At 38.3% G+C, this 72,089-nt stretch overlaps 3 protein-coding genes across 4 annotated transcripts; 2 read left to right on the plus strand and 1 right to left on the minus strand.

Annotated features, from left to right (window-relative positions):
- Window positions 1–27,518: 27,518 nt before the first annotated feature.
- LOC136204210 (lipid phosphate phosphatase epsilon 2, chloroplastic) lies at window positions 27,519–32,729 on the plus strand. 2 transcript variants are annotated; one of them, XM_065995430.1, is made up of 5 exons: window positions 27,519–27,929; window positions 28,371–28,596; window positions 31,738–31,811; window positions 32,123–32,208; window positions 32,286–32,729. In XM_065995430.1, the coding sequence occupies exons 1-5, from the start codon at window positions 27,618–27,620 to the stop codon at window positions 32,368–32,370; spliced, it is 783 nt and encodes a 260-aa protein (XP_065851502.1). In that variant the 5' UTR covers window positions 27,519–27,617; the 3' UTR covers window positions 32,371–32,729. The 2 variants fall into 2 exon arrangements, with proteins under 2 accessions (XP_065851502.1, XP_065851495.1); XM_065995423.1 differs by having other exon boundaries at window positions 27,523–27,929; window positions 32,123–32,729.
- An 8,282-nt stretch (window positions 32,730–41,011) lies between these two features.
- Window positions 41,012–45,057, plus strand: LOC136204226 (uncharacterized). Its single transcript, XM_065995438.1, has 8 exons — window positions 41,012–41,215; window positions 41,644–41,730; window positions 41,932–41,999; window positions 42,401–42,473; window positions 42,572–42,684; window positions 42,786–42,890; window positions 43,323–43,422; window positions 44,531–45,057. Exons 2-8 carry the CDS (start codon window positions 41,647–41,649, stop codon window positions 44,705–44,707), a joined length of 720 nt encoding a protein of 239 aa, XP_065851510.1. The 5' UTR covers window positions 41,012–41,215; window positions 41,644–41,646; the 3' UTR covers window positions 44,708–45,057.
- A 3,126-nt stretch (window positions 45,058–48,183) lies between these two features.
- On the minus strand, window positions 48,184–60,292 carry LOC136204234 (mannan endo-1,4-beta-mannosidase 7). The gene is made up of 3 exons (XM_065995449.1): window positions 59,699–60,292; window positions 59,504–59,626; window positions 48,184–49,013 (listed from the first exon to the last, which is right to left on the minus strand). Exons 1-3 carry the CDS (start codon window positions 60,197–60,199, stop codon window positions 48,369–48,371), a joined length of 1,269 nt encoding a protein of 422 aa, XP_065851521.1. The 5' UTR covers window positions 60,200–60,292; the 3' UTR covers window positions 48,184–48,368.
- Window positions 60,293–72,089: the final 11,797 nt, after the last annotated feature.

Genomic DNA, 72,089 nt, shown 5'->3' on the forward strand with positions numbered 1-72,089 from the left:
AGGTGTGCCCTCCACGCTCCACCAAATGATCAAATTCCCCTTCAGGGAGGAGATAGTGACGATTAGAGCTGAGAAGTTGAGTTCAGTGGCTGCATTGGGAATTGAGCCTCAGCTTTTCTCCGGATTCCAGGTTTCTGGGATCTACGAGTCTAGCATGACCATCGATGTGGTGAAGATTATGAAAGGGGGTTTCATCCCCGATATGGGCTTGGGAGCACACCATCAAGGGTTGCTAGAATCTCCGGACTTCAAGAGTCAGAAAACCCGTAGGGGTTTGGGATATGAGCTAGGAGGTCCGTCCAACACAGGTGGTGAAGGAAAGGTGGGCCTAAAGAAGTATTTTGTTAACGAGGGGCACGGGAAGGTTTATTCTGGGACTCCCGAATCATGGACTAGTGCCGAAGGAAAGATTCTGCCGGGCTTTGAGATCTTCAATGACGTCACCATCTGGGGCAAAGGAGAGGTAAGCTGCTTCGTCGAGGAGATCATGATGTTAGATCTGAATACCGAGGAGCAGGTCATCACTATTGAGGCAACTGTGGGAGTGGCAGACGAGCCCAACACCTCCAAAGGTTATGAGAAACCCGAGAACCCCGATGATGAAAATTGTATTACTGCTTTATTTGAATCCGATGATGTACTCGCCAACACTATCAATGAAATGAATTCTGATTTTGCTTACTTGCTTGATGTTGATTCTGATCATTCCATGCATTCTCATTCATATAACATGCCTACATTTGAAATCAATACAATAGAAATGTCAACTTTCAATCTTGGCATGGATGAAAATCCTAAACTTATACAAATTGCTCAAGAATTAACTACTGAAGAGAGGAAAGAATTTGAGAGAATAATTAAAAAATACGAAATAGTGTTTGCTTGGACATACGAAGACATGCCAGGAATCGATCAATCAATTGTAACTCACCGTATTCCAACATACCCCGATGCCAAGCCTGTGAAACAGAAACTCCGACGCATGAGGCCGGAATGGGCAGATAAGATCAGAGAGGAAGTGAAGAAACAGTTAGAAGCAGGGTTCATCGAAGTAATCGACTATCCCCCTTGGGTTGCAAATGTAGTACCAATCGCGAAGAAAGACGGTAAAGTGAGAATGTGCATCGATTATAGAGATCTCAACAAGGCTTGCCCCAAAGATGAATTCGCATTGCCTCACATCGACGTATTAATCGACAGTGCTGCATCGAGCATCTTGCACACAAATGTTGACGGCTTCATGGGCTACATGCAAGTTCAGATGGTAGAAAAGCATAAGGCAAAGACCTCATTCACAACTGAGTGGGGAGCGTACTGCTATAGGGTAATGCCGTTTGGTTTGAAAAATGCCTGGGCAACTTATCAACGAATGGCTACGGCACTGTTCCATGATATGATACACAAAGAGGTGGAAGTCTATGTGGACGATATGATGGTCAAGTCGGAGACGAGAGAGGGGCATTTCACTGCACTTGAGAAGTTTTTGGCCCGAATCGCAGAATTCAAGCTAAGGTTGAACCCGAAAAAGTGCTTCTTCGGCGTTTCATCGGGGAAGATCTTAGGCTATGTGATCAGTAACAAGGGGATTGAGGTGGATCCTGACAAAGTAAAGGCCGTACAAGAAATGTCAGCGCCAAAGAATGAGAAAGAAGTGAGAGGATTCCTGGGACAGGTTCAGTATATCAGTCGGTTCATAGCACGACTCACTGCAATCTGCGAGCCGATCTTTAAGCTGCTACGGAAAGATCAACCCACGGTTTGGAATGATAAGTGCCAGCAAGCATTGGAGATTGTCCGGAACTATTTGTCTAATCCACCGGTTTTAAGACCGCCTAAACTTGGAAAACCGCTTCTCCTCTATGTAGCGATCGAGGAGCGATCTGTTGGGGCAATGTTGGCCCAAGAAGGGGACACCGGTGTGGAGCACGCGGTGTATTATCTGAGTAAGAAGTTCCTAGAATACGAGCTTAAGTATAACATGATCGAAAAGACGTTCGTGGCAGTAGTATGGCTAACAAGGAAACTACGACACTATTTTCAATCTTACAAAGTGATCATTATTTTCCGGATGGATCCCGTAAAGTATCTGTATCGAACTCCGTCTCTAACAGGGAAGCTAGCCCGATGGTTGTTGCTCTTGTCCGAATTTGACATCGAATATGTAACGAAAAAGGTTATTAAGGGGAGAGCCGTAGCAGAATTTCTGGCCAATCAGCCTCTAAGCGCGGAAGAGGAAGAGATAAACTATGATTTCCCCGATGAGCACTTGAACGCAATAGAAGTCATACCGTGGAAAATGTTCTTCGATGGAGCGGTTAACTCAAATGGAGCCGGGGTAGGAGTGCTACTTATCTCACCAGAAGGAGAAAGGGTCCCAATGGCAAAGAAGTTATCCTTCCCTCTAACAAATAATATGGCCGAGTATGAAGCGTGCATCTACGGGTTAGAGTCGTTAGCAGCACTGGGAGCATCATATGTTGAAATCTGGGGCGACTCAAAACTGATTATCGAATAAGCACAGGGAAACTGGGAAGTCAGGGAAGAAAGGTTACGCCCATACCTAGACCAATTGGAGGGACTGGCACAGAGATTTAGCCAGTGTCGTTTTTATCACATTCCTCGAGCACAGAACCAGGCAACGAATGCTTTGGCCACTTTAGTGTCAGTATGGGATAACCCTCGGAATCTTGCCTCGAAGCCTTTGATGCTGAGGAGGTCCCACAAACCGTGCTATAAAGACGTAATGCTGTTGGGAGCAGATGAAAAGCCTTGGTATTTCGATATCGTAAACTTCATGAAAAGTGGAACATACCCGGCAGAATCAGAACTTAGGGATCAGGCTGTGATCAGAAGGTTAGCTCAGCAATTTGTCATCCACAATGACTTGCTTTACAAAAGACACGCCGATGGTTTACAATTGAGGTGCTTGGATGAGGGAGAAGCCCGTGAGGCAATGGAGTCAGTACACTCGGGAATTTGTGGAGCCCATATAGGAGGAGCAGTATTGGCAAAGAAAATCGTAAGGCAAGGCTTCTATTGGCTCACCATGGAAAGAGATTGTAACGAATATACGAAGAAATGCCATGATTGTCAAATCCACGGAGATTATAGTCACTTACCAGCTATGGAACTCCACGTGCTAGCACCCATTTGGCCGTTTGCGGCTTGGGGCATTGATATCATCGGGGAGGTGAGGCCTAATGCGTCGAATGGACACAAATTCATTGCAGTCGCCATCGATTACTTCACCAAGTGGGTAGAGGCAGAATCATTTAGCAAGTTGGGGTCTAAGCAGATGAGGAAGTTCATTGAAAAGCACTTGATCACCAGGTTCGGAGTGCCTCATCACATGATCACAGATAATGGGGTCCAGTTTCAGGGAGAGGTGAGAAGTCTCTTCCAAGAGTACGGTATTGAGCATCATAGGTCTTCTCCGTATCGCCCATAAGCTAATGGCGCAGTAGAGGCGGCTAATAAGAACCTCAAAAGGATTCTCGTAAAGACAGTAGAATCGCACCGAAATTGGCACGAGCAACTTTCGCTCGCTTTATGGGCTTATCGCACAACGGTTAGAACGTCAACTGGGGCCACGCCGTTCTCCTTGGTATATGGGGCCGAAGCCGTCCTCCCAATTGAGATTGAAAAGCGATCGTTAAGAATCGCAGTAGAAATAGAGATTCCCGAGACGGAGTGGGTGAAGAAGCGATATGAGCAGTTAGCATTAGTGGACGAGAAAAGGATGGAGGCCCTTTACCATGTGCAGTTATATCAGAGAAGGATGGCCCGAGCCTTCAACAAAAAGGTCAAGGCCAGCCCTATCAAAGAAGGGGACCTGGTTCTGAAACAGATCCGAATGACGCACACCGACCCTAGGGGCAAGTTCAGGCCAAACTGGGAAGGACCATTTCTCGTGAAGAAAATCCTAAGCAAAAGGGCGGTGAAGCTAACTACTATGGACGGCATGGAGTTCTCTGAACCTACCAATCTGGATAGGCTTAAGAAATACTTTTCGTAAAAAAAAAGAGAAAGAAATGAAAATTCCCGATAGGTTGAAAACCCGCAAAGGGCGACCTATGCAACAATAAGGGACATCCCAATGGGTGAAAACCCGAAAGGGCACTCGTTTGAAAATTCTGGGATAATAAAAGGAGAGATGAAAAAATCGCTGGGATCTGAAAACCGAAAAAGGCGGGTCCTGGTAACAGTGGTTATATCTTGAGCAATTATGAAAATAATGTATAAGCGGCTAAGTATTTCTATTGTTTGTAAATAAATAAAGGCATGAATATATTTGAAGAGGATGATTGGAATCATTATAATCTATTGAATGCATTGTATTATGAATCATGAGTTATACATTTCCTACCTCTTTCACATAAAAAGCCTACGCCCTATCCACCCCTCTCCCTATATACAAGCTATACATCGGGGTAATACTAATGAGAAAACTACAAATAATGAGCCTAATGAGGAGGAAAATCCCAGAAGTCCTCAAAGTCCCTCAGATAAGAAGCCCGCTCCGCAGATAAGGCCTCCTTGGCAACCCGACGACCCTCCTCGGCGGCAAGGCGCCCCGCGGTCTCCACTCGCGTCCTCTCCTCTGCAGCAAGACGCCCTTCGATCTCAACTCGCACCCTCTCCGACCAATGAGCATCTCTCTCACGATAGACATGCCCGACTCTAGCATCGGCATCCCGCTGGGACTCACTGAACCGCAGCTCGTTTGCATTAAGATCGCTCTGCAAATAAAAAAAAAGAGAAAGAAAAAATATATCATACATACATATGTACATCACACGCATACATTTCACTACACTAATACAGAATAAGAATACTCACCAGGTGGCCGGCACAGCGTAGAGTGAGCTGCTCTCTGAAATAACCGGACAATCCCATATAATCAGTACACGTCTCCCTCGAAGTATGGAGAGCATCAGGGGGATCGAATGGCATCCTCGAGGTAAAAACCGAAGGGGCTATCTCGATGCCGGAGTAGGCCACACCCGCCTCGCCGTAATGAATCACTGGAAAATCTCTCCCTGGGATCGGGAAGGGTGTGCCGAGGCGAAGCCGCTCGGGTTGAGCAACGTCGGAGGACTCGCCTGCATAATAGGAAGGCTCGCTCGCAGAAGTCCTGGCCTGAGTACCATCGAAGAAGTCTGACGTCCGAGCGCTCCTCAAGGAACCCTCCTGCAAGTAAAGCCACAATAAATACCCATAACCACCTCGTAAATAAAGAATAAATAGCTCAAAGAACTCACCGGAATCTCCTCCTGACCAAAGACCGCGGCAACAGCCTCCACCGAAAACACGTCATCTGCAGGGTCCACATCCATCGCGACCTTGGGAGGATCTAACGGGGTCAATAGAGTCGATAAATAGCGGGCACGACCCCCTGCGTGGTCCCACACATCCCGAGGGGCGAATCGACGGGTCAAATCGCGACGGATGTCCGACAAAGGCATGACCCTCACTTGCGAACATAGACACGGGAATCTCACCTGGCATCCAATGTGTGGCACTAACCCCAGTAAAACCTCTGTCCCCCAAATACCAGGCTCACACGCACGGGCCGGTGAGCACACACTGCTGCCCCTGAATGCGGGTAACGTAGGCATAATCAAGACCGAAGTCGAGGTCGTCCCATCTAAAGGAAATCTGAAAAAACAAAAAAAAAACGTCAGACAAGATCAAACAAAATCCATCATGGTTAAGAGATGCTCACCTTTCCCAAGCTCCGCGTGTCGATCCATGATAGGAGTCGGGCCACCGTCCGCCTCCTCTTAGTACGCAAATCAAAGCCCCTCCACCTTGCCATAAGTGGAAGCCTGACCGTGTGTGGCCTACTCCTGCGGGTGCATGGCAGAATCTGCCTCTCATAGGCCCAAACCTGCTCGTAGAAACGAATGTCAGAAACAGAAATCGCAGAAAGAATAAAGGGACAAGCCGATGATAGAAGGCGTACCAGGAGGGCAAAGGTGTAACCGCCGAAATCCTTGCGCTGCCGGCAAGTCAGGTCTAGGAATTTATATAGAAAGGCCAAGTCGGCTCCTGACCAATCATAGGACGACACCGCATCCAAATCACGGAAAGCCTGGATGAGACCCACATGTATGGTCCCGCTCTTAGTGCGGAAGATTGTCTCGCCCAAAGCATACAGAAGGAAACCGCGAGTGGCCTGATTCGTGTCATCTCGGTCACAGAAGTCCCTGCGACTCAATAATCCGTAGGTGGTGACAAACTTCGCCGGGGTAGACTTGACGCCGGTATAGACTCCAGGTCCAATCAAAGCAGATATCTCGGTGCGGTCAACCTGAGGATGCACCATATCGAAGAAAAGCGAGATCGGGATGCCGCTACCCCGCAATCCAGTCAGCAAGGAGAAGTCACGGGGCGAGATCGTCATCTCCCCGAAAGAAAAGTGAAAGGTGTGGGTCGAGTCTACCCATCTCTCGCATAAGGCACGCAGCCCGAACCGGTCACACACCCCGTTGGCGCGAGGCAGCGCCAGGATGAAAGGCTCGAAGCCCAACTCTCGTACCCGGGCTTTAGCCGCCGGGCTAAGCATGGCATGCCAGATGTGAATGCCCTCGATGGTCCCGGAAATACCAATGACCTGGAAAGAATGGAACGGGTAAGGCAAAGGGCCAAACCAAAGTCATTACTCCTCATGAACCTCGCTTCTATGCATACGTCTAATAAAAGTTTGTTAACCTAGCTATTCTTTCGGTTATGTTTAAATCTAACCTAGAAGTTCCTGTCAGTTAAGATCGTTACTCTGTGAGATTTCGTTCGTAGAATCATTTGTATAAGATTTGGTTAATCCTTTATTCTTTAGTGTTCCACTCTCCCGCGTGCTTGCGAAGAGCTTAACCTAATTCTAACTTGAGTCAAAATCGTTTAATTTAGTTGTTTACATTTTTACTAATCACGTGCACTATTCAAGTTTTTTTACTATTCACGTGCACTATTCACATTTACTATTCATGTGCACTAGTCACGTTTTTACTATTCACATGCACTATTCACGTTTTTTTGCGATTAGCATGCATTATTCATGTTTTTTACTATTCACGTGCAATATTCACGTTTTTTTGCAATTAGCATGCATTATTCATGTCTTTACTATTCACGTGCATTATTCATGTTTTTACTATTCACGTGCATTATTTGCATTTTTATGGTTGGCATGCATTGTCCGTATTTTTACTATTCTCATGTATATAGTTCATATTCTTTCAACAAACAAAAAGCATAAAGCATTGTTCACGTGCATAAAAATTCGCATTTTCTAATTAAAAGTCTTCTAAGCAGTCTAAATGATTGGCATGCAAACGACGTTTAAAATAGGGTTGCTAAGGCCTAGAAGTCTTGTCAAAAGATAAAGATCAAGGAGTGTTGGTGTTGGTCCGGCTCAGATGAGAAGCAGGGTGCTGAAAGGGAACCACTCTAGTCAAGTTCTCAAAACCCGCATCCATGCCCTTCGTGCCATCGTGCCTATCCGAATCCATCGAGAATGCTCTAAGTTTAGTGCTAGAGAGAGAGAGAAGAGAGAGAAGGTGTGGGGTTAAAATGAAACCCCACCACCTTATATAGGAGAAGGAAATGACATTCCCGTAAATAGTGAAAAAGGTACGACATGACATAAATGTGAAAAGTAAATAATTAATTACCAGGTGCACAGACCTCCGATTCGCAGTCCGTTTCAGCCTGCGTTTCTGCCAGGCGGCGACCAGTACCCTAAGGGCATGATTCCAGATGACAGTCAAAATTTTACAGAACAGTGGCGCCAGTCAAAATACAGACAACAGTCAGCAGAAAAATGATTTTTAGTCAAAAGCATTCCAAACAAAAGGATAAGCACGTTCCTATCAATAACTCAAATACCCGAGATGATAACCCTAATAAAACACAGACGACAGTGTTTTAAAATTCAGAATTGCTATTGAGCCATTTTGCCTGCGGTCGATTTAGAGACCATGGTTGCTTTTGAGCCATTTTGCCTGCGGTCGATTTAGAGACCAGGGTTGCTTTTGAGCCATTTTGCCTGCGGTCGATTTAGAGACCAGGGTTGCTTTTGAGCCATTTTGCATGCGGTCGATTTAGAGACCAGAGTTGCTTTTGAGCCATTTTGCCTGCGGTCGATTTAGAGACCAGGGTTGCTTTTGAGCCATTTTGCCAGCGGTCGATGTAGAGACCAGGATTGCTTTTGAGCCGTTTTGCCTGCGGTCGATGTAGAGACCAGGGTTGCTTTTGAGCCATTTTGCCTGCGGTCGATTTAGAGACCAGGGTTGCTTTTGAGCCATTTTGCCTGCGGTCGATTTAGAGACCAGGGTTGCTTTTGAGCCATTTTGCCAGCGGTCAATGTAGAGACTAGGATTGCTTTTGAGCCGTTTTGCCTGCGGTCGATGTAGAGACCAGGGTTGCTTTTGAGCCATTTTTCCTGCGGTCGATTTAGAGACCAGGGTTGCTTTTGAGCCATCTTGCCTGCGGTCGATTTAGAGACCAGGGTAGCTTTTGAGCCATTTTGCCTGCGGTCGATTTAGAGACCAGAGTTGCTTTTGAGCCATTTTGCCTACGGTCGATTTAGAGACCAGGGTTGCTTTTGAGCCATTTTTGCATGCGGTCGATTTAGAGACCAGGACTGCTTTTGAGCCATTTTGCATGCGGTCGATTTAGAGACCAGAGTTGCTTTTAAGCCATTTTTACCTACGGTCGATCTAGAGATCGGGGTTGCTATTGAGCCGGTATACCAGCAGTCGATTTAGAGACTAGGTTCCCTAGAAAGAACGTGCATCCGCGACCGATTTAAAAGCAAAAGCGGGACGGACAAGGCAAAGATCGAAGACGAAGCCAGAGCATGCGGCATGGAGATCAGGTATTGTTCCTCCTACTCTATACGTGTCTTTTACTTTAATATATTTACATTGCATGTGTTGCGTTACCAAAAAACGTTTCAAAACACACACATCACTGTCAACATAGGAAAGTAGGGGCAACTGTAGACACCGAGTCGGAGGACCTGTGACGAAAACCCGCGATAAACGGCCAAATCGGTTGATTCTATTAAATCAGAAAATTTAAAAATAAACGGGAAAGCTCGGAGAGCCGGCACTTGAAAGCCCCGCTAACTAGTTCAGCGTCTCCTGAGTAGGGTCGGGCATATTCGGTATCACGACGATGAGCGTTAAGGCCCCGGGGGCCGAGTATCGGTCTACGAGCGACGAATGACACTCCTAGCGGCGATCGTCGCTCCATAAGCCATGATGCGCGGCACATCGGACGCCCAACCGACGTGCCAGGCGCCAGACGCCGCTCGTCGGGGAGGGGACGTCACCCGTCGAGTGTCGGGCGCGGCGTGACGCACGGTCAGAGTCGCTCGATGGTCATTCGGTGACCGCCCGGTCATGTCAGGCCTCACCTGACCATCGTCGGGCGGGCGCCCAACGCTCGTTGGGCAGACGCCCAACGGTCGTTGGGCAGACGCACAACGGTCGTTGGGCGAACGCCCAACGTAAGTTGGGTGCGCGCCCAACAATTTTGGGCGTAGGCCCAAAAATTTTGGGCGTAGCCTGACGCCCGTCGGGCTACGCCCAAAATTTTTTGGGATCCGTGCCTATAAAAGGCACGGATCCCCATGCATTTGAGGAGGACTTTTTGGAGAGCTTTCTCACTCTAAGGAAATTTTTAGAGAGAGAAAGTGATTTTTTTTTGGAAAAACATTTTTTTTTCCTAAAAAATCCAAATTTTCCAAAGTTAAATATTTTACCGAAAACACAAAAAACACCGGAAAATCACGATTCGTGGAATCAACCGACTTCAGCTGTCAATACCGATCTTGAGGTATTATCCGAGGACTAGACTCGTTTTATTTTATTTTATTTATTTTCTTTATTTATTTATTTTTATGTTATAATTTTATTTATTTAGTTAATTATTTATTTATCACGTTTTATTTAATCTTCCGTATTTATTTAATTTTTGTCTCGTATTAAATAAACGTTCAGTTTTGTTTTGAAATAAAAAACCTCGTTTAACATCCCAATATGAACCGTGATCCGATTCAAAGGTAGTTCGGGGTCAAGAAACGTTGTAATTATAAGTTTTGGAAAATATTTCTAAAGAACGTTTTAAAAGAAAACATCATTTTAGGAGTCTCCGTTATAGACTATGATCCAATTCGGGTAGTTCGGAGGTCCAAAACGATAGAATAGATCTAATCTAAAGTGTTTGAACAAATCTGGAAAGTATAGGGACTGCTGTTGATATTCTGCCTTTTCTGTCACTAACAGCAGATTAGCGACGGATTTTTTGTCTTAATCTGCTGGAATCCGAAAATCCCTCTTTTAATCCTTTTTTCTCAACTTTTTGATATTTCTACTTGTATATATATGTATATAACTATGTAATATATTTATAAAAACTATTTTTTGGCCCTATAACTATTAATTATGTATTATATAGCTATTTATTTCATATTTGGGATTTAATTCGTTTTGACTTAGTTTTGTAAAGTATTATATTTGTATATATATATAGTTTTGGCATATTTAAGTTATATTAGCTCTTATTTAGGGTGAAAGTTATGTTCTATATATTTAATACTTAAAACTATTTAGAACTAAATGTTATTCTTTACATTTATGAATTTTCTTCATTGTTTTCACATGTTTTGAATTAGAATAAAAAGGCATTATACTTAGTATTCTTTTCATTTTCTTTATTATATCATATAATATTTCATACTTGTTTTTATCTATAGATATATCCTTATTTTTAGATAAAACTATGTATATATATGTATTTTTATTCTATTTTTGGCATATAGGTATATATTTCAAACACATTTGATTGGGTAAATTTGGTCTTAATTTGTTAATTATTGTAATTATGTTCAAGTAAGGGCTAATTGAGTGAAAAAGGAAAAACAAAAGATTAAAAAAAAAGATTTCAAGTTGTTTGTTTAAATTAAAAGTTTTTCTAGATATTCTTCAAGTACAAATAAAAGAGTTTTGTCATTTTAAATCGTTTCTAAAATATCACGTGTTGAAACCTTAATTCGTTCCAACGGCGGATTAAGCGAACCTTGTAATTAAAATCGTTTTCTATTTGTAAATAATAGAGTTTTGAATCGTTTCCTAATTAAATGATTTTGTACAAAATAAATTGACTTGTATGCTTAACCACGTTTTTAGATTAAAATGGTTTGCTCAATGTTTTCAAACGCTCGAGTCGTTCCAACGGCGATTCGAGGGAACATCATTAACGGGGTTTTGAAACGTACCTAAATCGTTTCAACGGCGATTAAGGTACGAACCATGTAAATAAACTCGTTTTTGGGGAATGAGATTAGCTTAGAATTAGTATATAAGACTAAGGCATAAAATCACACTGTGAATAAATCAATTCTCTCTTCTCCCCCTCTCTCTCCTATGTATTTTAAATTTATGCAAAATGGGTGATTCTTTACTAAAATGGCTTTTAATGACATGCTCAAAACGATTTTCAAAGCGAGAAAGAAAAGGTTTCAAATGAATTTTAAACTTAAAGAAATATGCGATTAGTCCGTTATCGCCTAACACGCTAAGTAGGGGGCCGGTGGTTCATAACCGGGCGATATCGGGGTGCCTAGTAGCCTTTCTCCGAAAAGGAGCTAGCCTTCTCGGCTCGTACCTAAGTTTCCCGAACCCTCACCGGTCTCCCGCAAGGGATCGGTGTTCATTTTCCCATTCGTGGGTGGCGACTCTTCCATACTCCGAGCTCCGGCCCTACCGAGCAGCTTGATTCCACGATTGGTTGCTTTCGGCGCCAATCACCGCTTACGTCGCCATGAGGTGTCCACCCCCCGGTCCGTCCGGGCGAGGCCATTCGGCACCTTGTCTAACACGTGCGTTACAACATTTGATCACGGTTATACAACCATATATTTTGGTTCTCTTGGAGACACGTCTGCCTGGTCATCGAGCAGAGGGTTTGTGTCAGCAACTCCAGTTCAACCATGTTAATGTTGTGGAGACTAAGGGTTTCAGTGGTGACATCTCGCTCTTCTGGCATAAGGAAATAATAGACATCTTTGTGTTGATAAAGGATAATCAATTCACCCATTGTAGGGTGAGACATTTGCACTCTTCTCATTCAATTGCATCCTTCTTGGCCTCATTTGTTTATGTCCGGCCACAAAACCGGTATAAGCTGGAATTTATGGCAGCTTGGAGGGGCTAAGTGGTACGGTTACTGAGCCATGGGTGGTGATTGGAGATTTTAATTATATCAGTGCTGCAAGTGAAAAGAAAGGGGGGTCGAGGCATGTCTCTGACATGTGTACTTTATTCTCGGACTGGATCGCTAAGATAAGCTTCATTGACTTGGGCTTTACTGGCCCTCCATTTACTTGGTTCAGGGGTTCTTCTGCATGCACCAGGGTGGTCTGTAGCCTGGATAGAGCTCTCTGTAACTCAGATTGGTGCCTTGTATTTCTGAAAGCAACTATCCGACACCTCCCTCGGAACAGGTTTCACCATTGCCCGTTAGGGTCGTGCTTAGAATTTGAGACTATTCATCCTACTGCTACCTCGTTTAAATTCCAAGTTGCTTGGCTCGAGCACCCTCGGTTCCTTGAATTTTTTGATCATGCTCGATCGGTGAATTCTGACTTGGCAACGAAGCTTTAGGATTTCACTCAGCCGGTGAAAGAATGGAGTGTTAAAATTTTCGGCCATGTTACATTCAAGAAAAATCGGCTTTACCATCAAATTCAAGGGGTGCAGGATGCACTTGCTCACACGGCAAATAAGGGGGCTGCTTTGGCTGGAAAATAGGCTATGTGGGGAGTTAAACGAAGTCCTGGTGATGGAGGAAATTATTTGGTGTCAGAAGGCTTGTATTAAATGGTTGAATTATGGAGACAGGAACACAAATTTTTTTCACTTATCTACTCTAGTTCAGTAGCGTCAGAACAAAATTAAGGGGCTTAAGGATGCGGATGGCATTTGGCGGTGGACCCAGGGAGAGCTACAAGTGATGGTCCGAGAGTTCTTCCTCAAGTTGTACAATGAGGAATCTGAAAATCGACCACCTCTAGCTACACATCATCATTTTCTGTCTTTTGACAGTAACACATTTACTGTTATTTTCCAACTTTTTGACATGACTGATGTTCAACGGGCCCCATTTAGTATGTCACTACTCAAAACCCCAGGACCGGATGGTTACCATTCGGTGTTCTATCAAAGGTTATGGAGTCGACTTGGCCCCGAGATGTGCACAAAGGTATGTACTTTCTTGAATTATGGTATTATATGTGACACTTGGAAAGACACCTTGATTACTGTAATCCTTAAAGTGGAGCATCCATAATATATCTCTCAATTCCGGCCGAGCAGTCTATACAATGTTTCGTATAAGGTGGTTACCAAATGCTTGATAAATCGACTGAAGCCCTATTTTAAGAGCTCTGTCAGCCCAAACCAGCCCTATAATTTTTACATAAATTATATCTTTTATATAAAAATGTCATTTTGTGATATTTTATATTAATTATTAACATTTAATTTGTTTTATATACTAATTGCAAATTAAAGGACATAATAGTATTGATTTGAGAAAGAGACATTTTCTACAAATTATGACTGACCCGAGACTTGCTATTCCGACCACACCCTCATGTGACCGATCAGAACATTTTTGTTACCACCCAGAGGCCTTCTACTAGTGCCCAGACTTACCTTGTGACGGCCTAAAGGCGTGTTGCTACCTCCATGGAACTTGCTACAATCCAGAGGCTCGCTACAATTTAAAGGCGGACTAGGAGTGCGTATACGCACTCAAACACCTAAATTTTTATAAATTTGTATTTCAATTGTTTTATTGTTCTAATTGATTTGTTTGTGTTTTGTGTTTTGTAAGATGTAATTGCCTAATGATAATTTGGTAGGAAGAAGCACAAATTGAAAACCTCAAAATACCTGAATACATATATTGTACTTTTTTTTTGCTCTCGTGTATTTGGGATTTTAATTTTCATTTCACATATCTTTTGAACTTAAAATGTGACATGCTAAAGGCTTGCATTAAAAATGGGTGAATTAAACCTAAAAATGTTAAGTGATACAATATGCTCACACTTTTACATAAATATAAAAGAATCCAATAATGCACGAGATAGTACATTAGGGTGTAAAGTATGAAGTTGGCAGATTCACAGGATGTTTTAGGGGTCCTTGATATTTTTTTCCATAGGATTTGACCTTCTCTAAATGTATTTAATTTTCCGAACTTGTGCATGTTTTCTGTAAGGAATCTCTGTAATTTTTTTGAACCTAAGAGACTCTATTCTTGATTATAGGCCCTATTGAGCTTATCGATCATTTCAGTTGCTCGCGAATTCAATCCGAGAACCTAATTACTGATATTAAAAAGTTAAATATCTATTTTACTTTTTAAATATAGTTTGGGAGCTAATGTAGACTTTAAGGGGGCATTTGGTTCAATCTTCGGAATCGAAATTGGAATCGGAATCGGAATGTTACGGAAGCAGAATCAGAATGACTATTTATTTGTTTTGTTTGGTTTAATCCAGAATCGGAATCTAATTACATTTAAGGTTGTTTGGTTCAAATTTCGGAATTGGAATCAAAATCAAGTGGAACAAAATTAAAATTTATTTATTTCAAACTAATAAATTTTTTATTAAATAATATAATTATATATTACATATTAATGAATTAATAAATTTAATATATGATATTTTATATATTGAAAAAGAATGATAATATAGGTTTAAAAAAAAAAGAATGATATATAGGATTAATATGATATATAGAATCAATATGTCTATGTGCATATATGTAGTTTTTTTATTATTACTTTATGATTCGGAATATCACAAAGGCCAAACAAGGTCCAAAGGCCCAAGGAGCAAGGCCCACTAAGCCATCTCAGCTCACTATAAATGCCCCCAACATAGGGAAGGTAAAGACACATTCTCACTCACTACTCCATCGGGTACCCTCTAAGCTCTTCGATTATTTCCTTTAGTAATCATCTCGAACATCTAACTGTCTTGATCGTCAGAGTGTTCACAGGGACCGCTCCCCGCACAAAGACGATAACCGAGAGCCACGAGAACCCCCAAAGGCTGCCCGGATCACTATAGTACATTCCCTAATTATTTGGTGCAGTGAACGTGGACTACAAGTGATTTTCAAAGTTTTCAGCAGGATGTAGACACCAACTGAGTCCACTCCGACCGAAGTGCCAAACATCGCGGCCACCAGCTCCATGACCAGCGAAGCGCATCCTACGCTGTCCACCCCAATCTCTCCCAGGAACCTGGCTCCGCTGATGGAGGAAGTAGACCCCGAGGAGGAGGAAGCGTACAATACCTCGCAACTCCTCAGCGCCATACGAGGATTTCAGACAACTCAGGCCGTTCACACGGCGGCTCAGATGAAGGTCATGGAGCAGCAAAAAAGCCTGCAGGAGGAGAACGCTAAAATCTGGCAATACCTCAAGGAGGCCGTGACACCACAGCAAACAGGCATGGTTGCGGACAGATCGGCGGCCCCGAAGGAGCTCATCGGCAGGCGACAAGAGCCCGCCACGGCTGCATCAGGAGTAAGAGGCGCGACGTCCGGGGGACTAGCAGCCACCGACGATGAGGACCTACTAGAGCAGAAGATCCAACGTTTTTTGGATAAAAGGGCGCTCGGGGGAGTAATGGGGCGGGGGGGGGGGGGGGGGAAGCAACACCTCCAGCAAAACTCCGCTGGTACAGAGAATCATCAAAACGAGGTTCCCTCGCGACTGGAAGGCCCCGTGCTTGTCCCAGTATTCGGGAACTGAAGACCCAAATGATCACGTGGCCTCTTTTATGAGCACCATCAACCTCTACTTTAAGGACGAGGATATCATGTGCAAGGTTTTCCCCACTACACTTTCGGCGAGTGCGCAGGAGTGGTATCGAGGTTTGGTCCCTGAGTCCATCGACTCCTTCGACCTCTTAAAGGACCTTTTTCTCTCTAGGTTCGCCGCGGCAGTGAAGGTAAGGAAGATCAGCTCGGACCTCAACGGACTCAAACAGCGGATGACCGAGCCGCTGCGAAATTTCCTCTTCAGGTTCCACCACATGGCCTCCCAGGTCAAAGGCCTCAATCTGTAAGTCTTCCACGATGCCCTCGCAAAGGGTACCTCGTGCGAGCCCCTTAAACAAAAGTGCTTTAGGAAGATGCCCCGATCCTTCGAAGAGAGCATGACCATGGCACAGACCTTCATCCGGTACGATGACTGTGATCGGCCTGCAGGGTACAAGGAATCGGAAAAGGACAAAGCCAGAGGAGACTCCTAGAAAGAAGAGAAGGGCAAGCTGACCGGAGATGCCCGTGATGGAGGACGGAGCCGCAGGGAGGCCCCTTTTCCTTTTCCTCCATGAGTAGAGTCGGCAAACTCAGATCGCAGGGGTGACCGGTCCCGCAGAAAGGAGGTGCACTATGTCACTCAGAGCCTAGCTCGAAGATACGCACACCTGACCCTGCCAGCGGACAAAGGGAAGACCCGCATTGAAAAGGAATACTGAAAATACCACAAGTCCTCCGGACACTCCACGGAGAACTGTTATCAACTGCAGAAGGAAGTCGAACACATCACACAGCAGGGTGCCCCGCCAAGACCCCTTAGGCAAAGGTAGCAAAGCCCGAAGCAGCGTGACGCTGGGCGAGCAGAGGACCCGAAGAGACCAAGGTTCCAAGGGGAGATTCACGTCATACGAGAATGGCATCGGCGCTCTGCCCCCATCCGGAGGCCTCTCGGAAGAGAAAGACAGCCGATCAGACCCTAACACTACAGCCACATCTCCGAACCAGCCACTCGGAGGCCCTTGTTGTCACTATTAACATCGCCAGCTTTAAGGTGCACCGGGTGCTAATTGACACGGGAAGCTCAGTCAATTTGCTGACCTGGGCAGCGCTGCGCGCCATGAAAAATACCCACACTGCCCTCCGCGCAGGAACTTTTCCCCTGGTGGGGCTGTCCGAGATAGAAGTCCCCGTCAAAGGGATCATCTCTCTCCCTACGATCCTCGGTGATGGCGGTAAAGAGATAGAAAGCACCGCCGAATGGGTAGTGGTGGACATCCCCTTAGCTTACAACGCTATCATTGGAAGACCCCTGCTGGCTAATCTGAAGGCTATGATTAACATCTCTGACTTGTGCCTGACCCTACCACACCAAAGCGGCGAGATCACCGTCCATGGAGACCGAATCTTGGCTAAGAAACTGCAATGGCAGGCAACTCAACCTCGGACGGCACTCTATCTTGAGGACGGTCTGATGGATATGAGGGGGTACAATCCCACACCGATTGAGCCGGTCGCAGACTGCCCGGTTGGGGAGAGCAAGAAACTGAGGATCGGGATTAAGCTGCAGCCCCAGCTGGCCGATGAGATAAAGGCCGTCCTCACCGAACACTCAGACGTGTTCGCTTGGTGCACCGAAGACATCACTGGCATTTCACCCGAGCAGGCAACTCACAAGTTGAATATCGATCCTTCTGTCGAGCCTCTAAAACAGAAGAAGCGGGTACAAGCAAGGGACAAACAGGCAGCTGTCAAGGCAGAGATCAGGAAGCTTTTGGCTGTAAAATTTATTCACGAAGTTCACTATCCGGATTGGCTTTCTAATGTTGTACTTGTAAAGAAAGCCAGTGGAAAGTACCGCATGTGTGTAGACTTTACCGATGTTAATAAAGCATGTCCCAAATATTCTTACCCGCTGCCTAACACAAATCAGCTTCTCGACCAAACATCAGGACGCAAAATCCTATCCCAGTTTGATGTCATAGCCGGTTTCCAGCAAATACCCCTGGACCCAGCCAACGCTGAAAAAACCTCCTTCATAACGCATGAGGGCACATATTGCTATAATATAATGCCCTTCGGCCTAAAGAACGCAGGAGCCACCTATCAGCGACTGATAGACGATATGTTTTCTCACCTCATTGGCAAGACGGTACAAGTATACATTGATGACATGGTCGTCTTAAGCATGGAGGAAAGTGATCACCCGAGAGCCTTGGCGGAGGTGTTCAAAAAATTTCGAAATTACAACCTCAAACTTAACCCGGAAAAATGCTTCTTCGGAATTCGTTCGGGCAAGTTCCTTGGTTGCGTAGTTTCGGAGAAGGGAATTGAGCCTAATCCCGCGAAGATCGAGGCAATCTTAGAAATGAAAGCACCACACAATCTACAGGGCGTTCAGAGACTAAATGGGAGGATCATCGCCTTGGGGCGGTTTATCTCCTGCTCGGCACAGCGTTGCCTCTCTTTTTACAGAGCAATAAAAAAGGAGCATCCCTTCAAATGGTCTACGGACTGTCAGGCGGCATTCAATGCCATTAAAACCTTCCTCGCCACGCCACCTCTGCTGTCAGCACCAAAACAGGGCCGAGACATCCAGCTATACTTCACCATAGCCGACGAAACCGTGGCAGTGGTTCTCACTCAAGTCGAGGGTACTGAGCTCTATCCAATATATTTCTTAAGCAAGGTGCTCAAGGGAGCAGAAATCCGGTACTCTGAGGTTGAAAAGGCTATGTTCGCCATCACACAAGCATCCGAATGCCTACGGCCGTATTTCCAATCACATACGGTTGTCGTCAAGACCAATTATCCTCTCAAGAAGGCATTCCAGAAGCCCAAGGTTTCTGGCCGCATTACCAACTGGTCGGTTCGACTGTCGCAGTTTGATGTACGCTTTGAACCCCGCACTACGATCAAAGCCCAAGTACTTTCAGATTTCCTCGTCGAGTTCACCGGGTCATCAACCAGCGACCTCTCCCAAGATAAAGCTCATAACAGCGACCAGTGGACTATGAGTATGGACGGGTCTTGTGGCCCGGGACGGGCAGGCGCGGGCATTTCCATTCAGGGACCTAACGACCTCCGCCTACGATACGCCATCCGACTTAATTTTCCAACCACAAACAACCAAACGGAGTATGAGGCCCTGATCGCAGCCCTCCGACTAGCCAAGACAATGGTAACAGGGCACCTGACAATGTACTCCGACTCCAAGCTCGTCATCAGCCATGTCAGTGGCACTTACAGAGCAAAGGACCCAACGATGTGTCGATACTTAGAGCTTGCTAAGTCCCTACTCGAGGATCTCAAAAGTAAGGGAGTTACATTCACTCTAAAGCTTGTTCCGCGAGAAGAAAACGAAGAGGCAGACGGCATCGCCGCCCTCGCAGCGGGAGAACAGTCTAGTGATTCGCATACCCTTATAGAAACCACCGCTGTCCCAGCAATTAGCACACAATATTCTTTACATATTGACATAGCCGACGCAGCAACAAACAGATGGAGGAGTCATATAATCAGATATCTAGAGGATGGATCCCTGCCGGAAGACAGGACCCAAGCATCCCTCGTGGTTCGACGATCCTGGCGGTACGCAATGCATGAAGGCATCCTGTATCGGAAGTCATCCAGCCAGCCTTAGTTGCATTGCATATCCGAGGAAGAAGGAGATCACTGTCTCAAAAAAATACACCAGGGAGTCTGCAGCTCACATCAGGGTGCTCGATCCAATGAAAAAAAGGCCCGACTTTAGGGACTTTACTGGCAGACCATGGACTCAGATGTGGTCCGAATAGTGCGCAAATGCCAGGCATGTCAAATGCACGCAAATACCCATCATGCATCGGCGGCTCCACTCAAGGACATCATCACACCCTGGCCTTTCACCATATGGGGGGTTGATCTGCTCGGCCCTTTTCCGTTAGCCTTAGCACAGAAGCGTTTCGTTGTAGTCGCGGTCGACCACTTCACAAAATGGATTGAGGCAGAAGCCATCGCAAAGATAACCGCCGACAATGTCATAAACTTCCTCAAACGAACAATAATATACCGCTTCAGAGTCCCTCATTCTTTCATCATAGATAACGGGCGACAGTTTGACTGCGTTCAGTTCCGCGACTTCTGCTCCGAATGGGGCATCAGGGGACGCTACACATCGGTTGCACACCCTCAGAGTAACGGACTTACTGAAGTTAGAAACCGAACGATCTTGTGAGGAATAAAAGCACGCCTTTTTGACAAAGGACAAGCATGGCCCGACCACATCCCAACGGTGTTATGGTCGTATCGCACAACCCCGCACTCCGACACGGGGCGAATTCCTTTCTTCCTAACCTATGGAGCGGAAGCAATGGCACCCTCCGAGGTCATCCTTCGATCTCCTCGCCAAATCACTTATGAAAAGGCCAGTAATGATGAGGAACTCACTGAGGCTGGTGAGAGACTAGAGGAGGAGCGCCTTCATGCCCTACTCCACATCACGGCCCATAGGCAAAACTTGGCACGATATCACAATAAACGGGTGCAACCCCGCACGTTCCAAGTAGGGGACCTTATGCTCCGAGATGCGGCCACCGCTCAATCCCCGCTCACCAAAGGAAAGCTAGGACAGACGTGGGAAGGACCCTACAAGGTTGACACGGTCCTACACAACGGGGCCTACAGAATCGCCTCCTTAGACGGGCTGGTTTTTGCCAATAGTTAGAACATCCAGACATTGAAAAAGTATTATCAATAGCTCATGTAACTTATCAATGACGAATCAAATCAACTATTTATTTAACAAAATCATTATTCAAAGGTTCCTCGAGCATCTCAAACGCCTCTTAGCAATCACTTAAACAACCCCGTGTTGTTACCGATTGACCAAAACGCGAGCTACCCGATGAGGTCATCGCTCAATAGCGCTAGACGATATTCAAAGGCTTCTCGAGCATCTCGAATGACTCTTAGCAATCGCTTAAACAACCCCATGTTGTTACCGATTGACCAAAATGCGAGCTACCCGATGAGGTCCTCGCTCAATAGCACTAGACGATATTCAAAGGCTTCTCGAGCATCTCGAATGCCTCTTAGCAATCGCTTAAACAACCCCATATTGTTACCAATTGACCAAAACGCGAGCTACCCGATGAGGTCCTCGCTCAATAGCGCTAGACGATATTCAAAGGCTTCTCGAGCATCTCGAACGCCTCTTAACAATCGCTTAAACAACCCCATGTTGTTACCGATTGACCAAAATGCGAGCTACCCGATGAGGTCCTCGCTCAATAGCACTAGACGATATTCAAAGGCTTCTCGAGCATCTCGAATGCCTCTTAGCAATCGCTTAAACAACCCCATATTGTTACCAATTGACCAAAACGCGAGCTACCCGATGAGGTCCTCGCTCAATAGCGCTAAACGATATTCAAAGGCTTCTCGAGCATCTCGAACGCCTCTTAACAATCGCTTAAACAACCCCATGTTGTTACCGATTGACCAAAACGCAAGCTACCCGATGAGGTCCTCGCTCAATAACGCTGAATGTTATTCAAAGGCTTCTCGAGCAACTCGAACGCTTCAAAAACGATCTGATGGTACAACACATTAACAAAAATACAAATTTCGAAGTTGGAAAAAGCATCACAAAGTTCATCAACAAAAACTCATACATTAAACATACATCAAAAGCACATATCCATTACAGAAATCTAAAAGCATCAATAGAAAACCACTCGCAAACAGGGTATGACTACAAAACCAACATCCACTAAGGCAACATATTGGCACGGTCAGGGTTAGGGATAGCCTCATCATCCATCAAATCTTGATGCACTGCTCGCCAATCCGCACACTCATCAGTGTTATGCCCACTTTGCCTATGGTAGAAGCAGGCCTTGCCAACATGAGTCACGCGATGATTTGGGTTCGCCGGGACAGGCCCGAGGTAACCCTGCCTGGCAAACTCAAGAAAAACCACGCTACGAGGCTTCAGAGGGTCAATAAACGTCGGGCCATACGGGCGAGACGGCGAAGCATGGCATCCCACTCATTGGTACTCAGATTCGGGAGGAAGGTTTGTCACCCTTTCCAGTTCATCGATAAGAAGCCTCTTAATCCATGAAGGATGTGGGTTCAACACAGGCGCGACCGTCTCATCAGGGTTAAGAAAGCCAATACCATCTTACGACCAAATCTTTTTCTCAGTCGAAGAAAACCCAATAACCGCCACTTCGCAGGAATCCATCACCGACCCAGTATACGGCGTAGAACTCTCACTCTCCATATTTCTTTTTTGCGAGTTAGCACCTCGTTTCATCCACACCTAAGAGGCATACCGGGCTTTCTGCTCCCCATCATGGTCCCCAGTCGGCGGATAGTACACATAGGGATGTGGTATCGCCGATATCGCTTTTTGCACCTCAAGCACTTTGGCAGGATCGACAATATCCCGAAGAGACATTACGAAAGAAGAACAAGGCAAAAAGCGACCAAGACAATCTTAGCAAAGAAAGGCAACCCAAAATAAACACAAAACCGGCTCCTATTTATAGCCCAGGCAGACAAGACATGAAAGACAGTTCAGTGAAAGTAAACATCAGATCAATTGCAGAAATATAATGATAGAATTCAGAGAACCATTCCGAAAGATCTTCCAAAATCCGCAAAGTACGATTACATCATTACAAAAGAAAGCAAATAAAGGATAAGCTATCTTCGCCTATTTTTTCTTCTTAAATCGCCCACAAAATTCGACAGCTTTCGCTTGGGCCTCTTTGTCGAAAACATCCGGGGAGAATACAACCTCTGGAGGGATAGCATATCCGGCAGTATGAGCAGCAACGATCAGCATCATCCGTTCCATCTTAACAAGTTTTTCTTCACGCTGCCTCGCAAAAGCACGAAGGTCAGCAGCCTCTTTCCGAGCTACCTCGAGGTCTTAACGAAGTCTCTCGTTCTCCATCTGAGCGCTCGTCTTCTCCTCGGCCAACGCGGCAAGCTGACGGGTCTTGTCTAGTAAATTCTCTTTGATGCGACGAGTCCAGAGCACTGCCGCCCTCAACAGCAGCTTGCGACAGCGCAGCTCTTCGGCATCGCGTGACAACTCCTGCAGAAGCTCGGAATTTTTCTTCTTTTCCTCTGCCAGCTGATCGGACAAACTGGCAATCTTGGCTTCATCACGCTCCAACAACTCGCCAGCACTAGCTAACTTCACATTCGTCGCCTCTAGCTCAGCCACGACACCTCGTAGACCCTGCTCCATCTCCCGGAACACTTTCTCATCATTCACGCACATGTCGAACACCATATTAGCATTCACGGTGGCCTGCGAACAAAACAACAAAATGGGACTCTAATCTTTGAATAAATCACAACATATTAAGGAGAACTTACCACACCAAGCGCCGACAAAGTCTCTATCCCCAGGTTCATCTTCGATACACCATCCATCCGAAATGACTCTCCAAGGACCCTGGCAACCCGGGCCATCGCCCGCGGCAAGTCCGACGACATCATATCTGTATGCACTGACAACCCCATAAAGAACTCGTGAAACTTCGCCAGCTTCACGTCCATCCTCTTCAACATCTCTGGATGATCACCCATCCTGTCTACTAGGTCTGCCATCAACTCGGCCTCCTCCTCGGCACGTGTTCGCTTCGAGCTCTCGCTAGAACCCCCAACACCGTCGTCCGCAACCAACCCTTCCTTCTCGCTCCCCATCACTTCTTTCCCCTTGCTCATTTTTCGCTTTCGGGATGACGCAGCCTCAATCTGACCCTCGCTAGCTAAACTATCTTTGAGAACGACCTCAGGTTGTTCCCCGGCCTTGACCAGCTCATTTTCTTTCACGGAAAGCCCCTCGGGGACCTCTGCAGCCATATCCCCATCATCAGCCGTGGATAGTACCCCACCCATACTCTGGATCAGCTGATTCGCATCTTCGAGCGACGAGAAGGAAGCCAGCGAAGTCGAAGCACCAGCAAAAGCTTCCTCAGTATTCTCGATAACAACACCAAACTCATCCGGATCAAAATCCATGCTCACCCGAGGATTCCCAGCACCTGTAAAAAATAACAACAAAGGAGTCAAATACTTAGCACATTTCCAAGCAAAAACAGAATCACTATAACATCTAAGCCACGCGCACGCCTCACCTACAATAGCAACGTTTACGGTTATCGACTCCAACTCGGCAAGCTCACCGGCTGAGAAATTATACCCTTTTTTCCACTTCTCAAAATCTGATGCCACCCAACCCCACAGTTGAGCCATCCGCCACTGATTCTAGATGTAATAACCTGAGGCAAGAAAGTGACCGACGAGTTCGTCCACATCCTGTTTCTGATCCTTTCCCACAGGCAAGGCCTTCAGATACTTCACCAACTGGGTCTCCGATTCCAACATCTCCCGAGGCCTCAGACACCGACCAGAATCAATGGGATCCTCATTCCAGACTACTCGAAATGGAAAGTCTCCGTCCAGCTTCCGGACAAGCAAGAAGCGATGCCTAAATTCATTCACTTTATCTTTCAGACCCCCTATCACTTTGAATTTCTGATGAGAAAAGGTAACATGCTGTGATCGCGGTCCTTTATTCGGTCGGAAGAACTGACGAAATACAAGACCAGTTGCTCGAAATCCCACTGACCGGCACAGGGAGTAAAACCCTACCATCATCTTCCATCCGTTCGGGTGAATTTGTCTAGGATAAAGGTCGTATTCCTTCAGGACCTCCACGAAGAAAGGAAGAAAGGGGAGCCTCATCCCCGATTCAAGCTGTTCCTCATAAACCATCAGTTCATTGGCCCCACCCACATGATGAGCGCGATCCTCCTCGTCCAGTGCAGCCAATTCGTACGGATGGCCTATTCGATAAACTGCGGAGATAGAGGCTAAGTCTGCGGACACAATGATACTGTGGGCGTCCTCTACAGCGAACGACTCTGGCCTCCTCTGACGCTCCACCCACTCAAAGCGCCTACCATCGGTACCCACCGCACCCGCTTACCTCGTCCACAACTTGGCCCTCATGTCTTCGTATAATGTACCCAAATGACGAGTCAGCATTATTAAACCGTCCGGAACAAACACCACAACCTCAAGAACACCGGGGCGTACACCACCAACAGGTCGTTCCCTACTCGGTACAGCTCTTAGCACAACCGACTTCTTCTTCTTCGCCTTTACAATAGGGGAACTACTTTCCCCTTCCGATTCTATCCGCCTTTTCCGCTCCGAGGAGCGGGTCCGCGATGCATCACGAAGCGTGAAATCACCCGGAGTAATAGACGACAATCGTCTGAAGGCTCCCCGGGAAGAACCCTCTGACATACTCCCTCTCCCCAAAGAAAATAGTAAAGCAAAAACAGAAATAGGAAGGTATGACTGACCTTCGAAAAAAGCAAGAGGAGAAACTGCCAGAAAAAGCTTTCCCTAGATGGCACGAGAAGCACTAAAATACCGGACACTCCAACTTACAGATGGTCGAACTCCACGGAGCGGCGGCCCAACTTTCGCAAAGATGGGATTCCAGTTGAAAGAGACGAGTCACCAAGAAAAATAGCAAACAGAAAATGAGAAGAAATCACTCTCCCAGTATTTATACTAGGGCAAAAAGTAAAAGAGCCGGCAAAGCACTCCCTCCAAGGCATCTGGCGGCGCGTGCAAGAGAGAATAAATGTCGCATTTAATGCTACAACGGTAGCCCTTAAAGCACAGGCGTGGAAATTGAGGAATCTCTTCAGTTCAAAACGGACTGCTTACACTGCCTCCGTTTCGCTACTCGATCACGTCGATTTATGGTACTCACTCTGCCGCTCGCATGAAATGCTCGCCATACCTGTTCGCGGGGGGGACTACTTGATTCGGAATATCACAAAGGCCAAACAAGGCCCAAACAGGGCCCACAGGCCCAAGGAGCAAGGCCCACTAAGCCAATCTCAGCTCACTATAAATACCCCCAACATAGGGAAGGTAAAGACACATTCTCACTCACTACTCCATCGGGTACCCTCTAAGCTCTTCGATTATTTCCTTTAGTAATCATCTCGAACATCTAACTGTCTTGATCATCGGAGTGTTCACAGGGACCGCTCCCCGCACAGAGACGATAACCGAGAGCCGCGAGAACCCCCCGAAAGCTGTCGGGATCACTGTAGTACATTCCCTAATTACTTTATTATTATATATGGTAGTTAGTGGAAATGTGGGTTAGTGGTAATGTGGGTGCTTTAAAAATTGAACAATAATGTTCATAAAAAATTGACAAAAACGTGGGTTTTATGATTTCAAAAGGAAAGGGAATCAATTTGATTAATGGGGAGAGAGGAAGGAATCAATAATTCTATATATGGGGGAATAATTCTATATATGGGAGAATGTGATTCCCATTACTAACTTAAATTGATAAAACCAAATATTAAAAAAAGTAATGAATCATTTTCATTTCTATTCCCTATCATAAATTGATCTAACCAAACATCTCCTAAATCTAGCACAAATAACTTTTTTTTTTTTTTTTAAGGAAGCCTAGTCATTGATAATTAAAAAAAAATGGCAAATGATATATATAGTCTTTAAGGTTGCGTATAAACATTAATTATCCATATTCTTTCTTATATTTTTAATAAAAAGAAGAATTTAATTTTAAAAGAGATAAGGTACTAAAATATGTCTAAGGTTTTTGGGGAAGTACCAATTTAGGCTCAACGTTCAAAATAGCACCGATATATGCTTAACGTTTACAACATAATATCAATTTAGGCTTAACGTTTACAATATAACATCAATTTAGGCCTCACGTACAAAATAGCATCAATATAGGTTTAACGTTTATAAAATAATACGAATTTAAGGTTAACGTTTATAAAATATATACAATTTAAGCTAAGCGTTATAATTAAATTAACTATATTATATTTTTTCCCTATTAACTTTATATGTTATCTTTTTATTTAGTTCTATATTCTTATTTATTATAATACAGTTAATTAGTATTCTTGCACATTAAGATTTTATATTTGTTTTTCATCAATGATTCTATGACTACTAAATTTCATTGTTTATGTAATATATGCAAACTAAAAGTAATTGAATATCCAGAATATTTCGAACACTGACATGTATCAATATTATTTTACATTGGAATGGTTGATGAAAAACAAATGTAAGGTTTTAATGTGCAAGAATACTAATTAACTGTATTATAATAAATAAGAATATAGAACTAAATAAAAAGATAACATATATTAATAGGAAAAGAATATAATATAGTTAATTTAATTGTGACGTTTAGCTTAAATTGTATATATTTTGTAAACGTTAAGCTTAAATTCGTATTATTTTGTAAACGTTAAGCATATATTGATGCTATTTTGTACGTGATACCTAAATTGATGCTATATTGTAAACGTTAACCCTAAATTGATATTATATTGTAAACGTTAAGTCTATATTAGTGCTATTTTGAACGTTGAGTCTAAATTGGTACTTTCCTAAAAACTTAGATCTATTTTGATAGCTTATCTCATTTTAAAATAAGCTTTTATTTATATTAGAAATATAATAATATATAATAACAAATGCATTTAAATATTTAAATAATCAAAATTAACAAATTTTATGTATTGGAGAAACTAAATTAACAGTAAATATCAGAACCCATAAAAGATAATTAAAAGAAAAAACAAAACCATTGTTTCTTCCTCCTCTTGCGCTTTTGAAAATGGTCCTCGCTTTTTCTATGTCCACATTTTGGGTGCTGAGTTATCCGTCAAGAAAATGGTAGCAACAGCGGCGCTTAACCACCGACCCGCCTTCACACTCTCTTTCTCTCATCTTTCAAACCACCAAATCTGCAAACCCAATTTGCTTCTCCGTCTTCCAGCTTCAAGATCGGTGTTTTTTGGTGGTTTTCGCTCCAGAAAAGCCGAGTCGAAGCGGATGATTGGGCTTGTCGAAACGTCAGCGTTCAGGACTGGGGATAGTGATAATAACCTAGAGCTCATTGAAGAAGAGGCTTTGGTGAAGGATTCCTCCAAGTTTCCTTCTAAATTTATAGCTCAGGGATTGGAACCCACTCTCAATCGTTTGGTTTGTTTCCTTTTTCTTATTTCTTTCATATATTTGTCATTTTACTTCCGTTTCCACTTATTCTATTGCCATACTCAGTCAACAGAACCTATCTTTATCTTCTTTTCTTTTTTGGTTGCTAAGGGTTATATATTGCATGCCATGCCTCAATGAAGTTGGAATTACAACATAAAACAGGGTTTTTTTTTTATTAAAACCAATACTATAACCCATTATCAAATTCATTTCAGAATACATTTTTTTATATAATCATGAAGATAATGTGAATTTGGGTTGTCTTCAAAATCATAATAGTGTCAAATTGCTTGTGTTACTGTACTGTGTCAAAACTTAGGCTTTTCCTCGCAGAAACTATTACTGCGTTAGGTTTTTTTTTTTTAATTAATGCAGAATTCTTACTGATATTGTCATTAAATTATGGTTGAACTTGTGTTGTTACAGAGCAAGTGGTTAGTTTCAGTGTTGTTTGGTGGTTTCATTCTATGGAGGCATGATGTTCAATCATTGTGGATTGCAATGGGGTCCGTATTAAATGCTCTTCTCTCAGTAGGACTAAAACAGATATTAAACCAAGAGAGGCCGTCTGCCACATCAAAATCTGATCCTGGGATGCCATCCTCACATGCACAATGCCTCTTCTACACTGTTGTGTTTTCTATTCTTTCAAGTAATTCTACTGCCTTTTTTGTTTTATATTTTCTATAATTAGGATGAGACTTGCTTTTGTACCTCCAAGTAGTTGCTTAGTGGCTTAATTTTACTGATGATACTATAATTTTAGTGATGATACTATGTCATAACTTGAACTGTTGTTGCAATTTTCAGTGCTATGCTTAAAATTTTGTTTTAAGATCCTTCATTGCAATAAGATTTTAGAACAGACGTCATTTTAAGATGAAGGTATGAATATGCAGAAATATGTCGTGTTATTGCGTAGGAAGCACAACAGGGATACTCCTATGGGTACGGAAAACGACATTTTTTGAAATATAAGATAAAGGTACGGAGGGGACACGCCAAATTTTATATGTAATTATATATATATACATTTGTAATGATTTTTTTCTTAAAAATGTATAAATATCTGAAGCATAAATAACATCGATTACCTCCCCATTGAAATATGAAAGCCGAAAAAGAGAAAAGAAGACTTGATAATCAAAGGGTTTGAATCTGATTAATCCATAGTTGTTAATGGCGCGCCTAAGGCGCATGGCACACAAGGCTCCATGCTTAGCGCCTTAACACCCTCAATTGCGGGCACACTCACCCTGGCGCTCGCCAGGTGCGCCAAGACATAGTGTTCAGAGGTTCGCCAAGGCGCGCCTCTGTGACATATGTGCAGTTTTAGGGGTTTTTAGTGTAGGTTTAATATTCACCTTGGATTAGACACATCTAAGGGTCCAAAATAAGCAAAAAAAAAAAATATATTAAACAGGAAGATACACATTTGAATTAGAAGAGTAAGAGACAAATTCGCAAAGTTACTGAAAGAAAAAGAAGCAAAAGAATTGTGGCATGATGATGAACTTGTGTTTGAAGATGATAATCTAACATGGGGTTCAGTTAGTAGGGCTGCTGGAGTTGAAGAAAGTGCCTATAACACTAGAGGAGTAGGAAAAAAGGCTAAAGTATCATCTTCTAGTGCTCGAGGAAAAGCTCCTGCAGTTCTTCGAGATGAGGAGGAAGAAGAAACTGATTTTGTTGATGAGAATGAGTTTCTTGAGCAAGAGTTTGATGATGTTTTAGATGTCGAGTGTGATAGTCATAGTTATTAAAGGCGCGTGCACCAGGCGCAGGCCTTCGTGCCATGACATCCCCATGGCGTGGTGCAACCGCCATGGCGCGCACCTGGTGTGGCATTTTGCGCCAAGGGGCAGTTGCATAAGGCGCACCTTGGGGAGTTAGGGGAGTTTATGGGGTTTTTTTTACAGTTAGATATCTGGATTATACGTTTGAATTAATTAGAAGAGTAAGAGGCAGCGACAGAGTCTTATTATAAGAGGAAGAAGTTTAGTAGAACAAAACACAGAAAACTAATTCAAACAGAAATAAATCAGCTAAGGGGAATTCGAATTCAACAGGAGTGATGAATTTGGAGAGTTTTGATCAGGAGTAGAACTTAGGATTAGTATTCAACTTTAGCTTTCTAACATGGGGTTTATTTTGCATTTTAAAATTTATTTATGCTTAAGAATATTGTCAATATTCAGTATTTATTGCATTTTCATGTTAGTTTTACAGTTTTATAATTTTTGCTTTTGTAAGTGCGCCTTGTCTCGCTATGGCGTGCGCCAAGGCTCTAGGACCCCTAGCGCCTTAGTGTGTCATGCGCCTTTAATAACTATGGTGATAGTGATGAATGATGCGCAATGAATTTGGAGAGTTTTGATGAGGAGTAACTATGTCAACTTAGGATTTACTATTTAGTTGAACAATTGAACTTTAGATTTAGAATATGAGGTTTATTGCATGTTAGAATTTACTTGTGATCTATGAAGCACTGATACTTCTAAGAGGTCAACGTACGCGTATCCGATACTCCGAGGACGAGGATACAGCTAGGAAGTATCCCCCTTTTTTTTTTTTTCTTTTTTAATTAGGGGTTACACGGAGATACGCTGGGGAGACTTCGGGGAGACTTTTCATAATTAATTAGATAAATTGTAGGGGTTTTAAAAAAAACTTTAAAAATATAAGGGTTATAGAACACATTAAATAAAGTAATATCAATCCACCACCCATTAACAAATTAAAAAACTTTAAAAATATAAGGATTATAGGACTTATTAGTTAATATTATAGATGTTGCTTGTGGTTTTATAATGACTTATGAGTGTTATTTGTGGTTTTATAATGACTTTATGAATGTGATTTGTGGTTTATATATTTATGTATCTTTTAAATTTCATTACAAATGATGTATATATATATTATTAATTATATAAAAAATTTGCCATATCCCCGCCGTACCCGTATCTCATATTTTTTAGAAATGCCGTTTTCTGTACGCGTACCCATATCCGTATCCGTACGCGTACCAGTATTGGTGCTTCATAGCTTGTGATTAAGAATATTGTCATGGTTTAGTATTCATTGCATTTTATTTTAGAATTTATAATTTCTTATAATTTAAGTATTATCATTTATAGTTTTATAAATTTTATTTTTGTTAGTGGCCCTTGTGTCGCTCAGTTACGTGCCATCGCGGTGCGCCATGCGCCGAGGCTCCATGACCTCCTTGCGCCTAAGTGCGCTGTGTGCCTTTAATAACTATGGATTAATCATTGTTGAATGTCGTGGCTGGTAAGGGTTTTAGTTTTAATGTGCAATATGGGTTTTAAATTTGTGTCGAGTGTCCTGGGCGTGTGTGTGTCCCCAGAGTGTCTGATGCTTGTACCGTTAACCTCTTAGAAGTGTCAGTGCTTCATAGGTTATTGCATATAAACAAAACGTGTTAAGAATAAATGAAGATATTTTGGGTTGCATGAACTTAGTCAGATTCCATGGTTGGTTCAAATGATGTCTCCTTTTCAGTTATATCAGCAACTGTCATTGATTTATTCCTCCAAAGTCTGTGAACCAAAATCGGATGAGCATTTCTGTGAACAAGTCTTCCATTACTTCCTTACAAAGTTCTAAAAAGTGTTGCATAATTCATTCCTACCGTAAAAATTGGGTGCTGTTTGCATATTTCTCCAAGTGTATATTCATTGTGGGTGTGTTTGAACAATTGCATTTGGTCCTCGCTAGTAAATTATTGGCATGTAGATTCTGTTACTGATTTTTTTCCTGAATGTTGTTGCAGTTACTGAATCATTTGGAGTAAATGAATTTACCTTGATCACAAGTGCTCTTACTTTGGCATCCGGTTCATACTTCGTGAGTATCAATTTTAACTGTTACCTTAATCTAGCATATGTCTGTATATATTTTTCACTTTGTGTATGTTACAAAACAAAAATGATGAATAGGTTTGTAAATTACTTAAACGAAAGGAAAGCTTATAGAGCCTCCAATTCAATTCGAAGTTTCTTTACTCATTGAAACTCAAAATTTAATCTATAGTTAAATTGATGCAACTTATGATGAGTTACAATGATAGTAGACTCTGTAGCTCTTCCCTGCAGTTGGTATAATTTGCAAAATCTCTTTGATTCTGCTTACTGATGATTATCTCTATGTTATTGCAGTCATGGTTACGGGTCTCGCAGAAGTACCATACAATGAGTCAAGTAGCAGTTGGTGCTGCTGTTGGTTCTGTGTTCTCATATTTGTGGTATTGGTTATGGCAATCCGCTGTGCTAGATGCATACAATTCCTCTTTATGGGTTCGTATAATTGTTGTTTCAGCAGGTTGTGGATTCTGCCTAGGATTTCTTTTATATGTGATACAACATTGGCTCAAGGACGAAGAATGAGAACACTTCCACGGCAATGAGTTTTTCGGTATTGAAAGTCGGGTGAGACAGGTCATTTTATTGTTATGAAAGTGAAGGCCTGCTTGGTATAGAAGAACACAACTCCTATAACAACTTATCTTTATCTAAGGTCTGCTTGAATCGTTGTCTTTGCACAATTGAAGGAATATGAACAGAAGCGCAACCTAAAGGGTGACTTAGAATCCAACTGGCATGGGAACTGATTGATAAATCTGAATTTGACGAGACACTGATACATGCTTCTTTTTGCAGTTTGTATAAACTTATACGGATGTCTGATGGAACTAAAAAAAAATGAATACATGTATGTTGCGGAATCAGAATCGGAATGGATATTTATTTATTTTGTTTGGTTTAATCCGGAATCGGAATACAATTAATTTTAGATTACTAAAAATTAAAAAAAAAAGTTTTAAATTATTTGCATTATAATAATAAATAAGAATTATAATGAGGTAACTGCCATTTTATACCGTAACTGCAATTAATATAAGTAACTACTAATTAACTTGAAAAACGTGGGAATTTTTGTTTTTTTAGTAAAAAAATGTGAGGTAACTAAATTTTAATTTGATTCATTGGAATCAGGGTTAGAGAGGGGAATGAGTTAATGGGAATTTTATTCCCATTCTATAACTAATTGTGAATAACCAAACATAATCAATTGGAATATTTCTATTTCATTCTCATTTCATGGTGTTTTTTTACCTAAACAAACACCCCCTAAGTGTTTTTACTAGTTGCGGTTCACTTAGAGGAAATTGTTTAATAGACCTGCATAAACGATGTCGTTTCTCTGCTTCTATGGGTAACTTAAATGAACTTTGAATGGTAATTTAGTTTACTTTGTTTTCCGTGTTTGAGCGAGGAATTGATGAGATAATTAGAGAGACACGACTTTTCTATTGTACGATAGTCACAATTACTAATAACCATTAATTTTATGTAAGTGATTCGACTTATTTCATTTAATTTGTATACTGTATACCAAAGACAAGAAAAATTATAACGGTAAATAGGAATCGATGTGTAAAATTAGGAAGAGATGAATTAGTGTTTTTTTCTTGATTCTCGGAAGATGATATATGATAAATAAATTAAAACAAGATAATATAGGATAAATAAATTACAACATAAGCAAAGGTTCATCCGAATCCAATATCATGGGCCTGAATCAAAAGCCCATATAAAAACAAGTTGAATGAGCTGAGTTGTACCGTTGAGAAGAAACTTTAACAAGAAGTCATCTAGTTTCTCATGTGGACCAATGGGAGCTTCGGATCTTAAAGGTATGCTCCTATTACCTAGATCACGCCAGTTATTACGAAGCGATATAAAGAGAAAGGAGTCGGAAGTCAATCAACAGTCTACATGTGGAAAGACACGTGATCGAATCCAATCAGAAGCAGCCACGTGTAAAGTACATTACATTTTAGGTATGTGATTATCAATAAATAGCCTTGGAAACTGAGCTCAAGGTATGTTCACTATTCACAAATTCTCATTAAGTGCTTTCAAGTTATTACTTATTCCTAAGTACTTTACTCATTTAAGCATCAGAGAGGGGACGCCAAATTCCGGCTCCTCCTTGACTGTTTGTTGTTGATTGAGATCATTGGAACACAGACCAGAAAGTGTATTCAATTGGTGTGGTGAGCATGGACGATTTTTGTGGAAATGACTCATTTACACAGTTTCGTAGTTCAACCAGTTCTCCAACAAGCTGTAAATATTCCAAGCACATTGGCTGCACCTAATCGTGACCTATTTAATTCTAGCAATAATCCTCTGGAACCGTTGCACATTTCTCCAGCTCTAGATTAGAGGATTGATGCTTGTTTGGGATCCTTGGACCACGACCAACGTCGGTTTATGGGTGGCCTTACGAAATAGTTGATATACAGCATCGGACCATCCAGGAGTCCATGAACATTCTCAGAGCGGAGCATGCAACTTAGATGGAAGTCATGAGAATTGAGCTGAAGGAGGCAAAGGAAGCTGGTAGGTATGGAGACAGACATGGATCAACGACTTGTTCTACATGACACCATGACGCCCAGACTTGTCCGAATAAGAGAGGATTCTCAGCCTAAAGTGATCTGTGGGAGATCCAAAAAGTGCATGTCAGATTCCAAAACATGTAGGTTCAAGATCTCCAAAGCGACGTAGAGCATTCGTCATGATTCCACTTAATCCTTGATTCTTCGTTACGAAACACACATGAAAAGACTGAAGGTTTCCAAATCTCTAGATCAAAGAAACCAAAGGCAAAAACAAAAACCGAAGGTAGAAGATCGAAGTTCTTTGAAGGAAGAGGTTTATAATCTCATCAGAAAGGAGCTTCGGATACTTCTCTCGGTGCAGAAATCATGCTATGAAGGATGAAGGGTTAGAATCAAGAATGCCAGACACTACTAATGTGGATACTTCTCTCAGTGCAGAAATCATGAGTCAACTTATGCCAAAAGGATTCAAATATCCATTTCTCAAACACTATAATGGTGACCGAGCCTACTCTTCATGTGAAATTTTTTATCAGGGCTCTTCAGAATATGACGGCAACAGATGCCCTCACATGTTGATTATTTTTAACAACTTTGAGAGGTTTAGGTGCCTATTGGTATGACCAGTTGTTTCCTGGATCCATCGGGTCCTTTAAGCAAATGTCTAAAGTATTTTCTGATAATTTCATTAGTTCCATCTCGGAGAGCTAGGCGATGCAAGATTTGAATTAACTTGTGCAAGAGCTTAGTAATAGAGATTAAGTTTGTTTCATCAGTTGAAGGAGTCTAAGCACGCCAGGCTCAGAGACGAGCATAAAAGGAACAATCAGATCGAAATTATACTCCCATAAACGCTCCTCGAAAGGATATTCTCTATTGGGTGGAGTCAAATAGACAACACATCCAATATCCCCTAAAGCTGAAAGCATCAGGCTGAATGCATAACAACTTATAAGAGTGAAGGACACGATATATAAGATTGCAGGCAGCTAGCAGTTGAGTTAAACAAAAATGGTTGAGGCAAGAAAACTAGTTAAATTGCTAAAAAACGCTATCAAACTTAGAGAATCTAAAGATAACCATCATGCTGAACAAGCCCCAGGGGTGTGATAAATGTAATAGCTGGTGGGCCGAAGGAAGACCATTCGGTGAAAAGGAAGAGAGTTCATAAAGATCAAGAAAGGATTGCTGAGTCAAGATCTGAATTCTCCTTTGGCAGTTTTTCTCGTTAGGCACATAACTGAAATCTTGTTGGAAGAGTTTTCGTTGATACTAGAAGCTTAGTAAACATTATCACCTGAAAACCTTATGAGGCACTACATCTTAATCCGGAGAAATTAATGTTGGGGTTTTGTGTCCTATAGTCAATTGTTGCAGGATACAAACTTATTGTAAATGAATTGTTCTTTATATCATTTGTTTTAATGAGATATATGTTTTATAACTATATAAAGGCAATCCCTTTTAAGCACTAAATAAAGTCTAATAAAAGGAAATCCGTAAGTTTGTTTAAAGTGATTATAAAGTGTTCATACAAGAATGAAGTGAGACAAAACTTTATAATAAACTAATAAACTTAAAACCACCCCAAGTCAAGTGATATATTTAGGATTGATATATCACAGTTGAGACTTGTATGTAACAATGTCTTCTGTCCGACAGAAAGCTGATCTCACAAGCTTCACATATATAGATATCTGGACAGTTACATAGATCCGGTGAAACGTTGTTCATTAGGATTGGGGATCCGACTTGAGATAACAGGATGGGTAGATTCATCCTTGTCACTTGTTCATCTCATTGGTATTAATAGGTATAACTAATCCTCAGACTCAAAGGAATGTTAATTGGTCATCCTGAATTACTGAATGTGAGACTTTGATCGCGTGGTCCCACGATCCTTAACAGAGATGACTCTGGGGTGTGAACTGCAAAGGTTGGGTGTCACAAGAGGTAATGTCAGGGTAGTTATACATTGGATTGAGCATTTATCACTCCCGATGAATGGGAGATACATCCAAGGATCGCTTGTGGAAGACTCGACTCTAAACCCTTGCAAGGTGATAGCTTAAGAGTAGAAATTCGGATTTCACTTAACCTATCTTTTGAGTTGACTCGGCCAATAATAAGTAAAATGAACGTCTCGCTATATGTGACTTGACATTACCTATAGTCATAAGATTCAGTTCAAGGATGTAGTTGATAAAGGATCGTATTATACCGTAACTAATACGGAAGGGTTAACGGCAGAATCAACCTGTCTTCTTAACGGACTCTGGGGGAATAATTACGGACATGCCGATAACATGCTCTGTTCATCATTCCGTTATGCAAGAATTAAATATAATTCTTGAAGAAATTAATTTAATAGTTGCATACGGCCAGAAGTAGTAAGGACCTAATGGATCACACATAAGACTTGGAAACAAAAGAGAGATGGATCTGATTAATAGGTGGAAGCCCAATTGAGCCCAGTAAGGCCCACATGGATAGGGGGGTCGAAATTTATATATATGATTAGGGAAGGAATTAATTTATTCCACTAATCCTAATTTGATTAGGATTATGAATTAAATTAATTAAGAGATAATTAAAGTAGGAGTTTTAATTAGATTAATATGCTCCTATTATTATCTAACTAGGTTACTTATTATTATCCTAATTATATTAGACATATAGTAAGATAATAATTAGAAATCCTATTCTGAATTGGATTCGTATTAAGTGACTTATTCCTATCTAACTAGGTTTAGATACAACCTAATATATATACCCCTACCCTAATGAATTTCGACACACTAATTCCTCCCCCCCTACAAGTGATTTTCGAAATTGCTTCTGGAGAGAGAAAGAAAGAATTCCCATCCCCAAGTTCGTGGACAAGAATTCATTCGGGATTCCATCGATTGATTAATCTAATTCATCCATCTTTCTCCTTGATCTTGTGTTGGTTAATTAGAGGTAATCTATTTTGGTTACATCTCATAAGGGTTGATTCTAATTTAACCTCACCGTGTTCACGAAAGAAGAAAAACAATCAATAGGGAGAAATTCGTTTTTCTTCGCCTACATCAGGCCAGTTCACTATTTCGAGGATTCCCGGAGATTGAACCGTCGGATCGTCGCGATGTTTGGACAGTAGCTTCTAGACATATTCTTCTACGTTTCCACCGAAGGGATTGTCGTTCGGAGGTCTGGAAGGTCTGTTTCGAATAGGGGCAGATTGGTAAACAGTTTACATCTCCTTTGAAGTTGTGGGCACTTCGTTTGCAACGGTAGATTGATCATCGAAAGGTATATCTTCTTATCCCTCTTTATATGAAATAACGATTAACGGATCCTATGGTTAAAAGGAAGTAGGCTAAAATTTTTATATTTCCGCTGCTATACCTTAGCCCTATTTCCAACAATTAATTCCTGCTTTGTCGCCTTTATAATGGGAATATTCGAACATTCGATACCCTTACTCAGTACGACACAAATCAGAATCTCCATCGGGGATGGACCTATCAAATGGCACATAACAACTGAGTTTTGCCATATAATATAATCATTGGGCGTTCGCTTCTGTTTGAGTCAGCATGTGCTTTGTCCATACATCACCTCGCATGGAAAATACCAATAAAAGGTGGCATAACGGTGGCTCAAGGCAATCAAGTTGTGGCCCAGGAAACTTATATTGCACCTTTAAATATAAAGCTGATGCAAGATGTTATTGAAGAGGAAATAGAAAGGATAGAGCCAATTGGTACTTTAGAAACAGTATGGTTGGCCGAACGAAAGTTCATCCAGATTGCTGTGGAAATTCCACAGCAGCCGAAGGTAGATATAGTGACAAGTTCAAAAACCAACGTTAGTGCCTTTGCCAGGTGTCCCGAAGATGTAACATGGGTATCCTCTGATCTCATGAAGCACTCTTTAAATGTCACCCAGATGCTACTCCGGTCATTCAGAAGAAGGGAATCATGGGATTGAAAAGTAGATAGTCATTAAAGTCGAAGCAAAAAAAAGCTCATGGACTGTAAGCACGTTAAGAAGGTCATCTAAACAAAATGGATTGCTAATGTTGTTCTGGTAAAAAAAGGTAAATGGTAAATGGTGTCTATGTGTTGATTTCACCGATCTAAACAAATCATGTCTTAAGGATTCATACACATTTCCATGCATTGACATGTCGATAGACTTGACTGCGAGTTACACAATTTATTCACTTATAGATGTTGCAGCTGGGTATCATCAAATTCCCATGGATCTAGAAGATATTCCCATGTATCATCAAATAAAGTTAAAATTTATGTAGATGACATGACTTTTAAAAGTTGATCAGTTAAGGAGCATTGCTACAGACCTGGCCACCGTCTTCGCTACTCTACGGGAGCACAACCTTAAGCTTGATCCAGATAAGTGTACATTCGGTGTATCTTCGGGAAAGTTTTTGGGTTTTATGATCTCTCAAAAGGGCATCAAGGCAAATCTAGATAAAATCCAGGCTATCATCAATATGGACCCTCCAAAAATGATAAATGATGTTCATAAGCTGAATGGTGCGATGAATGCTTTGGGGCGTTTCATCTCATGTTCGGCGAAGCGATGTATGCCATTTTACAAAAGCCTTAATAGCTCCAAGAATTTTGAATGGATGGAAGAATTCCAAACGTCTTTTGAGCAGTTAAAGCTTTTTCTAGCTTCATCTCCGTTACTTACCAGATCTATGTCTAGTGAAACTCTATACTTGTACATAAGTGTAGCTGATGATTCGGTATGAACTGGACTAATCCATGAGGAAGGGACTAAGCAATTCCCAGTATATTATGTCAGCATGGTCCTCAAAGATGCAGAGGTCATGTATCCGAAGTTGGAAAAATTAGCATTTGGGGTAGTAATCACTGCGCAGAAACTACGACATTATTTCCAAATCCATTCAATCATGGTAAGAAGAGATATGCCTCTGAGAAAAGTGTTGCAAAGACCTGGAACTTCTGTATGAATTGCGGAATGGGCTCTGAAACTTACAGAGTTCGACATCCGCTACAAGCCTCGAAAAGCTTTTAAGGCGCAAGCATTATCTGATTTTTTAGTAGAAATTGCAGAAGACAAAGGTAAGCTTGCAAAGCCCTATGAGGTTTGGGAAATATTCATTGATGGAAGTTCAAATAAAGATGGAGCCGGAATTGGGGTCTTCGTACAAGGTCCCCATGGTATAAACCTCAAATATGCAGCCACTTTAGACTTTATAGCATCTAATAATATGGCTGAATATAAAACCTTGTTGCAAGGTCTTTAGATCCTCAATGTAATTAAACTGGACAAAGCCATTTTGAAGAGTGATTCCAAACTTGTAGTTTAGCAATTAACGGAGAACTATGAAGCTAGGGATGATATCATGAAGAAGTATTTGTTGATCGTTAAGTAGTTGTTGCAAAAGGCAGAAGGACAAAGCCTAAAAGTACAAAGAATTCCAAGGGAAGAGAATGACGAAGCAGATCATTTGGCAAAGCTAGCATCAACCCCTAACGGGTCTTGCCTTTGCTCTTGCTGAATTGAAAGAATTCTCACTACAAGTATTAATCGTGAAGAAATCCTGGTACTGGATAATATTAAAGAATGGTTTTACACTATTTTTTTCTTATCTTATTATAAGAGCACTTCCAGAAAATAAAAACAAACTGATCAAAGTTCTCGGAAGGTAGGGAGATATTCGGTAATTGAAGGCATTTTATACGAAGATCTTTCGATCAGTAATGGTTGAGATGTGTGGGGTTCGAAGAAAGCAAGTTTATTTTACAAGAAATTCATGTGGTGTACGTGAAAGGGAGGATCCTTTACTGATCGAAAATCGCTAAGGATGCGGCAGAACTAGTACAAGAATGCTTAGTCTGCCAGCATTTTGCACCAATTGTAAGATCTCCGATGGTAGTTATGACAGTGCTTCAGCCAACTTGGTAATTCTTAGTGACTCCTCAAATCATTAAAGTCTCTTCATCCTCTTTGTTATTGAATAACTCCTAGTGTATTTTATTTTGCTCCTCTCATTATTTATAAATATAATAATATTTAGTAATTTTAATAATAAAATAATAAATAAAAAGTGAATACAATGAGTATTATTGAAGATGATATATCTTAATCATTAAAAATTTGGTTATATTATTTTTAGATATTGCATTGGTAGTTTTTTTTCCTCTTTATAACTGCTGATAGATTTGATAAATAAAAGATACTAATTGATTTTTCTATTCAAAATGTATCAAGCAAATTTTATTTAAAATTGAAAGATAAAAATAGATAAAAAAAAATGTAACACACAATTTGTTTCTTTATCAAAACTGTGGCAACAAAGGCTGCAATTTACGCCCACGCCTATGATATGGTATACGCGTTATAGATACAAAATATACAGGAATATTCATATAGATTTTAATGATTAAGTGAATTTTATCATTTACTGTTAGATCTAGATTTATTAAATCTAAACCGCATAATATTTTGAATCTCCACCTTACGATTCTAATAAGTCCAGATTTAGGTTATTAAAGTCGATGTGATCAAAACGATAAAACATATGTATCCTTTTTTTCTAGAAAGTTTTTTTTTTTTTTTTTAAGGCGTTGTATATATATTATTTCCGGAAAATTCGTTTCTTTTATGAACCAAAATTTGTTTTTCTCTTTTGATAATCTGATCGAAAATCATTGCTTCCTCGTTTCTTTTGGTTGGATTTGGAAATGGTCGTCTTTTAACGATCGAATACTTGATTCTTTGGCTGGTTGTTTTTTTTTTATCAGTAACAGAATTTTTTCTTCTTTTCGAATTTCACCATCATCATCAACCTATTTTCCAGGTAATCAATTGCTATCTTCTCCTTTGAATTTGTGTGCTTCTTGATTATTCTTGGATTCTGTTATCCAGATTTGACGTTTTTGGTTAATATGATATGATATCAAGGTCAATTTGATTGTCTCAATATGTCAGATCACTAAGTGATTTCTATCAATTCTCTTAAGATATCATTTGATTTCTGGCCTTTTTTAATATCCCGCATAACTCTAAATCTGAAACTCTTAACCCTAAATTACCCATTGTTTTATTTTAATGCGAATTTTGAAACTCTCCATGTTCATTCTAACATGAATGTACTAATTTGTGCAACACCTGTCCAGCAACTTACTTCAACTGGCTCACTCTCCTGTGATTTTCTTGGTTAGTATTCAAATTGTGCAAGGTTTAGTTGTGATTTTAATATCTGTTTCTTCTTTGTTGATGGTACAGGTAATGGGAATCAGTAAAACAGAAATAAATTTGACGAGGTTGCTTGCAGCTGCACCTCAGCAACAAAATCAAGCGAAGCTTATTCATGTATGTTCGTAAGTCTTGGTGTTGAAGCTACTTTTCCTTATAGTGGTTCCTGGCCTTAATTTATGCTTTTCTTTGGTTTGTAAGATCTGATTTCTATAGTTCTCATTAGCTCTGAAGGATGATCTTGTATCCATCATTTCCTTCTCTTCATTTGGCAATCTAATTGTTTTCCATTGATTAAGTAAACGATGGATTTTGCAGTATGTTGCTACTTTACGAGAACTATTGGAACAACTGGCGGAAGAGAGAACTCAAGATGGCTTGCCTCGGTCTGTGCTTTATTAATTTCTTCTTTTAATTTTTTTTAGCAAGTTGGGAGCTTCCTTTATATTTGCGACGACAACTAAATGTTTTAAAAAAAATAACTGCTCAAAATCTTCACAGATTTATCAAGTTTTTTTTAGCCCGAGACACATTTTCTTCCTTTGCATTTGAGTGATTGCTTTCGTGATATTTATCCTTTGTTGAAGAATGAATAAAAAATGCAATACAAGATTTTTTATGCAATACAAGATTTTTTACCTTAATGCTAAAATGGTTACAAACTTTCTTTTTGGCAGTGAAAACAAGTTTTCTCTCAGAAGTGGTCAAAACTCAAAGATTCTGTACTAATTCCTAATTGTTATTTATAATGGTGCTCTAACTTCCTTTTCTTAATATGTCTCGGCAGGGTTTCGAAGGCCAAGATGAATGATTATTCAGAGAAGGTTGAAACAATTGCTTTCAGATTAGCTGATCCATTGGTGAGTTTTATGCCCTATTAATTATGTGTTGATTGAAGAAATTATTAGGCTGCTACTGTGCAAAGTTATAATTGCTGACCATATGTTGTGATTGTCAGCTCAAAGTTCGGGTATCTAAAGATCATGTTGCTCTGAATTCTTCCAAAGAAACTCTTGATGCAGATGGAGAAACTCAGTTCCCCTCTTCTCCTGGCTTGAGAAGAAGATTTGTGTAAATGAATCTCCTAATAATTGTTGCTTTTCTTTTCTCCTTTGACTTCCTTTTCTGATTGTAACTTTATTTCTTTTGAATTGACTGGCTCATCAAAACAGGGCAGTATCAAATGTTGAAGACAGAATTCATGAGACAACTCATGTTGATTCGTCGGCACCTGTCAAACTGGATACTGCTGCAAAGGCACACATTGAAAAGCACAGGTTCTTATGCACGATTCAACTGTGTACATTCAACCATTATGTATTTTTAACTAAATGTAATTGTAACCAAAATTATAAATTGGTGTGCTCTTGGACATGTGATGTTTTCAAATAAATATGATATGATACAAGTTTTACATGGTTCTGGTTGAGTGCCTCATCACCACTTACAGTTTATTGTGTGCTTTATACCTATATATGGTGCAACCCTTCTAATTTGATCAAAAGACAGTAGGAATGGGGATCCATTGCTAAATCTGCATTTGGTGAATAATCGTGATGCTAGTTTGAACTCGTGCTTTAACATATTTGAATGATTTATGTGGTCTGTCTTTTATTGTATAGTGGCCGGCCGCATGTGTTTTTAAGTTAACCTGTTTCACATATTTTATGGTTTAAAGTTCTTATAATCTTTTTTTTTTCCTGTAACAGGAAGCTTCAAGACGACTTGACTGATGAAATGGTCGGTTTGGCACGGCAACTCAAAGAAAGTAGTCTCTTGATGAGCCAGTCCCTACAAAATACTGAAAAGGTGACGGTATTTAATGCCTTGTGGGGCTTACATAGTTTCTTGAATTTATGTTTGTTATGATTCTGTGAAGATTTGCAATATTAGTCATGAACAACAGTATGTAGAATACATTTCAAATGTTTGGTTTGGACAATACACTAGTCCATAACTTGTTGGTAGAACTTCACAAATGATTCTCTAATATGTTATGGGATTCAAAAGTAGTAGGGTATAGACTTGTGGCATTCTTCATATGTTATTTTTGCTTTTTTTTTAAACCAAAAAGAAAACGAAAAATTTCTGTTATCTAATATTTCAAACTGATAACCACAGCTACAATATCCTACCTTTTTTTTCCTGAAATAGTTCTGCAGTTGTTGGCGCATTACAATTTATTGATATTGTGGTGGAAGATGATATTTTGGCTAGTGTGTCAGTCATAATAAGTTTCTGCATAGAGTGATGCAGCATATTTAGAAATAAAATAATGATGTTGATTCTGAGCACCCAGCAATCGTCAATCATCCTTACTCGTTCATTCAATAGAAATTCAAGATTGAGCAAGAAATTAGAGGAACTCTCTATAGGGTTTTAAGTTTTTTATTCCCAAATGTGCTAGCTCAAGCAAATCAGACAGGTGTCCTTGCATCGTAAGACAGAATGTTTATATTCTTTAATATAGGCTACTGTCCGGTGCTCGAGGATTTGTTGAATAATGAGGAATCCTAGCTTACGTAGTTCAGTGTCCTAAAAGTTTTTTTTAATATTGAGAATCATAACAGTGTCCAAAGAGTGTTTATATTCTTTATCTGCTTAGTCAGTTTGGGGTTTCTGTGCACAAATGAGTCCATAAAATAGATAACTGCTTATCAGTTGGCCTATTTGCACAAATGATGACAGAAATTGCACCATGCAAGATGTATCTCTAACTTTTTTGTCAACATGAACTTGAAGTCAGTTGGACTAGGCTAAGAATTAGTGAGATATGAGACAATGTAATGCATCAACTTAGAGAGTAAAAGGAATGGTTAAAATAGTAGTAGAAAAGTGGAAGGGTGAAGCTGAAATTAGTATACTTGGTAGTTTCATCAGTGGAGCTTGCCTGCCTGATAATTTTGTTTTAGTGCAGATACTTGATTCGACAGAGAAGGCTGTTGAGCAGAGCTTGGCTAGCACAGGTCGTGCCAATGTACGAGCCATGGAGGTGTACTCAAAAACTTCCAAGACCACATGCTTCACATTTCTCGTGATTTTTCTAATGACGTGTGTTTTTGTAATGGTTGTACTTCTGATTCGTGTGACCTGAAATGTCTCTGTCTATGGGAATGGGATGAGCGAATCTACCTTAAATGCTAGAAACAGCGAGATGCATAGCTACAATTTTACAATGTATTCTTGCATATAAACCATTGTTGCAACGAAGAATGAGGAGAAAGCAGCAGAACAAGGTTGCATAGTTGCTGTCATGTTTCAGGAAGCAGCTGAATTCATCACACGGTCGATAACTTGGCAGGACGGGAAGAAAAGTGAATTAGTTTCAGTTTGTAAGATGGGAGAGAGTTTGTTAAGAGTTAGTTGATGATATAACAGTGTATTTTGTTATACTTATATATAGCATTCATTCCCTTATCAAAGTTTAGTTTTCCTTTAATCTAATATGGTATCTGAGTTTACATGAAAACTTATTTTATATCCTTTTATCCTTTTGTGTGAAATATGGATACAAATCTCCATATTTTGCATTTCTCTGCATCATGGACCCATTTTTTTTTTATCCCATATGAAAGGGTTAGGCTATACTTATTTTGTTTTTTACAAAGTAAGACTTACTTTAACAAAGTAAAACTCATCCGATGTTAGAAAAAACAAAATAAAGCTACTTTGTCAAAAACAAAGTAAGCATAGAAGGTATCCATATGAAAAACTAAGGGCACGTTTGTTTTACCTACTGTTTGCTGTTGTTGTTTGCTGTTACGGTTTGCTGTTTGCTGGTTGCTGTTAGAAAAAGCTGTTTTTCCAAAAAGACTGCTTTTCAGGTGTAAAAAGCAAACAGGAAATCACTGACCAAACAACTAAACGCCTAAAACTCTGCCTTTTAAAATGAAAAGACAAACATGAGGTGAAAAGTAGGTAAACAAACGCCTTTAAGTTTGCAAAATGCAGTGGATTTTATTCATTTTATTTATTTATTTTATGTAACTCACCTATTCTTATAAATTAATGTATCTCCTCCCCTCAAGAGGTTGTAATTTTTTTAATCTTTTTTTTTTTCCGTTATGTTTGTATGGCATCACTAGTAATAATAAAATGGATTTAAAATGAATTAATTTCGATAAGTGGACAAGTGTTTGATACTCTATCTATCTGAATTAGGAATTGATTCCACAACTATTTAAGCTGGTATATAAGAAAAGCTGACTTTCACGACAATATTTCTAACATCCCTATGCTATTCACCCACCCTTTTTTAGGGTTATATCAACTTATCAACTTACTGAGGGCAATATAGTTGATTCTATATAATTTGTGTGTAACTATAAAATCTTATCTTATCTCTGTATTTTTTTTGTTGTTTGTTTTACGTGTTTAATTGTGTTTTTATACCTGCGCCTAAACAAAATGTTCAATTTTTTTTTATGTAAATGTACGAGTTATCATCTGAATGGTCCAGCACTCATTTTTACGTATCTATATAAAATTTCTCAAAATTAAATTAGATTTAAACTACAAAAATAAAATTGAGTCATTTTGAACAAATTTATTGTTTACCCTATATTGATCAAGTTAGATTTTTTAATTAAATAAAAATAAATAAAAATAGTTCCAACGGTGGAAAGCATTTATGATAGGAATAGTTCCGGCGACCGGGAGCTGCCCCCTCCAGCTCCCTTATCTCTATCCCTTGTTGGTGATGATGGGAAATTCGAACATAAAAAAAAAAATTGTTACTGATAAAAAAAACCAATCAGTCAAAGAATCAAGTATTCCATCGTTTTTCAAATCCAACCAAAAGAAACGAGGAAGCAATAATTTTCGATCAGATTATCAAAAGAGAAAAAAAAAATTGATTCATAAAAAAAAAATTTTGGGAAAATATATATATAAGAAACGCATATACCATGTCATATGTGTAAATCGCAGCTATTGTTATTAAAGTTTTGAGAACTTACCTATGATCTTAGAGGTCATGGGTTCGAATCACATAGGTGGGGTGGGGTGGGGTTTTTTCTTTAATGTAATTTTTCTTTGTTTAATGTAAGTGCATTGCCTTTGAAACCCTTCGAAACACCGTTGTGGATGGTCAACTAGACTTTTTTGTCTTTTTGAGAAAGGAGATCATTAAATTCTCATAGAACGTAAAATAATCCACGAGTCTTTCCAGGCGCTTGTAAAACCTAATTAGGTGCCAATTGCCTCTCTAATAGAATCAACATATTCAAGATCAATATGAATAATAGAGAAACAGATCAAAGAACACCAAAAAGCTTGTTTCCAAAAAAAACACAAATTCCACCACTATTAGCAATCCACGAATAACAACCTTCAAAACCGATTGTATTGTGAATAAATTCAATACTGAAATTACACACTAAAGTCTCAAAGAGAAAAATAACAGCAGCTCACAAAACATAGGAACTGCCCTAGAACTATCAACACCCCAACAGTTCCAGTTGAGCTACATGGGCCTTCTTGTACTTTGTTTTCTGTGTCAGACTCCATGTTAAGCACTTGATTTTCTTCAATTGGTTTCTGCTTGGGTAAGCAATTGTGTTGTTAACAGTTCCTGCGCCAAATTTTGGGTTGTCTACTTCCATCTCAACACTCACATCCTTCACTACACCTACTTCCATGGAAAAGAAAATCGAGATCCATTTGCAAACTCTAGTTGTAAAAAAATGCATCAAACTCTCATGAGGAGAGGAGAAGCTCTTTAACCAAAAAAAAAAAAAAAAATCAATTTACTATTGAACCCGGTAAAAGGGTAAATTTCAAATAAAACCCTTGTGGTTTCACTAATTTTCAGATAAAGGATTGTGGTTTACTTTTTATCAAAATGAGGATTGAGGTTTTCAACTTTAGCAAAATAAGGACTTTTTCGATTGATACTATTAAAATCACACTTGACGACTTCAAAAATGACATATTTTAAGAACTACTAATATTCTAAGAAACTTTAATTCTTCAACTTTTTTATTTTGAGATCATTTAGATGAAGTTTGGTAAAGAGAGAGAAAGTTAATGTTTAGAGAGAGAAAGTTCCAAAAAAGATGATTTTCGAAAATCGAAAATGTAGTTCCATAGAAAATATGACATTGAACAACTTTAATTCTTGAAAATTTTTATTTTAAGGTCGTTAAAGATAGTTTTAATAGCATTAATCCAAGTATGAAACCTCAATCCTCGTTTTGACAAAAAGTAAACTACAATCCTTTATCTGAAAATTAGTGAAACCACAAGGGTTTTATTTGAAATTTACCCTTAGCAAAAATATTTCTAGTTCTGTTTTTTCTTTGTTTTTTGAACTTGGATATTGTAGATAGTTTTATTAACTGTGTATTACACAAGTGATGAAGTGATTATACGATTGAAGTAGATAGTCCAAAGTTACATATTATCCTTCTATTTAATAAGGACTTTCACTACTTAAAATTAATGTAACATTAAGTGTTTATTGATTTCAAGTTTGTTTGATAAGACAACTTAAATATTTTAGTTAAATCACTTATTTTAGGAAGTAAAAAAAAATTAATTTAAAATTTTAAGTTAAACACTATCAACTAATATTTTTAAATTCAGTATTTATTTTTAATATTCATCAAATAGCTATCATTTAATACTCTCTGCATTTACAATGTTGAATACTTAAAATCCAATACTTACTTATTTTTCCAGTATGTAATTTTTAGTTTTCTCAAGCAACTAATAAGAGACTATAATTCATATCCTGAAATACATATATAATATAATCAGTGTCCAATACGCTTGCCTGGTGGTTGATGATGCCTTGATCTTGCCCTTTTCCACCTCTCAACATTTCTCATTCTTGCAAAGATCTTGCGGATTTGATAAAGCTTATGTGATTGCTGAGTAATAACATTTACAGTAGATGATTGTTGGGTCAATATTATCTCATAACCGTCTCTAAAATTATCCATTCCTTGTACTAAAAGTTGCCAAAACAGACCTCCAGCAGCTGCACCTCCTCTTTTAGCTGATGCATAGATTTTGGAGTAGACTGTGTTAAACAATTCATCTCTTTGGTAGTTGTTGAAACCTGCATCTTTCCATGATTTCCCAAATTCTGTCAGCATTATCGGTTTTCTCAGAACAAACTGTGCGTCTTGGATGTGAGCATTCAGCCAGTTGTTTAAGAAATTAAGTTGGGATTCATCATTTGAGTTTGATAACCATTGATCAGGATAAGAGTGAAGAGTCGCAAAATCAATGGCGGGGATGCGATTATTGGCAATGAAGTCTGTTCCTATTTCAATACCAGGATTTAGATTCTTCCTCTGAGGTGTTGAACGTCCATAGAATCCTTCTAGACCAGCTTCCACTAAATGATTTCTGTCTATTGACTTTACATATTGGGCCATTTCCATTATCCAACCCTGTAATTGAGTATCATAAACAATAATTAAACTTTTTATATCAAACAGTTAATGTGTTTAAATAAAAAAAAACCAATGACTTTGTTAGAGTTAACAGATATAAATCTGTTACAACTGACCCACGGCTAATTAACTGATTAGCAGTTACAATCTTGTTAGTCAGTTAAGCTTCTTCTATAAATAGCTTTTACTGTAATCTCATCATTATCATGTTACGCATTGTAACTTTGCAATTTCAATTCCTTTGATCAATAATACTTCTCTTCCAATTCATTTTACTTTGATCTTCTCTAGATGGTATCAGAGCTTCCGCAAGAGATCAATGGTTAATTGGAAACGAAATCAAAGGAGAAACAACAAATTTCAGATCCTTGAATCCGAAAGTGAAGGAGAGGAACAAATTCACATCAATTCAAGTACAGATCGTAATCAAGAAAAGACAGAAGAGATGGCTAATACAGATGGTTCTCAGTTTGAGCTTCACAATTCAGATCATCCTGGAGTATCCCTTGTAAGTGCACCACTAACTACAACCAATTATCTTTCTTGGTTAAAGGCAATCAAAATAGGTTTAGCAGCAAAAGATAAGTTGGATTTTGTTTTGAATGATGATCTTAAACCTGCACTTAATTCTCCATTGTTCAAGAAATGGCAAAGATGCGATAAGATGGTTATGTCTTGGGTCTTAGCTTCAATTTCTAAGGATTTAGCAGAATCTTTCTTTTATGCAAAAACTGCAAGAGAGCTTTGGCTAGAATTAGAACAGAGATATGGAGAGTTGTTACAAAATTGAGAACTTTGTTCTATTTTTGTATTTAATTAAAATGTATGTTTTGTTCTTAATGTTTGTAAACTTTAGTTTATGATATTTCACTCTTTGAAAGTTAATTATGGTTAGTTGTTAGAAGTTTGTAGAAGAGTCAAGAAAGTAGAAGTTTGTAGAAGTCATGTACTGTACAAGATATTTTAGTTTAGTATAAATAGAAATGAAGTACCTCTCTAGAATGAGAGAGTTTTATCTATTTCACTATAATCTATCTATCAATTTGTTCTCTATAATCACTATCAAAAACAGAGTGTCTGAAAATTGCAGTTTGTTCTCTTCTGAAATTAACAAGTGGTATCAGAGCCTTCTTCTCAAGGGACCTGCCAAAGGATCTTTTTTCTCAAAGGGGAAATGGCATCCAACAATCAACCAGTTCCTCAATTTAATGGAGAAAATTATCACATCTGGGCTTTCAAAATGGAAGCATACCTAGAATCTCTGGGTTTATGGGATGTGGTACGGGAAGACACGGATCCACCACCTCTTCAACAGAATCCAACCTTGTCTCAGATTAAGGCACATGAAGAGCTCAAGCAAAAAAAACCCAAGGCTCTTACTGCAATCCACTCTGCTCTTTCAGATATGGTCTTCAATAAGGTAATGAATATAAAATCTCCAAAGCAAGCATGGGATAGGTTGAGGGAAGAATATGAAGGAGATGATAGAGTTAAGTCTGTCCGTTTATTCACTCTTATAAGGGAATTCAACTCACTAAGCATGAGAGAAGATGAGTTGATATCTGAATATTCTTCCAGGTTGATGAATTTAGTGAAAAAAATCAAGCTCTTAGATAATGGGTTTTCAGATTCAAGGGTGAAGGAGAAGCTAATGGTAAGCCTCCCATCAAAATTTGAATCGAAAATTTCAGCAATTGAAGAGTTTTGTGATGTGAAATCTCTATCAATTACTGAAATTATAAGTAAGCTTCAAGCTTTTGAGGAGAGAATCAATCTCAGAGATGGTGGCAACATGGAGGGGGCTTTTCAAGCTAACTCTAAAGGAAAACAGTTCAGAAGGGAATTGAAGAAATCTGTAGGAGAAGGTTCAGATAAGGGCAAGAGAGGACAAGGATCAAAAGATCAAGGTAGAAAAGGAAATTTCCCACCTTGCAAACACTGCACTAGAACAAATCATAAGGAGGAGGATTGTTGGTTCAAAGGAAAACCTCCTATTCAATGTAGATTCTGCAAAAAGATGGGTCACATTGAAAAAAGTTGCCGGCAAAAAAGGGCTCAAACTCAAGGCAGAATGACACAGCTAGCAAACGTCTCCACTCAAGATGACGATGAAGATGACGAACCGAAAGCGAGTTTATTTCTTGCTTCTCACAAATTCAGCCCACTTGATAGTCAATATTGGCTGATTGACAGTGGGTGTACAAGTCATATGGCCAAGGAGGAAGCTGCTTTCTACAAGCTAAACAAAGATGTGAAGATCAAGGTGAGACTCGGAAATGGGCAACTGGTTGAATCAGCTGGTAGAGGGGTAATTGCAGTGCAAACAAAACAAGGTACGAAATTTATAAATCAAGTTTTGTTTGTGCCATCTCTTACTCATAACTTACTAAGCGTCTCACAAATGCTGCAACATGGTTACTCTCTCATTTTTAAAAATAATCAGTGTTGCATATATGATGATAAAGATGTTTTGTTGGTGAAAGTGCCTATGGTAGACAAATGTTTTACTTTAAACATGTCTTATGCTGAAGAAAATTTGAATTTAATCAGTCATGATGAGTCTGTATTATGGCACCATCGTTTTGGCCATTGTAGTTTCAATTCATTAGTTAAACTAAGTAAGGAGGGGCTGGTTAGATTTATTCCTGAAATCATCATGTCTGTTGATGTATGTGGTAATTGCCAATTTGGTAAAATGCATAGACAACCTTTCCCCTCAATGGCTACTTGGAGAGCCACAAAGAGGTTGGAACTTGTGCATAGTGATGTTTGTGGCCCTATGAAAACGGAATCTTTGAATAAGAATCGATATTTTGTGTTGTTTGTGGATGATTTTACTAGAATGACATGGATTTATTTCATTAGAAATAAATCTCAAGTCTTTGATGTCTTCAAGAAGTTCAAGAAGCTTGTGGAGAATCAAAGTGGTTGCAAGATTAAATATTTTTGGACTGATAACGGGAAGGAGTACAACTCCATTGAGTTCAGAGATTTATGCGATAATGAAGGAATCTGTCATCAATTGACAGTGGCTTACTCCCCTGAACAGAATGGAGTAGCTAAGAGAAAGAATAGAAGCGTGGTGGAGATGACAAGATGCATGTTAGCTGGGAAATCGATGCCGAATCAGTTCTGGGCAGAAGCGGCATTTACTGCAGTCTATATACTTAATAGATTGCCAACTGCTGCTATTACAGGAATGACGCCTATTGAAGCTTGGAGTAACATCAAACCATCCGTGAAGCACATGAAGATTTTTGGGTCTTGTTGCTATTTTCACATTCCTCCAGTAAAACGAACCAAATTGGATGTGAAAGCTAAAGTTGGAATATTTTTAGGCTATGCATCACTTTCAAAAGGATACAGGATATTCGATCCCGAGAAGAAAAGGGTGGAGGTCTGCAGGGATGTTACAGTCGATGAGCAAGCCTATTGGGATTGGGAATCAAATGAAATTAAGAAGCAAACTGATTTACAAACTCAAGCTTCAGAAAAGCTGCAGGTGCAAGGTGACTCCTATAAAGACAATGCTACGTTAGAAAGGGAAAATGATGATGAACCTGTGAATCCAAAGACAAGGAGCTTAGCTGATATATATGAAGAATGTAATGCAGTAATAGAAGAGCCGGCATCATATGAAACAGCAGCTCAAGATCCAAATTGGATTCAAGCAATGCACGAAGAGTTGTCAATGATAGAAAAGAATCAAACTTGGAGTTTGGTAAAGAGACCAGTTAATAAGAAGATTATTAGGCTCAAATGGGTGTATAAAGTCAAAGTAAATCCTGATGGAACTTTGAATAAAAGGAAAGCAAGATTAGTGGTTAAAGGGTATGCACAGGAAGCCGGCATGGATTATGGAGAAACTTTTTCACCCGTAGTAAGGCAAGATACAATCAGATTTTTGGTTGCCTTGGCAGCTCAGCACAATTGGAGATTGTACCATCTTGATGTAAAATCAGCCTTCCTAAATGGAGTGCTTGAGGAGGAGATTTATGTTGATATTCCTCCTGGATATGAGGTACAGAACAATGAAAATGTGGTGTTGAAGTTACATAAGGCTCTCTATGGTTTAAAGCAAGCTCCTAGAGCTTGGTATGGCAGGATAGATTCTCACTTCATTCAATGTGGTTTCAAAAGAAGTGAATCGGAAGCTACTTTATATGTGAAACATGATACAAATGGAAAGATGGTTATTGTTTCTCTTTATGTCGATGACTTGTTAGTCACAGGAAATGATGAAGATCTGGTCAAGCAATTTAAGGAGGAGATGGAATCACAATTCGAAATGTCAGATTTGGGTGAAATGAGATATTTTCTAGGCATGGAGGTAAAGCAAACTTCTCAAGGAACATTCATGTCACAACAAAAATATGCAGCTGGATTACTTAAGAAGTTCAAAATGAATCAATCTAAACCTATGTCTACTCCCATAGGGCGTAATGAAAAACTCTCAAAAGACTATAAAGGGGAAAAGGCAGATCCTTCACTCTATAGAAGCTTAATTGGAAGTTTGTTATTCCTCACTCACACTAGGCCAGATATCATGTTCCCTGTAAGTTTTCTCTCTAGATTTATGCATGATCCAGGAAAAATACATCTTGTTCATGCTAAAAGGATCTTGAGGTATGTGAAGGGAACAATCAATTATGGATTATGGTTTGAAGCAGGAAAGCCAGGAAATTTAATTGGATTTTCTGACAGTGATTGGGCTGGAAATGATGATGATTGCAAGAGTACATCAGGCTATGTTTTTTCATTTGGGAATTGTGTGTTTTCCTGGTGTTCCAAAAAACAGGATGTTGTAGCACAATCATCAGCCGAAGCCGAATATATCTCTGCTGCTGGTGCTGCTAACCATGCTGTATGGTTGAGAAAGTTGTTGACGGATTTGGGAATGACTCCTATAAATGCTACAACTATCTATGTTGATAATAAGTCTGCTATATGCTTTGCTAAAAATCCCGTTTTTCATAGGAATTCAAAACATATACGGGTCAAATATCACGTTTTGAGACAGTTAGAGGCTGATAAGGATATCAGTTTGCTGCATTGTTCATCTGAAGAACAACTAGCAGACATCATGACCAAGGGACTCCCTAAAGGAAGGTTTGAAAAGCTGAGAAGTCTTCTTGGAGTATTAGAACAAAATTCTCAAGGAGGAGTGTTACAAAATTGAGAACTTTGTTCTATTTTTGTATTTAATTAAAATGTATGTTTTGTTCTTAATGTTTGTAAACTTTAGTTTATGATATTTCACTCTTTGAAAGTTAATTATGGTTAGTTGTTAGAAGTTTGTAGAAGAGTCAAGAAAGTAGAAGTTTGTAGAAGTCATGTACTGTACAAGATATTTTAGTTTAGTATAAATAGAAATGAAGTACCTCTCTAGAATGAGAGAGTTTTATCTATTTCACTATAATCTATCTATCTATTTGTTCTCTATAATCACTATCAAAAACAGAGTGTCTGAAATTGCAGCTTGTTCTCTTCTGAAATTAACAAGAGTCAAATGGGCCATTGATTTATCAAGTAAAGAAAGATCTGGCAACATTGATTCAGGGAGATTTACCAATTTGTGTGTATTACACAAGGATGAAGAAGTTGTGGGAAGATCTTGCAGTTTTGAACCCTGTGCCCATCTGTAATTGTGATGTTACAGTCAAGAAAATGACTGACTTAATAGAAGAAGATCACTTAATGCAGTTTCTCATGGGTCTTAATGACACTTATGAGCAAACAAGGAATCAGATTTTAATGACAGATCCCCTTCCATCTGTTAATAAGGCATATTCAATGGTGCAGAAAATGGAAAAACAGAAGCAAAATGTGACTAATGGTAGTGGAATGCAATCTAATAGATTGGAAATTGCAAATGCTGCAAATGTTGTTATTCCCAGAAGAGAGAAGACTGAGGGGGAACAGGCCAAAGAAGACATGTTTTGCTCCCATTGCAAAAAACCCGGCCATTTGAAGGATACATGCTTTAAACTTAAAGGCTATCCAGACTGGTACAAGCCCAAGAAAAGAGGAGTTAAAAAGACTTCAAATCAATATGCTCACAATGTACAAGAAGAGAGCAGTATCAATGGGGATGCAGATGCAGATCAAGAACAATCTCAGTTTTTCTCCAACTTTCTGCAGAAAGAATTTCAGAAGTTCATGTCCAAGAAAGCCACAGATTTAGCCTGCTTCACTGGTTTTGCAGGTAATGTTACTGATTATACCAATCTGAAATATATGGATGCAGATGACTGGATAATTGACTCTGGTGCAAGCTCGCATATGTGTGCAAAACTTGAAAATTTCATTACCACTTCTCACTTACCAAATGCACAAAAGGTAGTTCTACCAGATGGAACTACAAAGATGATAACACAAAAGGGTATTGTCAAATTCAGTGACAAATTTCAATTGAGAAATGTCTTATGTGTGCCTAATTTTCAGTTCAATCTTTTGTCAATAGGGCAATTGTTGAAAGAAGAAGATATTGGGATCAGTTTTTACTCAACTCACTGTATTTTATAGGACCTGAAGACTAAAGAGTTATTGGCAGTAGGACACATGGATGGGGGACTTTATAGACTATCAAAATGTTCTTTTCGTCCACAGTTGTTACAAGGTGATGTTACTGCTTTTAATAGTACAGTTTCTACTGAAATAGTCAATAATGAAAGTGTGTATTGGCACTATAGGCTAGGCCATGTGTCTTGGAAAAAGTTGAAGCATGTTCCCAGTATCAGTTGTAAGGAAACATTGATTCCATGTGAAATCTGTCCACTTGCTAAACAACATAGGCTTACTTTTCCAAATAGTGTGTCAATGACCAATTCAATTTTAGAACTCTTGCATACAGACATTTGGGGTCCTTATCACTTGAATTCCACCAACAATGCTAGATTTATTCTTACTATAGTGGATGATTACTCAAGAGCTTTATGGACCATATTACTTGTTTCAAAAACAGAAGTGTGTGCAGCTATGAACAAATTTATATTGCTGGTGCAAAATCAATTCAGTACCAAAGTCAAGAAGATCAGAAGTGACAATGGTACTGAATTCATTAGTCATGCTTTTCAGAATATGTTATCTACCTTTGGTATTTTACATCAAAAAGCTTGTGCATATACACCCCAGCAGAATGGAGTTATTGAGAGAAAGCACAAACACCTTTTAGAGGTGGCAAGAGCACTACTTTTCCAGTCAGGAATTCCTAATACATTTTGGGAAGAATCTATCAAAACTGCCACCCATATAATCAACTTATTACCAGTAGAAGGTCTGGATTGGCAAACACCACTTGAGAGGCTCTATAAAAGATCTCCAGACTACACACATCTCAAGATCTTCGGTTGCTTATGCTTTGTTTCGAATTTGCAACCACATAAAGATAAATTTGAAGCGAGAGCCTTCAAAGCAGTCTTCATGGGCTATGCTTCAGGACAGAAGGGCTATATTGTTTATAGGCCTGATACTAATCAATTTCTCATTTCCAGAGATGTTAAATTCCAAGAAAATACTTTTCCTTTTCAACACTCTTCATCTCAAACTCCACTATCAGACTCTCTTACCATTTTTCCCAACCAGCACATATCTGGACCTTTTAATTCACCAATCACAATTACTTCTCCTCTTACTTCAGATCCCTTACAAAACCCAAATGACTTACCAGTCTCACCATCTGATGATTTACATACGTCAGTTTACCCTCCAGTCATACAAGAGCAGGGAGACAGATTAAAACTCCTAGCTGGATGACAGATTTTGTTGGAGCTGTTCATTTTGTAAAATCAAACAGCCAAGATCAACCTTGTTTTTTACCTCCACTCTCTCCTACTCATCAAGCCTTCATGACAAATCTTTTTAATGAAAAAGAACCCAAGTCTTACAAAGCTGCAGTTACTGATGCAAGATGGAGAGAAGCTATGGCACAAGAGTTAAAAGCTCTAGAAGAAAATGGGACTTGGATCTTAACCTCTTTACCCCAAGGAAAGAAAGGCATAACTTCCAAGTGGGTCTTCAGAATTAAAAGAAAACCAGATGGTACTATTGACCGTTTTAAAGCCAGATTAGTGGCTAAGGGGTACAATCAAATTTTTGGCTTAGACTATAATGAGTCTTATTCACCAGTTGCAAAGTTAGTAACTGTGAGAACCTTCCTAGCTATTGCAGCAGCTAAGGAATGGCCTGTACACCAGATAGATATCAATAATGCGTATCTACATGGCTACATCGAAGAGGATCTTTATATGCTTCCACCTGAAGGATACACAAAGGCTAAAGAAGGGCAGGTATGCAAGCTTGTGAAAAGTTTATATGGCTTGAAACAAGCCGGTAGACAATGGAATAAAGAAATGTCTACCAAGCTTCTTCAATTTGGGTTTGTAAGATCAGCTCATGATCATTGTTTGTACACAAAATCAGAGGCTACAGTTTTCACTGCATTAGTCTTATATGTGGATGATCTATTAATCACAGGAACATCAGAGGCGCAGATAATTGCCTTGAAGAATTTCTTACATGATCAGTTTACAATCAAAGATTTGGGGTATGTTAAATATTTTCTGGGAGTAGAAGTGTCACGATCTTCCGAAGGAATGGTTCTCTCCCAAATCAAATATGTCAAGGATATGCTGGCAGATGCACAGATGACAAATGCCTCTCCAGCAAATTCTCCTTTACCTTCTGGTTTCAAACCTGCAATGACAACAACAGTTCTAGATGCTCCAGATACTTTCAGACGGCTTATTGGCAGATTATTGTATTTGGGATTTACTCGTCCTGATATTTGCTTTCCAACACAGCAACTTAGCCAATATATGACAGAGCCACAACAACATCACTTGGATGCTGCATTACACATCCTCAAGTATCTCAGAGGGACTTTAACAAGAGGAATTTTTTATCCAGTCCAGCCAAGGCTCATTGGGGAGTTTGTAAACAAACAAGGCGCTCAGTTACAGGATTTTGTGTTTTCTTGGGCAAATCCATGATTTCATGGAAAAGCAAGAAGCAATCAACTGTTAGTCGATCTTCAGCAGAGGCGGAATACAGGAGTTTAGCAACAACAGCTTGTGAACTTCGATGGATCTCGTTTCTGCTCAAAACTTTTCAAGTACATGTTCCAAACCCAATTCAACTACATTGTGATAACACCTCAGCAATTGCAATTGCAGCTAACCCTGTCGATCATGAGAAGACTAAGCACTTTGATATAGACATTCATTTCATCAGGGACTATATCGAAGAAGGATTCATAGCCACACCTCATGTTGCTTCAGAGAAGCAGCTAGCAGATCTTTTCACCAAAGTGCTGAGCGGTACACAGATTGATCGTTTCTTAGCCAAACTTGGTGTAGTTCATATGAATACAACAAGTTTGAGGAGGGAATGTTAGAGTTAACAGATATAAATCTGTTACAACTGACCCACAGCTAATTAAATGATTAGCAGTTACAATCTTGTTAGTCAGTTAAGCTTCTTCTATAAATAGCTTTTACTGTAATCTCATCATTATCATGTTACGTATTGTAACTTTGCAATTTCAATTCCTTTGATCAATAATACTTCTCTTCCAATTCATTTTACTTTGATCTTCTCTAGAGACTTAATGAACTGAAGAAATATGAAAGATTAAGAGCCTTGTGATGCTAAACTAATTGGTATGAAAATAATTTTTCACTCATTAAAGAGGTCTAGGTGAGAGCACCAGCAAGGCCTAAAGATACACACAACTTTATTGCTGAAGAAAATATAGGGTCAATTGTAATAAAAGTGGGCCAATTAAATTGCAGTGAAATGAACTAGAAGGGCCCTTGTGGGTCTTGGTTAGGGAACCAAAAGGGCCCAAAATTATTACTTTTTTACAATATATATAGTAACTTCTTTTATACATATAATAGTTATAACACATTCCGGTCTCAAATACAACTAAGTAATATGATATTTTAGTTCAAGACCGGACTAAGATTTGTCTTTATATTCTCCTATAATATATCATCTAATTCCTAATAAACATAATCTCTAAAATAAATTAAAATTAGAGACTTATATATGCAAAATTTAATTTAATTTTTTTGTTAAATTTAAAGATTAAAAAGATTATCGACGAGTTGAGATGTTGGATCCTAGTCAGGAGCTGAATTATCCATTAAATAAGAATATATAAATAAACTAATTAATTCATTTAATTTAAGTTATTAGATTTCAATTTAAGAGGTGATTTTGCAATTTGAAAGGAGCTGAATTATGAAATGAATGATGGTATAAACTAATTCTGTCAAGTTGGGTTTCGACTTTACAGGACATTTCAATTATTAATTATAAAATTTAAAATTGATATTTAATTATTAAAATTCATAAATGAATTAAGCTATTAAATAATTAAATCTCGATTATTGATTTTATGATTAAAGTTGTGATATATTTAAATTTCAGATTCTTCAATTGGTTAAATTGAAAGTCACATTAAAGAAAAAGAAAAGAGGAACCTGGATGGTTGTTCCAGAAGCATCAGAAGTACATCTAGGCTCATTCATCAGTTCCCAAGCCATGATTGTTGGATCATCTTTGTAATGAATTTTACTAAAACTGTTGTATCTGTTCAAAACTGTCTGCAAACAAATCACTAATTCATTCATATATATATATATATATATATATATAGCAAAATTGAAAGAGCATACCTTAATATGATTTTTGAAATAAGCTTTGACAAGAGGATGTCTAAAGAAATCATCATCATTAGAAAGGTACTGACCATGATTTCTGGCCCAATTAACATACTGCTTCTTCCCTCCAAAACTATCATAGTTGTTAGCCAAGCTCAGTATCAGCTTAATTCCATATCTTCTAGCCTCAGATATAACAAAATCAAGTCCCTTAAACATGTTTTCATTATAAGAACCAGGAGAGTACTGAAGTGGGCTATAACCACCATCACTGAAAGCCCAGGTTCTGGCAACAGTGAGACCATGGCTAGAAGCTTGTTGAAAAGCAGATGAAACTTTGTACCTTTGAGATGGATCTGAAGCTACATACATTAGCCAGTAAGCATTGAACCCATTTGCATAATAAAGGTTTCCATTCAATAAAAAATGGGTGCCTCTTGTTCTGATGAAATCATCTCCTACCCCTTGCTGGATTAAAATGGCTACCAAAATACCCAAACTCAGCAGATGCCTCATTTTTCTTTCCTTCTCTGTTTTTTGGTTGTGTGTTTGTAACAGAGAGAGAAGAAAGCATCTGTTTAAAAGCTGAGTTAACTCTTTCTTCTTTACATCTACAATATTTACCGGAATGCTACTGCTGCTACTTTCAAAATAAATAATGAGCAACGGTAAATTTGTGCAAAATTAATTGTGGATATAAAAAAAATGTAACATTTTGTCAATTTTAGATTATCTATGATCATGATTATTAAAACCAGACGGGTTAAAGAACCTAAAAAAAATAGAGAGTCAAGAATTAGAGGTTTAACTAAGTTTAAAAAAAGGGTAAAGTTCAAATAAAACCCTTGTGGTTTCATTAATTTTCAGATAAATGACCGTGGTTTATTTTTTGTCAAAACGATGATTGAGGTTTCGCACTTTTAATAATGCTATTAAAACTATTTTTAACGACTTGAAAATGAAAAATTTCAAGAATTAAAGTTGTTCAATATCATATTTACTGTGGAACTACATCTTCGATTTTAGAAAATAATCTTTTTTAGAACTTTCTCTCTCTAAACATGAACTTTCTCTCTCTTTACCAAACATCATCTAAATAATCTCGAAATAAAAAAGTTGAAGAATTAAAGTTGCTTAGAATATTAGTAGTTCTTAAAATATGTCATTTTTGAAGTCGTCAATGGTGATTTTAATAGTATCAATCGAAAAAGTCCTTATTTTGCTAAAGTTGAAAACCTCAGTCCTCGTTTTGACAAAAAAGTAAACCACAGTCCTTTATCTGAAAATTAGTGAAACCACAGGGGTTTTATTTGAAATTTACCCGTAAAAAAATCATGTAGAAGTTATACTTTTATTTATATTTAAACGTATAATGTACTACAATCTTAATAATATTAATAATAATTATTTTAAAATATAATTTTTTTTTGGTAGGAATTTTAAAATATAATTTTTGATATTTTTTATATATGACAAAATTAAAAATTTATTAAAATTCAATATATATATATAAATTGAAAAAGAAATATATATTTTTAAATTAGATAATTATTATTTTTATTAATATTATTAGTATATAAATAAAATAATAGGATATGTATTTAACTTAAATTACATAATTTATGTATTTAAAGTTTAAATACATAATTAAAGTTTAAATACTAGAAGATAAAATAATTTTTTCTTTTATTTTTATCTAAAATAAAAGAAATATTAAATAATATTTTAATTATTTAATTTATAATGTCACTATATATATCCTTAAAAGGTTAATACTAATTATTAAAAAAAGTAGTACGATGGTAAGCATTATTGTTAATTGGGTTACTGTTAATTCGATCGATTCAAATATTCTGATCGAGATAAAAAACCAAACCAAACCATCTCACTTTTAGAAATATAATCAGTTCCGGTTGAACCAGATTGACCTAGCCGATTCAGTCCGGGTCAAACAACTATGGGCATCATTTATTTTAAATCATGGGAAGCTTGTGGGGTTGCATGAAGATGAAGATGCATAAAGAAATAAAATTATACAATAATAGATAAGGTAGAAAGCAATGAATGATGTGATGGAGTTGATAGATTGAGCACCGGTTCTTCGTGTCAAATGGAGGACCTCCAATTCATATTTGGATATGTGTGTTATGATCCTACGTAATAATTAAAAAAGTATGACCTCTTATAATATGTGTGAATCTATATTACACTTGTTAAAATATATAAGGGAGGTCTTCCATTTGACATGGAGAACCAGATGCTTCTAATAATTTGCCGATGTAAAGTGATGATAAATAATTTGGCTTACGGAAAATAGATATATCACATTTTATTGTTTGGGTTGGGACTCTGAAATTATAGTTAAGACTTATTATAAAATTTAAATTTATTATTTTCATACCTTTTGCTCTTATTTACTTATTTTGTAGACTTAAAAAATAATATGTACCTCAAAGCAAATTTCCACTTAAAGCGTGTCTCAATAAAGGTACCAGATATCTAAAATTAACAAGTTTAGGTACCTAATAAGTTCAACTATAAATTCAAGACGACCAAAAAAAAAAGAAAAAGACAAGTTTAGGTATCATGGGATAAGTTCAACTATATACTGAAGATGACAAACAACAAAAGTGACAAGTTCAATTACACTCAATCAATCAGCTCCTCCATTCCCGGCCGGCCTTCACATCACAACTAAACATACTCCATTACGTCCAAATAAAAATATAAAATAATGTCTCAAAACATATATTATATAAAATAAGCAACAGAGAGACTAATTTGAACTTTCTTATGAAGTATCATGTGATCAAGATGAAACATTATAACTAGGAGATAAATCAATCTAAAAACACAATTCTATTTATGATTGGCTAATTATCAAATATATCATAAAACTTAAATTTCTAAGTAGCTAATTAACTTTTGTTCACTCGATATCTTTATATCTCATAAATATAACACTCAAGAATACCTTGAAAGATAAAACGTAGAATATCACAAATCACAAAGTCTGTCTATAAACTAGACGTTAGTATCAATTCGAACTCTAAGTATCCCAGTAGCCAGCAACCATCTGATCAAATGAAGAATTATATGGTTGCCAAACATTTAAAAAAAAAGTAATATGAAATGAGTGAGATATTAATTATTCAACCTTTACCAAAATACCCTTAAAATTTACTCATACTTTTCAAGAATTTTACCCCTGCTTTAGCTTTTGATTTCTATAAATAGGATATACATTGCATCATATTTTTCGATGAGAATAGTAAGAATTTTCATTCCATAAGATCTAGTTTCTATTTTATTATGGTATCAGATAGCTTTTCTGCAGTTTACATTCATTCTTCTTTAATTTGTTTGTCCTTCAATAGCAAACATAAATGTAATCACACCACGAATCACATATTTTCTTCTTGCAAATGAAATCTTTATTTAGCCTTGGTTACTCATGTTCTCACAAGCCTAAACTATCATCAAAGGTCGCGCTCTGTGCAGGTTCCCTTGATGTCAAAGAACAAGTGTGGTTTTGTGAATGGTATGATAGAAGCTCCTCTTCCTACGGATCCAATGTATTCATCAACGATGCAATACCATGGTTATTTCATAGTTGTTATATACTGTGTCACAATCAATAGCTTGGAGTATGATCTGGCTTGATAAGGCATCAAAAGTGTGGGATGATCTACATGACCGATTCTCACAAGATGATTCACTTGGAATTATAGAGTTGAAGGGAGATACAAAATATGAAACCATGAGAAATCATAGTAGCTGATTACTATACAAAGTTGAAGATAGTTCATGATGAACTTACTTGGGGTCGGTCATACTGAGCAAATTTTACCAACGTTTCTGAATCAACAGTATCAGAAACTTGGTGGACAATTTTAGGATTGACTCCGAGCGGAAGAGTATACTTGTGATTTTCTTTCAGCTGGGCTTTCTTCCCCTTGTATTCTTTCCTTTTCTTCGGAGTAGGCTCCTGAAGGTCTATTGTCTCAATCTTCATTGATCTCTTTCGGACAAATGGGGAATCTTCGGCCACAGGAATATGAATTCTTTTCAAGCGAGAATTCCTTGACAGTTGATGCCTCATTTTCTCTATTCTCATTCGGTGTCATAAATATCAGAGTCTGAATATTCAGCCTCGAAGGTATCAGGAATTTTCTTTTGAATTTTTTTCCTCGGGGCACTTGGTTTGACAAGTTTTGAAGTCTCGCCAATAGTCTTAGTGAAGACACGTTTCTTTAGCTAGATTTCAGGAGATGAGGGTTGTGACTGAACCATGTTACCTTCAAAAAAAGTTCTCCAGATTGTCACTAAACCCACATAGCGATGAAAGATTGTCATTAGTAGACAAGTTTATTGCCATGGCAATGGTGGTTGAGCAAAAAGGGATTTCTTCGGTTTGAGTATTGATCTTTGGTGTTTTACTTAGGGGGGGGAGTTGGAGGATCAGTCTCAATGATGGGAATTCTTTCTTGTGAAGGCACGACTTCGGTTGAAGAAGCATCAGATGAAGGCGTGGCTTAGATTGAGGTTTGCTTTGAGGTAGCATCCTCGATGTCAATGTGAATGGTAGAGCTCTGTTTTTCCTTCGTAGCTTTTCGTTCTTGGTGTAATTTCCTCAGGTGAGCTATCATGTTTTCACGAATGGCAGACATGATCAGAATCTCCTGTAGTAAGAAAAATGGAAAAGTATAAATGCAAGAACAAGGAAAAATATACCTGACACACCTTCAAAACGTTTTGTGTTGGGATAGACGATCCCATGATTCTTGCTTTAAAACCCCGTATATCCTCCTCTTCAAATGATTTTCATCATCGCTGGAAATGTCCATTGGATGTTATAAGAGTAGATTTGGCTGGCCCAAGTTTCTTCTTTGGGAGTTAGCAACCTTGCAGGTTTCCATGTCTTGGATTCCTTCGGTTTGTTGTTCCAAGTATTAATGAAGGGTTATCCTTGAGCATAGGTATTATTGGATCTACGCAGTGTGGTTCTATCTAGAACCACTTCGACTTGAAATCCTTGATGCTTTGGACTTTATTTTTAAAAAGAGGATGTATTTTCTTGTAAAATGTCCAGTAAACAAAATCCTCTTCGAGTTTCCTCACAGGATGCCAACCAGACATTGGCATTCTTGCTCCGCTCAATTGAATGCCAATGTCCGAACAAATTTTGTCAAACCTGAGTAACTCCAACCAGGTATTGGGAGTTATTTGGCAAGGAGAAAGATTGAATTCAGTTACAACGGCTTCTACGCCTCGCAAAAGGGGAAACTTCATTTCCCACTCTAAGAATTGGGTGAACATACCTAATTTGGTGGAGGTGGGGGAAGATGAGCCCTTTCATCTTCTTTGGGCAAAGTAAGGGTCATTTGCCGAAGCCATGGATAAACCTCTAGAAGAGCATTCAGACGATACTCATAAATTGTGGATGGCTAGTTAAAAACCTTGGGGTTAACTTTTTGGGGTTTTGTCACTTCTTCGTCAGCGACATTTTCATTAGGACTTTATAAAGTCTCAACTGTTTCAGCATTAACGTTCCTAATGGGACTTTCTGGGGATTCAGTAATCTCGTTGGAGATTTTTAGGTTTTCGGGGAAGTTTTCAGAAGTATTGTGAAGAGATCTTCGAATCTTTTTGGTTCCATACTTGGAGGAAGAAGCCATTTCAGTAAAGTAAAAAAGGTAAAAAAGGAAAGACCATAAACTTACAATTTGCAAAAAAAAGCAAATGAGGTAGGAATCGGAGAAGATGAGCTTTGGAATCCAAAAAGTAATTTATAGAGTTTCAAAGAGAAAATAGACCAAACGTTTATCTTTGGAAGAATAAACGTGTTTGTCATCATTAAGAGCTTTATAAAGAAGGCGACTGTATAATAATGATGATGACATCATTGGATGTCAGTAATGACTTTTTGCATTCTGATCAATGAAAACCTAGAATAATTTCATAATTGCACTAAGGGGGATATTTGATACAGTACTAAGTCGTTTGGGATTTTGGAAATAAGGCTCCATTATGATCCGAAGGTCTCAAGTGGGCCTAATTTTTCCAAAGCCTGTTACAACATCAATCTTGGCCGAAGTCATGGCTTTGATCACCTTTCATCTAAAGGATGTCTTCGGGAGATGTATTTGGAAACACGTGCACCAATGAGCATGCTGGATTCCAAATACACGCTCCCTATGTTCAGAAATACTGTGGCAGGGAAAGATAGGTCTGAAGACCTATCAAGTGTTTCCACGTGTCCGGATACACTTTATTTCATCTATAAATAGTAGATATATTTCACAAGTTCAGGTTTCTTATTCAACTAGTAAATACTTCATTTCTCTATTATAAGTTAGCTAGATATTATCTCTAATAACTTCTGACTTTAGCATCGGAGAGGGTTTGCTGGAACTCCGGCCCCTTTTCTGACGTCTTCTGTGATCTCAGGTGATTGTGAAGTTAACGGAGAATCAATTTGCAAGAAGTGTGATATCACCGATTATGGTGCTTGAAAGGAAGAAGAAAGAGGAAGACATAGGAAAAAGCACCAGGATCCACCCTCCACAAACACAATATATATGCACATACACTAATTCAAAAGAGGCCAAAAGGAGTATATTTGAAGTTGTCATCATTACACCCTAATTTGATGGCAGCTCAAAGGTCTACAAAATAGCAGTAATCCCTAATACATATAGCCCTACACAAAAGTAACATTGGTTGAGGACACACAAGGTCGATGAAAAAATTAGCAACATCCTAACATGATCATTTAGAAATAAATGACGTCATTTCGTGGAAAGGATGTCATCTTCACGTGATTGATCAGAAAATTAAATCACGTCATTACGCGTTTGTCAGATATTGTATCACATACCTACCTACCACTCCACATCGAAAACAGAAAATGGTGATGTGTCACACACTAGATATAAACCAAAAAAGAACTGAAGACTACCATCAGTCTGTACCTAATCCAAGGTCATATCGAAAAACCACTCAAGCTTCCATTGAATAATAAGACGAAGCCCTACAACACTTCGAATGGAGACATCTAATATTAGACTATTGTATAGAGAGTACACGTGAACAAATGAGCTGGCTTCTCAAAAGAATCATTGTTGGACATGTGACCTAGTCAAATAAGAGCCTCAAAGGACACATGCCCTACCTTTTATTTCTCGTCAAAATAAGTGGAGCAACAGGTGTCTTTAAATATAATCGTAATTGATTTATCCATTAAGGGATTGTCACGTGGTAATTTATTAAAATCTAGGGCATTATCTAAATCTACTATAAATAACAGTACAATACTAAAAAAAAGTGTTCACTCGCTCATCTATCTCACCTCACCTAAGCTCATATATCATACAATACTACTCTTCACTAATTTAGTCATCAGAGCAGGATAGGATTGTCGGTTCTCGACCTCTCCTCTAACCATTTTTTATTTTATTTCAACAACCAGCGTGTCCAACAAGTTCAATTTAGAAATCCTTATATGAATATATAACATCAAAGTTTATACTTAGATATAATCAAATAAAATATAGGAAAAAGTACAAGAATAAACATTGTGGTTTAACGGATTTGCAAAGATAGTCTACGTGGTTTAAAAGTTTACAAACAATAGTATATACTTTGTGAATTTTTGCAGTTAAAAGATATACGAGTCAACTTTTTGGCCAAACAATACGTGTGGTTTAGTTACTTTGTAAAGTTAGAACGTGTATTTTGGATAATTTGCAAAATCAGTTTTTTTAATTGTGCCAAATCGCTCCGTTTTAAGGTAAATAGTCATGACAACAGTTTTTGAATGAATAACTGTGTTTGTAAACCGCAAAAAGCATAGACAGTTGTTTGCAAATTTTTAAATCACAAAAATAATCTTTGCAAATCGATCAAACCACAATATTTATTTTTATACTTTTTCCACAAATATATAGATTCATGTAAAGTTGATTCTGATAGGAAAAATCATTTTAATACTTTTATCGATATACCTTATTGAAATTATTATTGTTTCAAGCATATTTTAAGTGAAAAAATACACAAATAAATCTTGCGATATTACCGATTTATAAAATAGTTTTAAAAAAATTATAAATAAAAATTCTATGTTTTATGCGGTTTACAAATTCAGTCAAAAATTATTATCGTGATTATTTATCCAAAAATTGAACAATCAAAATGACTGATTTATAAATTACTTAAAATATACCGTCTAACTTTATAAATTAACAAAACCATAAATATCTATATATAATATAAAACAGTAACGTTGGAGCTGAGGTGTCACTTTCCTCTTTTTTTACTGATAAAAAATATAATATAATATATAATATATTAATTTTAATTATATTATTATTATATTTATCTATAAAAAAATTATTTAAAATAAATGTGAAAATAAAATAATAATATTTAATTTATATAGTACCTTTATATCATTAATTGTAATTATTAGATTATATTTTTATTAATATTTACATGTTAAGATGAATCCGTGCATCGCACGGTCCAAAAACTAGCTATTTGAAAAATTGACTCACATTTACAACAACAAAAGAAATTGACTCACGTTTTTTTTAACTCTAAATTTCACATACCCTTAACAACAAAGGGTAAATTACATCCATAGCCACTGAATTTTACCCATTTTAACGTTATGACCACCGAACTTCATTTATTCACGGTATGACCACTGAACTTTACACTTTTTAACATCAGTGGCCACTCAATTTTAACTAATTTCTCAAAATGGCAGTTAACGATCTTTAACGACCTCAAAATGAAAATATTCAAGAATTAAAGTTGTTCAGAACAATATTTACCATGAAACCACATTTTTTATTTTCGAAAATCAAATTTTTTGAAACTTTCTCTCTCTAAAAATTCACTTTCTCTCTCATAACCAAACAACACCCAAATGACATCAAAACGAAAATTTTCAAGAATTAAAGTTCCTTAAAATATCATTAACGCTTTGGATTTTTCATTTTTAGCCGTCAACGACCGTTTTGAGGCGTGTGGCCATCGGTGTTAAAAAGTGTAAAGTTCAGTGGCTATACCGGGAAGAAATGAAGTTCAGTGGCCATAATGTGAAAATAGATAAAGTTCAGTAGCCATAGGTGTAATTTACCCTAACAACAAAATACAAAAACTTTATTTATAAATTTTTAAATTAAGAAAGATTTTTTTATCAAATCAGTTTTACTTATTTTAATTAGGCCTAACCTCTTCCCAGCTCCTTAAACTTGTAATTTTTTTTCATTTAGCCATTTTAACTTTAGGTCTTCCCATTTAGCCACTTAAACTCAAGGTCTAACCCCTTCCTAGTTCCTTAAACTTGTAACTTTTTTTCATTTAGCCACTTTAACTTTAGATCTTCCCATTTAGTCACTTAAACTCAAATATTGTAACTCTTTTGGCCTCTTTTTCCAAAACAAAATTTTAAAAATTAGCAATTCGTTAAATGCAGTTATTAATTTATCATAACCGATTAGGGTAAATTTCATTAATGGTGTACAACCTTTATTCCATTTCACACTTTGGTGTACAACCTTCAATTTGTCTCAATAATATATACGAACTTATAAGTGACCTCCCATTTTGATGTATAGCAGGTAAAAAGTGACCTGTTTGACCGGTCAACCCACCACATAAGCATTTTTCATCCTATTTATTATTAAAAGTGGGACCCATATATTATAAAAAAATAATTTTATTTATTTTCCTTTTTTATCCTTATATCTCAATCTCTTCATCTTCTTTCTTCCTTCATCTTCTTCCTTCTATTTCTTTCTCTCTCCAAATTTCTCTCTTTAGCTCATCTCTCTAACCTCTCTCTCTAAATCTTTGATGAATCTATTTGATGACCATTTAAAGAGCTGATCTCCAAAACTGTTTTTTATGAATTGCTTTTTTTGATAAACATAAAGAATCAGGATGTGAAAATTTATATATTGAACTTCCTTAAACTACCTAAAATATCAAAAATTGAAGCACCATTAACTGCCTAAAATATCTTAAACATAAAGAATTAGAATATAAAGTTTATAGCAACCACTTGCAACCCCTCTCTCCTTGCCAGCCATTAACGATGAAATTCTCATTCTATTCTCCTGCTCCATCATCGATTCCTAACCTTTTTGGGTGAAATGAATTATTGATTTTGTATGGATTAACATATCTCTCAGGCTTATTTTTGGTCCAAAAACCACCCAAATCAATGTATCTCATTATCAATTCCTCCATTTTTGGTTCTCTCTAATCGGATCCGGAGCACAAGTAATTAGGCAAAGCATCAAGCTTCACACTAGTAATAAAAAAGTAGCAGGGTTATCCGAAGCTCTGTCATGACCAATTATTACAACTGATTGATCCATTTCAATTGAATACGGAAAAACCCAAATCGTAGCAAAAGAAGATGAAGTGGCGAGACATGAACCAGTGACGAGACGTGAACCAATTCGAATCAAAGGGAGAAGAAGATGAAGTGGCGAGACATAAAGAAAGTGTTTTTCTTTAATGTTAATGGTGAGACAAATTTAAGAAATTTGGGGACCTAGATGTTTCAGTGGAGGAGTTAGAGAGAGAGGGGGAGGAGTTAGAGATTAATGGATTTGCAGAAGAAAAAAAAGAAAAGAGAGAGAAAAGGAAAGAGGAAGAGATGCGAGTATTTTTGTAATTATATTATATATGGGTCCCATATATAAATGGGTAATAAAAAAAGATGAGGTGGCGTGTTGATTTTGGGTTGACCGGTCATTTTAACCGGCCATACATCAAAGTGGGAGGTCACCTATAAGTTCGTATATATTAGTGAGACAAATTAAAGGTTATATACCAAAGTGTGAAATGTGACAAAAGTTGTACACCATTGATGAAATTTACCCTAACCGATTAAGTTATTAAACAACTAACCACATAATTTGGACATCCATAAAACAATCTTTTCGGATTTGAGGGTTTTCGTGATATTTTAAGTGGTGAAATTTTACCGTTATAGTGGCTAAATGAAAAAAAAAGTTACAAGTTTAAGGGGTTGGGAAGGCAACAAGTGACACATAAGTGCCATGTAGATTTATAAGGATTAAATGTGTCTCATTTATTGAGTTTAAATGGCCAAATGGACACACTAAATTTAGATGGCTAAATGAAAAAAAAGTTATTTGGAGTTGCAAAATCGAAGGAATTGCTTGGTAACACCCCATTTAATTTAAAATAGACTATTGTATGGAGGGAGTTGAGATTCACGCAGCCTATTAAATTGTATAATTGGGCGCGTAGAATGCAATGCTCAATTATGGCAACTCCATCTTCCTTTTTCTTTCATAAAGTGGCAGACAATTGTCTGCCACTCTTTCTTTACACAGACATATGTATATAATATGTCTATATTTTGTTTTTTTTTTTTCTATTATAAAAAACAGTACCTTCATAATTTTGTTTAAAATTTATTTATAAAATATTGAAGTGACAATATACTGGTGTGTTTTCTATGAATGTGTTTTGTGATTAGGTGACTATTTATTATTTTGTAACTTAGTGTGTTATAACCACTATTGTTGCTCTAATTACATCCATTCTTTTTAAAGGGACAATTACATAAATTATTCTGACATATACAACAACCATACAGAGACACACACACCCAATTGTTAGCCGCCGTACAAACTAAAGTACCCTCGCACCACCTACCATTAATTACCCTTTACCTCTATTCTATATCAAAATACAATTAATTTAAAAATGAATAATTAAGAATACCTTTCTGAGTACTAAATATTGCATATTTCATTGACTAAAAGTCGAAATGACACTTAAAGTTTGTAAACATACTACAAATTAGAAATTTAAATATTAATTTAGAGCTAAAATCTAACAAATTAGCTTTAAAATAATCTATTTTAATATTTAGTCATTCACCGTTTGATCCAAACTTATTATGATCATAATGTGGAGATACAAATTATCCTAAAGCTTAAATTTAATAAGTTTGGGTGAATGGTCAAATCCATTTGATCATTCAGGATCTAGGTGAGCACTGGTCCTTAATTGATAGTTCAATTGTTACTTTTCTAATTAGGTTGAGGTTTTTAGATTCAACTTATCTCACGATAATTTTAAATTTTGCCACTTTAATTTTTTTATTTGTCTTGAATAATGTCTTAATATCTCCTTTCTATTACTAGGAATTTAAAGATGTGTTTCCATGCATACTGATAAGCTCCCGAGGCCTGATGGGTTAACATTTTTAGATACAATTAGGAAAGATATTTTTCAGCACATACTGGTTGGAAAGAGGTGAATTTCCATCTAACTTAAATGATACGACTATAGTGTTGATTCCTAAACTTGACTCACCGAATTCTTTGAAAAATTACATGCCAATATCCTT

Source organism: Euphorbia lathyris, chromosome 1 (assembly GCF_963576675.1).
Source record: "Euphorbia lathyris chromosome 1, ddEupLath1.1, whole genome shotgun sequence".
NCBI lineage: Eukaryota > Viridiplantae > Streptophyta > Magnoliopsida > Malpighiales > Euphorbiaceae > Euphorbia > Euphorbia lathyris.

Bases quoted from the DNA above. Each gene is read 5' to 3' on its own strand.
- LOC136204210 (XM_065995423.1), top strand. From the start codon at position 27,618: ATGGTAGCAACAGCGGCGCTTAACCACCGACCCGCCTTCACACTCTCT. The intron at 27,930-28,370 runs GTTTGTTTCCTT...GTGTTGTTACAG, and splicing joins AACCCACTCTCAATCGTTTG to AGCAAGTGGTTAGTTTCAGT. The intron at 31,812-32,122 runs GTGAGTATCAAT...ATGTTATTGCAG, and splicing joins TGGCATCCGGTTCATACTTC to TCATGGTTACGGGTCTCGCA.
- LOC136204226 (XM_065995438.1), top strand. From the start codon at position 41,647: ATGGGAATCAGTAAAACAGAAATAAATTTGACGAGGTTGCTTGCAGCT. The intron at 42,685-42,785 runs GTAAATGAATCT...TCATCAAAACAG, and splicing joins GGCTTGAGAAGAAGATTTGT to GGCAGTATCAAATGTTGAAG. The intron at 42,891-43,322 runs GTTCTTATGCAC...TTCCTGTAACAG, and splicing joins GCACACATTGAAAAGCACAG to GAAGCTTCAAGACGACTTGA.
- LOC136204234 (XM_065995449.1), bottom strand. From the start codon at position 60,199: ATGAGGCATCTGCTGAGTTTGGGTATTTTGGTAGCCATTTTAATCCAG. The intron at 59,627-59,698 runs GTATGCTCTTTC...ATTTGTTTGCAG, and splicing joins ATTTCAAAAATCATATTAAG to ACAGTTTTGAACAGATACAA. The intron at 49,014-59,503 runs GTTCCTCTTTTC...ACTCAATTACAG, and splicing joins CTTCTGGAACAACCATCCAG to GGTTGGATAATGGAAATGGC.